The following is a 72089-nucleotide window of genomic DNA, read 5'->3' as shown; positions in this document are numbered from 1 at the left end:
TTGGTAGGAAGTTGAAAAGCAGGACCTCGAGAGTGGTAATCTCAGGATTGCTACCTGTGCTACGTGCCAGTGAGGGTAGGAATAGGATGCTCTGGAGGATGAACAAATGGTTGAGGAACTGGTGTAGGGGGCAGGGTTTCAGATTTCAGGATCATTGGGACCTCTTCTGGGGCAGGTGGGACCTATACAAGAGAGACGGGTTACACTTGAAATGCAGGGGGAACAATATTCTTTCAGGGAGGTTTGTTAGTGCTATTGGGGGGGCTTTAAACTAGATTTGCAGGGGGATGGGAACCAGAGTGCCAGAGCTGACAGTGTGGCTGGGGTGAAAATAAATGATGTTAAAAGTTCAAGCAAATCCACTAATAGAAAGGTGAGTGGTGGTAAAAATCTTCTGAGGTGTATATATTTCAATGCTAGGAGTATTGCGGGGAAGGCGGATGAGTTGAGGGCGTGGATTGACACGTGGAATTATGACGTTATAGCAATTAGTGAAACTTGGCTACAGGAGGGGCAGGACTGGCAGCTTAATATTCCAGGGTTCCGATGTTTCAGATGTGATCGAGGCAGAGGAATGAAAGGTGGGCGAGTAGCATTGCTTGTTAGGGAAAATATTACAGCAGTGTTCAGGCAGGACAGATTAGAGGACTTGTCTACTGAGTCCTTATGGGTGGAGCTGAGAAACAGGAAAGGTATGGATCATTAGTGGGATTGTATTACAGACCATCCAATAGTCAAGGAGAATTGGAAGAGCGAATCTGCAGAGAGATAACAGGCAACTGCAGGAAACATAAAGTTGTGGTGGTAGGGGATTTTAATTTTCCATATATTGATTGGGACTCCCATACTGTTAAGGGTCTAGATGGTTTAGAGTTTGTAAAATGTGTTCAGGAAAGTTTTCTAAATCAATATATAGAGGGACCAACTAGAGGGGATGCAATATTGGATCTCCTGTTAGGAAACGAGTTTGGACAAGTGACAGAAGTCTGTGTAGGGGAGCACTTTGGTTCCAGTGATCATAACACCATTAGTTTCAACTTGATCATGGACAAGGATAGACCTGGTCCTAGGGTTGAGGTTCTAAACTGGAAGAAGGCCAAATTTGAAGAAATGAGAAAGGATCTAAAAAGCGTGGATTGGGACAGGTTGTCCTCTGACAAAGATGTGATTGGTAGGTGGGAAGCCTTCAAAGGAGAAATTCTGAGAGTGCAGAATTTGTATGTTCCTGTCAGGGTTAAAGGCAAAGTGAATAGGAATAAGGAACCTTGGTTCTCAAGGGATATTGCAACTCTGATAAAGAAGAAGAGGGAGTGTATGACATGTATAGGAAGCAGGGAGTAAATAAGGTGCTTGAGGAGTATAAGAAGTGCAAGAAAATACTTAAGAAAGAAATCAGGAGGGCTAAAAGAAGACATGAGGTTACCTTGGCAGTCAAAGTGAAGGATAATCCAAAGAGCTTTTACAGGTATATTAAGAGCAAAAGGATTGTAAGGGATAAAATTGGTCCTCTTGAAGATCAGAGTGGTCGGCTGTGTGCAGAACTAAAGGAAATGGGGGAGATCTTAAATACGTTTTTTGCGTCTGTATTTACTAAGGAAACTGGCATGAAGTCTATGGAATTAAGGGAAACAAGTAGTGAGATCATGGAAACCATACAGATCGAAAAAGTGGAGGTCCTTGCTGTCTTGAGGAAAATTAAAGTGGATAAATCCCCGAGACCTGACACGGTGTTCCCTCGGACCTTGAAGGAGACTCGTGTTGAAATTGCAGGGGCCCTGGCAGAAATATTTAAAATGTCGCTGTTCACAGGTGAGGTGCCAGAGGATTGGAGAGTGGCTCATGTTGTTCCGTTGTTTAAAAAAGGATTGAAAAGTAATCCGGGAAATTATAGGCCAGTAAGTTTAACGTCGGTAGTAGGTTAGTTATTGGAGGGAGTGCTAAGGGACAGAATCTACAAACATTTGGATAGACTGGGACTTATTAGGGAGAGTCAACATGGCTTTGTGCGTGGTAGGTCATGCTTGACCAATCTATTGGAGTTTTTCGAGGAAGTTACCAGGAAAGTGGATGAAGGGAAGGCAGTGGATATTGTCTACATGGACTTCAGTAAGGCCTTTGACAAGGTCCCGCATGGGAGGTGAGTTAGGAAAATTCAGTCGCTATGTATACATGGAGAGGTGGTAAATTGCATTAGACATTGGCTCAATGAAAGAATCCAAAGAGTGGTAGTAGAGAATTGCTTCTCTGAGTGGAGGCCTGTGACTAGTGGTGTGCCACAGGGATCAGTGCTAGGTCCATTGTTATTTGTCATCTATATCAATGATCTGGATGATAATATGGTAAATTGGAACAGCAAATTTGCTGACAATACAAAGATTGGAGGTGTAGTAGACAGTGAGGAAGGTTTTCAGAGCCTGCAGAGGGACTTGGACCAGCTGGAAAAATGGGCTGAAAAATGGCAGATGGAGTTTAATACAGACAAGTGTGAGGTATTGCACGTTGGAAGGACAAACCAAGGTAGAACATACAGGGTTTATGGTAAGGCACTGAGGAGTGCAGTGGAACAGAGGGATTTGGGAATACAGATACAAAATCCCTAAAAGTGGCATCACAGGTAGATAGGGTCGTAAAGAGAGCTTTTAGTACATTGGCCTTCATTAATCAAAGTATTGAGTATAAGAGCTGGAATGTTATGATGAGGTTGTATAAGGCATTGGTGAGGCCGAATCTGGAGTATTGTGTTCAGTTTTGGTCACCAAATTACAGGAAGGATATAAATAAGGTTGAAAGAGTGCAGAGAAGGTTTACAAGGATGTTGCCGGGACTTGAGAAACTCAGTTACAGAGAAAGGTTGAATAGGTTAGGACTTTATTCCCTGGAGCGTAGAAGAATGAGGGGAGATTTGATAGAGGTATATAAAATTATGATGGGTATCGATAGAGTGAATGCAAGCAGGCTTTTTCCACTGAGGCAAGAGGAGAAAAAAAACCAGAAGACATGGGTTAAGGGTGAGAGGGGAAAAGTTTAAAGGGAACATTAGGGGGGGCTTCTTCACACAGAGAGTGGTGGGAGAATGGAATGAGCTGCCAGATGAGGTGGTAAATGCAGGTTCTTTTTTAACATTTAAGAATAAATTGGACATGGATGGGAGGTGTATGGAGGGATATGGTCCGTGTGCAGGTCAGTGGGACTAGGCAGAAAATGATTCAGCACAGCCAAGAAGGGCCAAAAGGCCTGTTCCTGTGCTGTAGTTTCTATGGTTTCTAGGAAGCAATGGCCAGGAAGGGACAGAACCAACCGCAGGGTAACGGCAAGATGGCTTGACTTACCCGGCGGAGGCAAGGGACAGGAAGGGAGCAAGGAATAGGGTGGCTCCAAGACAAGACTACAGGCGAAGGGAGGCAAGAGTTACCGGCAAGGCAAGGCTTCAGGCAATGCAAGGCGAGACAAGAACTTCAGGCGAGGCGAGAGTTACCGGCAAGACAAGGCAGGGCTTCAGGCGAGGAAACAGAAGGCAGGGGAAGGGATGAAGGGATGCAGGGACTAAGGACAAGAACAATAACAATCCAGCAGCCATGCCCTGGTCTCTGGAGGTATTTATGCAGCCAGCCCCAACAAGAATCAGCTGCCTCAATTAGTGCTCAACAGGAGCAGAAACAGGGTAGACAGGAAAACCTGGAGCAAGGGTCGATGGACCGGACTGTGAACTGGAATGTGGACTTCACGGACCGGACCATGATAGGATGTTTCTTGCTTCTGATGGGATAATACCAAAAATTGCTGTAAGCAAATTAGGTTGTAGATCCAGATCCAAGACTTTTGATAGCATTTTAAAAACATCTCTCCAAAAGTTATCTAGCTTTATACAAGACCAATACATATGAGTTAAAGTGGCCACCTCAATATTACATCTGTCACAAATAGGATTGATGTTGGAAAAAATACGCGCTAGTTTATCCTTTGACATATGGGCCGGATGCACTACCTTGAACTGTATCAAGGAACGACGGGCACAAATAGATGAGTTGTTAACCGAATGAAAAATTTTACTCCATTGATTATCTGAAAATGACTTGAAATTCCGATTCCCAAGTGCATTTAATTTTATCGTTAGATATCATTTGTAAATTCAGTAACCGTTTATAAATTATAGATATCAACCCTTTTTGAAATGGTTTAAGCTGAAAGAGAACATCTGTCATATTAGGTGGGTAAGCAGAAGGGTGATTAGGCAACAAACCACATAAAAAATTCCTAATCTGTAAATATCTAAAAAAAATGTACATTAGATAAATCATATTTATCTAGTAACTGAGAGAAAGACATTAAACAGTCCCCTAAAAACAAATCTGAAAAAGTTATTATTCCCTTAGTTTTCCAAATTAAAAAGGCCTTATCCAAAATCGATGGTTTAAAAAAAATTGAGATGGATATTACTAGAAAGAATAAAATCATTTAACTCAAAAAAAATCTATGAAATTGAAACCAGATTCTTAATGTATGTTTAATAATGGGATCAAAATCTTGCTACTAATCTTAGAAAACAAAAAGGGAAAAGGAGCTCCCAGTAAAGAGGCCAAAGAGAATTCCTTCACTGAGTTTACCTCCAAATCCAGCCATGAAGGACATTCATGTTTACCTGAATAGTGAATCCAAAAAGTAATATATCAAATATTAATTGCCCAATAGTACATTCTAAAATTTGGCACAGCCATACCACTATCCTTTTTTCCCTTTTTCAATATTTTTATTGATATTATATAAATTACATGAATACAAATACAAAATTCATAAGGATACAAGTAGATAATATGAATTACATTACATTTAAATCACTGTAACATGATCACAGTATCCCATATTCCAAATCAATCATGTATAAAAGAAGATTGAATTATGAAATGAGATAGAATAAAATAATTGCATTTTATTAAAAAAAAATCTACCCCACTACCAACGTGAGCTGGTTGGTAAAAAAAAAAGAAAAAAGAAGCATACCTTACCATATGATCTTATAATAATAATGGCTCAGATCCATGCTTTGATAACAGTTCAAAGATTGTGAAAATAATTCAGAAAGGGTCCCCATAACATTAGAAAATCATGTTTAGAATCAGAAATTGAACAACAAATCTTCCCTAGATCAAGGCACAACATAACATCAGATAACCATTGAACATGAGTGGGCGGGGCGGCCTCCTTCCACTTGAGCAAGATCGCCCTCCTGGCCATAAGAGACATAAAGGCCAATACCCACAAATTAGATGGTTTCAGTTTTGTAGCACTATCCTCAACAATACCAAACAAGGCAGTCAAAAGGATTGAGCTCAAAGCTGACATTGAAAAGAGCAAAAAAAGTTTGAAATACATCTTTCCAGAATTTCTCAAGGCTCGGACAAGTCTAAAACATATGGGGTAGTGTGGTCACTCCATTAGTACATCTATCACAGTAAGGGGAAATATCTGCATAGAAATGGGAAAGCTTGTCTTTAGAAATATGAACTCTATGTTCAGCTTTGAATTGTAATAAAGAATGACTAGCACATAATGATGAAGAAGTAATCAATTTTAAAATAATCTTCCAGCTCTCATCAGATATGAAAATCTATAAATCCTTTTCCCAATTTCCTTTAATTTTACCTAAAAAGGCTTTTTTCAGTCCCAACAGTAGACCATACATGTAAGATTGAACTATTATCAAAGGGTTTCAGATTAAAAATTGTATCTATTATATTCTTGTCTGGACTTGTAGGAAATATAAGTAATTGAGATCTTAAAAAATCTCTAATCTGTAAGTATCGAAAAAAGTGAGTGTTGGAAAGGTTAAATTTTGTTGAAAGTTACAGAAAAGAAAAGAGAATCCCTCCAACAAACAGATCCTGAGATCGTTTAATACCCAATCTATCCCATTCTTTAAAAGATAAGTTAATTGAAGATGGTTTAAAAAACAATTAGAAAATATGGGAGAGGGAGAATCTCAATAAACCAAAATGTTTTCTAAACTGTAACCAAATCCTCAATGTATGCTTAACCACCACATTGTCAATTAGTTCATTTAAAGATAAAGAAAGCGAGGATCCAAGTAAAGAAATAATGGAAAATTTTATAACAGAGTTGACTTCCAGAGAAACCCATATGGGGCAATTCTCATGGTTAATGTAATATATCCAGAACATAATACTTCATATATTAACTGCCCAATAATATAACATAAAATTGGGTAAGGCAAATCCTCCATTCCGTTTGGTTTTTTTGAAGGTGGGTTTTATTTATATGAGGTTTTTTATTCTTCCATATATAGGAAGAAAGAATTGAATCCAAAGAGTCAAAAAAAAAGATTTAGGAATGAAAACAGGCAGAGCTTGAAAAAGGTATATAAACTTAGGAAAGTTATTCATTTTAATAGAATTGATTCGGCCAATCAGTGATATAGAGAGAGACAACCAAATAGAAAGTGTTTTTTAACATAATTCAATAAACTAAAAAAAAATTCCTTAAATAAATATTTATAATTCTTAGTAATTGTTACTCCAAAATTGCTTTCTTAAAATTTTAAAAGGAAGGTTGATATCAGCTGGTATTAGATTGTATAAAGGAAACAGTTCACTCTTCTGTAAATTTAATTTATATACTGAGAACTGACTAAAATTAGTCAGTAAATGGAACACAAATGGTAAAGAGGTTGTAACATTAGATATAAAAAGCAATAAGTCATCAGCATAGAGCGAAACTTTATGAATAGTACCTCTCCTTAAAATACCAGTAATCTCCTTAAACTCTCGAAAAGCAATTGCTACGGGTTCTAATACCAAATCAAAAAGCAGAGGGCTCAAAGGGCAACCTTGTCTAGTTCCACGTTGGAGTTTAAAGGGTTTAGAATTCTCAAAATTAGTAAGAACCCGAGTGGAGGGAGATAAATAAAGTAATTTAATCCAATGAGTAAAATTAGGTAAAAATTAAGTTTTTCTAAGGGTGTAGATAGAAAGTTCCATCCAACTCTGTCAAAAGCCTTCTCCGCATCCAAAGATATCACACATTCCGATATTTCCTTAGATGGAGAGTACATAATATTTAACAAACGTTGTATGTTAAAATGGGAATATCGATTTTTAATAAATCCTGTCTGATCATCTGAAACTATAGAAGATATAATATTTTCAAGTCTGCGAGCCAACACTTTAGATAAAATTTTAGTATCAAAATTGAGTAAAGAGATAGGTCTATACAAAGAACATTCAGTAGGATTCTTATTCTTTTTGAGAATGGGCAAAATGGAAACTTTGTAAAAAGACTACGGTAGTCTTCCTACCTTAAAGGAATCTGTAAGGGTAGGACATAAGTGTGGTATAAGCAAGGAGGAAAAGTCCTTATAAAATTCTCCAGAGAATCCATCAGGGCCTTGGGATTTCCCAGAATGCAATTCTCGAATAGCCTGAGCAATTTCCTCCTGGGAAATGGGTTGATCCAATTGCCTATGATCATCTAACGAAAGATTAGGAATATATAATTGATCAAAAAATATTCATTGCAATATTATCATTAACAGAGTCAGAACTATACAATTTAGAATAAAATTCCCCTAAAAGTGTCAGTAATTTCAAGGTGGTCAGTTGTCATGTCCCCATTAATTTTAATTATTTCTTTAATTTGCCGCTTGGCTGTAAATGGCATCAATTGATTAGCCAGTAGATTACCAGTTTTATCTCTGTGAACATAAAATTGACTTCCATCTTTAAAAAGTTGGCTTTCAATTGGATACGTTAGAAGAAGATCATATTAGTTTTAGCTTCAATACCTCTCTTATATGTTTCAAGATCAGGTACCGAAGCATATTTATGGTCCAGTTGGTTTCACTGATTAGCTAGTTCACTTCTCACTTTGTTAGATTTTCAATGATGTTTGCAGTATAAGAAATAATTTGACCCCTGATGTATGCTTTAAAAGAATCCCATATAATAAGACTAGACGTCTCTTCCAATGTATTTCTTCAAAAAAAAGTAATTTGATCTTCATTGAATTTTAAAAAGTCCTCATCGGATAACAGAGTTAAAATAAATTGCCAAAATCAACTCACAGGAATAGGACCAGGAAGATTTAAAGATAGAAGTACAGGAGAGTGGTCAGAAGTAGCAATCTCTTTATTTTCGATTGGTCGAACTAATGGAATATTTGACTATCAATAAAAAATAATCAATCCTGGTATAAGAATGATGGAAGTGTAGGTATGTGATCAGTGAAGTTATTCTCAGTGTAGGTGTTTGATCAGTCATCTTATTCAGAGTGCAGGTGTATGATCAGTGATTTTATTCTCAGTGCAGGTGTTTGATCAGTGAGGTTATTCTCAGTGTAAGTGTGTGATCAGTGATGTTATTCGCAGTGTAGGTGTTTGATCAGCAATGTTATTCTGAGTGTGAGTTGTGATCACTGATGTTATTCTGAGTGTAGGTGAGTGATTAGTGATGCTATTCTCGGTGTAAGTGTGGGGTCAGTGATGTTATTCTCAGTGTAGGTGTGTGATCTGTGATGGCACTCTCAGTGAAGGTCTGTCATCAGTAATGTTATTCTCAGTGTAGTTATGTGAGCAGTGAAGTTATCCTTAGTGACGTTCTGTGAAGAATGATGTTATTCTCAGTGTAAGTGTGTGATCAGAGATGTTATTCTCAGTGCAGGTGTGTGATCAGTGAGGTTATTCTCAGTGTAAGTGTGTGATCAGTGATGTTATTCGCAGTGTAGGTGTGCGATCAGTGATGTTATACTCAGTGTAGGTCTGTGATCAGTGGTGTTCTTCTCAGTGTAGGTGTGTGATTAGTGCTGCTATTCTCAGTGTAAGTGTGTGATCAGTGATGTTATTCGCAGTGTAGGTGTTTGATCAGCAATGTTATTCTGAGTGTGAGTTGTGATCAGTGATGTTATTCTGAGTGTAGGTGAGTGATTAGTGATGCTATTCTCGGTGTAAGTGTGGGGTCAGTGATGTTATTCTCAGTGTAGGTGTGTGATAAGAGATGTTCTTCTCAGTGTAGGTGTGTGATTAGTGATGCTATTCTCAGTGTAAGTGTGTGATCAGTGATGTTATTCTCAGTGTAGGTGTGTGATCAGTAATGTTATTCTCAGTGTAGGTGTTTCATCGTTGATGTTATTCTCAGTGTAGTTCGGTGATCAGTGATGTTATTCTCAGTGTAGGTGTGTGATCAGTGATGTTATTCTCAGTGTAGGTGTGTGATCAGTAATGTTATTCTCAGTGTGGGTGTTTGATCAGTGATGTTATTCTGAGTGTATGTGTGTGATTAGTGATGTTATTCTCAGTGTTGTTGTGTAATCACTGATGTTATTCTCATTGTTGGTGTGTGATCAGTGATGTTATTTTCAATCTAAGTGTGTGATCAGAGATGTTATTCTGTGTGTAGGTGTTTGAGCAGTGATGTCATTCTGAATGTAGCTGTGTGGTCAGTGACGTTATTCTCAGTGTAGGTGTGTGATCAGTGATGGTATTCTGAGCGTAGGTGTATGATCAGTGATGTTATTCTCAGTGTAAGTGTGTGATCAGTGATGTTATTCTCAGTGAAGGTGTGTGATCAGTGATGTTATTCTCAGTGTAGGTGTGTGATCAGTGATGTTATTCTCAGTGTCGTTCGGTGATCAGTGACGTCCTTAGTGTAGGTGTGTGATCAGGGATGTTATTCTGACTGTAGGTGGTTGATCAGTGATGTTATTCTCAGTGTAGTTCTGTGACCAGTGGTGTTATTCACAGTGTAGGTGTGTGATTAGTGATGTTATTCTCAGTGTTGGTCTGTCATCAGTGATGTTATTCTCAGTGTAGCTGTGTTATCAGTGATGTTATTCTCAGTGTAGGTGTTCAATCAGTGATGTTATTCTCAGTGTAGGTGTTTGATGAGTGATGTTATTCTCAGCATAGGTGTTTGATCAGTGATGTTATTCTCAGTGTAGGTTTTTGATAAGTGATGTTATTCTGAGTGTAAGTTCTAATCAGTGATGCTATTCTCAGTGTAAATATGTGATCAGTGATATTATTCTCAGTGTAGGTGTTTGATCAGTGATGTTATTCTGAGTGTGAGTTGTGATCAGTGATGTTATTCTCAGTGTAGGTCTGTGATCAGTGGCGATCTTCTCAGTGTAGGTGTGTGATTAGTGATGCTATTCTCAGTGTAAGTGTGTGATCAGTGATGTTATTCTCAATGTAGGTGTGTGATCAGTAATGTTATTCTCAGTGTAGGTGTGTGATTAGTGATGCTATTCTCAATGTAAGTGTGTGATCAGTGATGTTATTCTCAATGTAGGTGTGTGATCAGTGATGTTATTCTCAGTGTAGGTGTGTGATCAGAGATGTTCTTCTCACTGTAGGTGTGTGATTAGTGATGCTACTCTCAGTGTAAGTGTGTGATCAGTGATGTTCTTCTCAGTGTAGGTGTGTGATTAGTGATGCTATTTTCGGTGTAAGTGTGTGATCAGTGATGTTATTCTCAATGTAGGTGTGTGATCAGTAATGTTATTCTCAGTGTCGGTGTTTGATCAGTGATGTTATTCTGAGTGTGAGTTGTGATCAGTGATGTTATTCTCAGTGTAACTGAGTGATTCATGATGCTATTCTCGGTGTAAATGTGGGATCAGTGATGTTATCCTCAGTGTAGTTCTGTGATCAGTGGCGATCTTCTCAGTGTAGGTGTGTGATTAGTGATGCTATTCTCAGTGTAAATGTGTGATCAGTGATATTATTCTCAGTGTAGGTGTTTGATCAGTGATGTTATTCTGAGTGTGAGTTGTGATCACTGATGTTATTCTCAGTGTAGCTGAGTGATTCATGATGCTATTCTCGGTCTAAGTGTGGGGTCAGTGATGTTATTCTCAGTGGAGGTCTGTGATCAGAGATGTTCTTCTCACTGTAGGCGTGTGATTAGTGATGCTACTCTCAGTGTAAGTGTGTGATCAGTGATGTTCTTCTCAGTGTAGGTGTGTGATTAGTGATGTTATTCTCAGTGTAAGTGTGTGATCAGTGATGTTATTCTCAATGTAGGTGTGTGATCAGTAATGTTATTCTCAGTGTAGGTGTGTGATTAGTGATGCTATTCTCAGTGTAAGTGTGTGATCAGTGATGTTATTCTCAATGTAGGTGTGTGATCAGTGATGTTATTCTCAGTGTAGGTGTGTGATCAGAGATGTTCTTCTCACTGTAGGTGTGTGATTAGTGATGCTACTCTCAGTGTAAGTGTGTGATCAGTGATGTTCTTCTCAGTGTAGGTGTGTGATTAGTGATGCTATTTTCAGTGTAAGTGTGTGATCAGTGATGTTATTCTCAATGTAGGTGTGTGATCAGTAATGTTATTCTCAGTGTAGGTGTGTGATTAGTGATGCTATTCTCAGTGTAAGTGTGTGATCAGTGATGTTATTCTCAATGTAGGTGTATGATCAGTGATGTTATTCTCAGTGTAGGTGTGTGATCAGTGATGTTATTCTCAGTGTAGGTGTGTGATCAGTGATGTTATTCTCAGTGTAGTTCGGTGATCAGTGACGTTATTCTCAGTGTAGCTGTGTTATCAGTGATGGTATTCTGAATGTAGGTGTGTGATCAGTGATGTTATTCTCAGTGTAGCTGTGTTATTAGTGATGTTATTCTTAGTGCCGTTCTGTGAAGAGCGATGTTATTCTCAGTGTAGGTGTGTTAGCAGTGATGATATTCTGAATGTAGGTGTGTGATCAGTGATGTTATTCACAGCGTAGGTGTTTGATCAGTGATGTTATTCTGAGTGTGAGCTGTGATTAGTGATGGTATTCTCAGTGTATGTTTGTGATCAGTGATGTTATTCTCAGTGCAGGTGTGCGATTAGTGATGTTATTCTGAGTGTAGGTGTGTGATAAGGGATCTTATTCTCAGCGTAGGTATTTGATCAGTGATGTTATTTTCAGTGTAGATGTTTTATCAGTGATGTTATTCTCAGTGTAGGTATGCAATCAGTGATGTTATTCTCAGAGTAGGTGTTTGATCAGTGATGTTATTCTCAGTGTAGATGTTTGATGAATGATGTTATTCTCAGCATAGGTGTTTGATCAGTGATGTTATTCTCAGTGTAGCTGTGCAATCAGTGATGTTATTCTCACTGTAGGTGTTTGATCAGTGATGTTATTCTCAGTGTAGCTGTGCAAACAGTGATGTTATTCTCACTGTAGGTGTTTGATCAGTGATGTTATTCTCAGTGTAGGTTTTTGTTAAGTGATATTATTCTGAGTGTAAGTTGTGATCAGTGATGTTATTCTGAGTATAAGTATGTGATCAGTGATATTATTCTCAGGGTAGGTGTTTGATCAGTGATGTTATTCTGAGTGTGAGTTCTGATCAGTGATGTTATTCTGAGTGTGAGTTGTGATCAGTGATGTTATTCTCAGTGTAGGTGTGTCATCTGTGATGGCATTCTCAGTGTAGGTCTGTCATCAGTGATGTTATTCTCAGTGTAGCTGTGTTATCAGTGATGTTATTCTCAGTGTAGGTGTTCAATCAGTGATGTTGTTCTCAGTGTAGGTGTGTGATCAGTGATGTTAGCCTCAGTGTAGATGTTTGATGAGTGATGTTATTCTCAGCATAGGTGTTTGATCAGTGATGTTATTCTCAGTGTAGCTGTGCAATCAGTGATGTTATTCTCACTGTAGGTGTTTGATCAGTGATGTTATTCTCAGTGTAGGTTTTTGATAAGTGATGTTATTCTGAGTGTAAGTTCTAATCAGTGATGCTATTCTCAGTGTAAATATGTGATCAGTGATATTATTCTCAGTGTCGGTGTTTGATCAGTGATGTTATTCTGAGTGTGAGTTGTGATCAGTGATGTTATTCTCAGTGTAACTGAGTGATTCATGATGCTATTCTCGGTGTAAATGTGGGATCAGTGATGTTATCCTCAGTGTAGTTCTGTGATCAGTGGCGATCTTCTCAGTGTAGGTGTGTGATTAGTGATGCTATTCTCAGTGTAAGTGTGTGATCAGTGATATTATTCTCAGTGTAGGTGTTTGATCAGTGATGTTATTCTGAGTGTGAGTTGTGATCACTGATGTTATTCTCAGTGTAGCTGAGTGATTCATGATGCTATTCTCGGTCTAAGTGTGGGGTCAGTGATGTTATTCTCAGTGGAGGTCTGTGATCAGAGATGTTCTTCTCACTGTAGGCGTGTGATTAGTGATGCTACTCTCAGTGTAAGTGTGTGATCAGTGATGTTCTTCTCAGTGTAGGTGTGTGATTAGTGATGTTATTCTCAGTGTAAGTGTGTGATCAGTGATGTTATTCTCAATGTAGGTGTGTGATCAGTAATGTTATTCTCAGTGTAGGTGTGTGATTAGTGATGCTATTCTCAGTGTAAGTGTGTGATCAGTGATGTTATTCTCAATGTAGGTGTGTGATCAGTGATGTTATTCTCAGTGTAGGTGTTTGATCAGTGATGTTATTCTCAGTGTAGGTGTGTGATCAGTGATGTTATTCTCAGTGTAGTTTGGTGATCAGTGACATTATTCTCAGTGTAGCTGTGTTATCAGTGATGGTATTCTGAATGTAGGTGTGTGATCAGTGATGTTATTCTCAGTGTAGCTGTGTTATTAGTGATGTTATTCTTAGTGCCGTTCTGTGAAGAGCGATGTTATTCTCAGTGTAGGTGTGTGATTAGTGACATCCTTCTCAGTGTAGGTGTGTTAGCAGTGATGATATTCTGAATGTAGGTGTGTGATCAGTGATGTTATTCACAGCGTAGGTGTTTGATCAGTGATGTTATTCTGAGTGTGAGCTGTGATTAGTGATGGTATTCTCAGTGTATGTTTGTGATCAGTGATGTTATTCTCAGTGCAGGTGTGCGATTAGTGATGTTATTCTGAGTGTAGGTGTGTGATAAGGGATCTTATTCTCAGCGTAGGTATTTGATCAGTGATGTTATTTTCAGTGTAGATGTTTTATCAGTGATGTTATTCTCAGTGTAGGTATGCAATCAGTGATGTTATTCTCAGAGTAGGTGTTTGATCAGTGATGTTATTCTCAGTGTAGATGTTTGATGAATGATGTTATTCTCAGCATAGGTGTTTGATCAGTGATGTTATTCTCAGTGTAGCTGTGCAATCAGTGATGTTATTCTCACTGTAGGTGTTTGATCAGTGATGTTATTCTCAGTGTAGCTGTGCAAACAGTGATGTTATTCTCACTGTAGGTGTTTGATCAGTGATGTTATTCTCAGTGTAGGTTTTTGTTAAGTGATATTATTCTGAGTGTAAGTTGTGATCAGTGATGTTATTCTGAGTATAAGTACGTGATCAGTGATATTATTCTCAGGGTAGGTGTTTGATCAGTGATGTTATTCTGAGTGTGAGTTCTGATCAGTGATGTTATTCTGAGTGTGAGTTGTGATCAGTGATGTTATTCTCAGTGTAGTTCTGTGACCAGTGGTGTTATTCACAGTGTTGGTGTGTGATTAGTGATGTTATTCTCAGTGTAGGTGTGTCATCTGTGATGGCATTCTCAGTGTAGGTCTGTCATCAGTGATGTTATTCTCAGTGTAGCTGTGTTATCAGTGATGTTATTCTCAGTGTAGGTGTTCAATCAGTGATGTTGTTCTCAGTGTAGGTGTGTGATCAGTGATGTTAGTCTCAGTGTAGATGTTTGATGAGTGATGTTATTCTCAGCATAGGTGTTTGATCAGTGATGTTATTCTCAGTGTAGCTGTGCAATCAGTGATGTTATTCTCACTGTAGGTGTTTGATCAGTGATGTTATTCTCAGTGTAGGTTTTTGATAAGTGATGTTATTCTGAGTGTAAGTTCTAATCAGTGATGCTATTCTCAGTGTAAATATGTGATCAGTGATATTATTCTCAGTGTCGGTGTTTGATCAGTGATGTTATTCTGAGTGTGAGTTGTGATCAGTGATGTTATTCTCAGTGTAACTGAGTGATTCATGATGCTATTCTCGGTGTAAATGTGGGATCAGTGATGTTATCCTCAGTGTAGTTCTGTGATCAGTGGCGATCTTCTCAGTGTAGGTGTGTGATTAGTGATGCTATTCTCAGTGTAAGTGTGTGATCAGTGATATTATTCTCAGTGTAGGTGTTTGATCAGTGATGTTATTCTGAGTGTGAGTTGTGATCACTGATGTTATTCTCAGTGTAGCTGAGTGATTCATGATGCTATTCTCGGTCTAAGTGTGGGGTCAGTGATGTTATTCTCAGTGGAGGTCTGTGATCAGAGATGTTCTTCTCACTGTAGGTGTGTGATTAGTGATGCTACTCTCAGTGTAAGTGTGTGATCAGTGATGTTCTTCTCAGTGTAGGTGTGTGATTAGTGATGATATTCTGAATGTAGGTGTGTGATCAGTGATGTTATTCACAGCGTAGGTGTTTGATCAGTGATGTTATTCTGAGTGTGAGCTGTGATTAGTGATGGTATTCTCAGTGTATGTTTGTGATCAGTGATGTTATTCTCAGTGCAGGTGTGCGATTAGTGATGTTATTCTGAGTGTAGGTGTGTGATAAGGGATCTTATTCTCAGCGTAGGTATTTGATCAGTGATGTTATTTTCAGTGTAGATGTTTTATCAGTGATGTTATTCTCAGTGTAGGTATGCAATCAGTGATGTTATTCTCAGAGTAGGTGTTTGATCAGTGATGTTATTCTCAGTGTAGATGTTTGATGAATGATGTTATTCTCAGCATAGGTGTTTGATCAGTGATGTTATTCTCAGTGTAGCTGTGCAATCAGTGATGTTATTCTCACTGTAGGTGTTTGATCAGTGATGTTATTCTCAGTGTAGCTGTGCAAACAGTGATGTTATTCTCACTGTAGGTGTTTGATCAGTGATGTTATTCTCAGTGTAGGTTTTTGTTAAGTGATATTATTCTGAGTGTAAGTTGTGATCAGTGATGTTATTCTGAGTATAAGTACGTGATCAGTGATATTATTCTCAGGGTAGGTGTTTGATCAGTGATGTTATTCTGAGTGTGAGTTCTGATCAGTGATGTTATTCTGAGTGTGAGTTGTGATCAGTGATGTTATTCTCAGTGTAGTTCTGTGACCAGTGGTGTTATTCACAGTGTAGGTGTGTGATTAGTGATGTTATTCTCAGTGTAGGTGTGTCATCTGTGATGGCATTCTCAGTGTAGGTCTGTCATCAGTGATGTTATTCTCAGTGTAGCTGTGTTATCAGTGATGTTATTCTCAGTGTAGGTGTTCAATCAGTGATGTTGTTCTCAGTGTAGGTGTGTGATCAGTGATGTTAGTCTCAGTGTAGATGTTTGATGAGTGATGTTATTCTCAGCATAGGTGTTTGATCAGTGATGTTATTCTCAGTGTAGCTGTGCAATCAGTGATGTTATTCTCACTGTAGGTGTTTGATCAGTGATGTTATTCTCAGTGTAGGTTTTTGATAAGTGATGTTATTCTGAGTGTAAGTTCTAATCAGTGATGCTATTCTCAGTGTAAATATGTGATCAGTGATATTATTCTCAGTGTCGGTGTTTGATCAGTGATGTTATTCTGAGTGTGAGTTGTGATCAGTGATGTTATTCTCAGTGTAACTGAGTGATTCATGATGCTATTCTCGGTGTAAATGTGGGATCAGTGATGTTATCCTCAGTGTAGTTCTGTGATCAGTGGCGATCTTCTCAGTGTAGGTGTGTGATTAGTGATGCTATTCTCAGTGTAAGTGTGTGATCAGTGATATTATTCTCAGTGTAGGTGTTTGATCAGTGATGTTATTCTGAGTGTGAGTTGTGATCACTGATGTTATTCTCAGTGTAGCTGAGTGATTCATGATGCTATTCTCGGTCTAAGTGTGGGGTCAGTGATGTTATTCTCAGTGGAGGTCTGTGATCAGAGATGTTCTTCTCACTGTAGGTGTGTGATTAGTGATGCTACTCTCAGTGTAAGTGTGTGATCAGTGATGTTCTTCTCAGTGTAGGTGTGTGATTAGTGATGTTATTCTCAGTGTAAGTGTGTGATCAGTGATGTTATTCTCAATGTAGGTGTGTGATCAGTAATGTTATTCTCAGTGCAGGTGTGTGATTAGTGATGCTATTCTCAGTGTAAGTGTGTGATCAGTGATGTTATTCTCAATGTAGGTGTGTGATCAGTGATGTTATTCTCAGTGTAGGTGTTTGATCAGTGATGTTATTCTCAGTGTAGGTGTGTGATCAGTGATGTTATTCTCAGTGTAGTTTGGTGATCAGTGACATTATTCTCAGTGTAGCTGTGTTATCAGTGATGGTATTCTGAATGTAGGTGTGTGATCAGTGATGTTATTCTCAGTGTAGCTGTGTTATTAGTGATGTTATTCTTAGTGCCGTTCTGTGAAGAGCGATGTTATTCTCAGTGTAGGTGTGTGATTAGTGACATCCTTCTCAGTGTAGGTGTGTTAGCAGTGATGATATTCTGAATGTAGGTGTGTGATCAGTGATGTTATTCACAGCGTCGGTGTTTGATCAGTGATGTTATTCTGAGCGTGAGCTGTGATTAGTGATGGTATTCTCAGTGTATGTTTGTGATCAGTGATGTTATTCTCAGTGCAGGTGTGCGATTAGTGATGTTATTCTGAGTGTAGGTGTGTGATAAGGGATCTTATTCTCAGCGTAGGTATTTGATCAGTGATGTTATTTTCAGTGTAGATGTTTTATCAGTGATGTTATTCTCAGTGTAGGTATGCAATCAGTGATGTTATTCTCAGAGTAGGTGTTTGATCAGTGATGTTATTCTCAGTGTAGCTGTGTTATTAGTGATGTTATTCTTAGTGCCGTTCTGTGAAGAGCGATGTTATTCTCAGTGTAGGTGTGTGATTAGTGACATCCTTCTCAGTGTAGGTGTGTTAGCAGTGATGATATTCTGAATGTAGGTGTGTGATCAGTGATGTTATTCACAGCGTCGGTGTTTGATCAGTGATGTTATTCTGAGCGTGAGCTGTGATTAGTGATGGTATTCTCAGTGTATGTTTGTGATCAGTGATGTTATTCTCAGTGCAGGTGTGCGATTAGTGATGTTATTCTGAGTGTAGGTGTGTGATAAGGGATCTTATTCTCAGCGTAGGTATTTGATCAGTGATGTTATTTTCAGTGTAGATGTTTTATCAGTGATGTTATTCTCAGTGTAGGTATGCAATCAGTGATGTTATTCTCAGAGTAGGTGTTTGATCAGTGATGTTATTCTCAGTGTAGATGTTTGATGAATGATGTTATTCTCAGCATAGGTGTTTGATCAGTGATGTTATTCTCAGTGTAGCTGTGCAATCAGTGATGTTATACTCACTGTAGGTGTTTGATCAGTGATGTTATTCTCAGTGTAGCTGTGCAATCAGTGATGTTATTCTCACTGTAGGTGTTTGATCAGTGATGTTATTCTCAGTGTAGGTTTTTGTTAAGTGATGTTACTCTGAGTGTAAGTTGTGATCAGTGATGTTATTCTGAGTATAAGTATGTGATCAGTGATATTATTCTCAGGGTAGGTGTTTGATCAGTGATGTTATTCTGAGTGTGAGTTCTGATCAGTGATGTTATTCTGAGTGTGAGTTGTGATCAGTGATGTTATTCTCAGTGTAGTTCTGTGACCAGTGGTGTTATTCTCAGTGTAGGTGTGTGATCTGTGATGGCACTCTCAGTGAAGGTCTGTCATCAGTAATGTTATTCTCAGTGTAGTTATGTGAGCAGTGAAGTTATCCTTAGTGACGTGCTGTGAAGAATGATGTTATTCTCAGTGTAAGTGTGTGATCAGAGATGTTATTCTCAGTGCAGGTGTGTGATCAGTGACATTTTTCTCAGTGTAGGTGTGCGATTAGTGACATTCTTCTCAGTGTAGGTGTGTGATCAGTGATGTTCTTCTCAGTGTAGGTGTGTGATCAGTGATGTTCTTCTCAGTGTAGGTGTGTGGTTAGTGATGCTATTCTCAGTGTACCTGTGTGATCAGTGATGTTATTGACAGTGTAGGTGTGTGATCAGTGATGTTATTGACAGTGTAGGTGTGTGATCAGTGATATTTTTCTCAGTGTAGGCGTGTCATAAGTGATGTTATTCTCAGCGTAGGTGTTGGTTCAGTGATGTTATTCTCAGTGTAGCTGTGCAATCAGTGATGTTATTCTCACTGTAGGTGTTTGATCAGTGATGTTATTCTCAGTGTAGGTTTTTGATAAGTGATGTTATTCTGAGTGTAAGTTGTGATCAGTGATGCTATTCTCAGTGTAAGTATGTGATCAGTGATATTATTCTCAGGGTAGGTGTTTGATCAGTGATGTTATTCTGAGTGTGAGTTGTGATCAGTGATGTTATTCTCAGTGTAGGTGAGTGATTCGTGATGCTATTCTCAGTCTAAGTGTGGGTCAGTGATGTTATTCTCAGTGTAGGTGTGTGATCAGAGATGTTCTTCTCAGTGCAGATGTGTGATTAGTGATGTTATTCTCAGTGTAAGTGCGTGATCAGTGATGTTATTCTCAGTGTAGGTGTGTGATGAGTAATGTTATTCTCAGTGTAGGTGTTTGATCCTTGATGTTATTCTCAGTGTAGTTCGGTGAGCAGTGATGTTACTCTCAGGGTAGGTGTGTGATCAGTGATGTTATTCTCAGTGTGGGTGTGTGATTAGTGATGTTATTCTCAGTGTTGTTGTGTAATCACTGATGTTATTCTCATTGTAGGTGTGTGATCAGTGATGTTATTCTCAGTGTAGTTCAGTGATCAGTGACGTTATTCTTAGTGTAGGTGTGTGATCAGGGGTGTTATTCTGACTGTAGGTGGTTGATCAGTGATGTTATTCTCAGTGTAGTTTTGTGACCAGTGGTGTTATTCACAGTGTAGGTGTGTGATCAGTGATGTTATTCTCAGTGTAGGTGTGTGATCAGTGATGTTATTCTGACTGTAGGTGGTTGATCAGTGATGTTATTCTCAGTGTAGTTCTGTGACCAGTGGTGTTATTCACAGTGTAGGTGTGTGATCAGTGATGTTATTCTCAGTGCAGGTGTGTGATCAGTGATATTTTTCACAGTTCAGGTGTGTGATTAGTGAAATTCTTCTCAGTGTAGGTGTGTGATCAGTCATGTTCTTCTCAGTGAGGTGTGTGATCTGTGATGGCATTCTCAGTGTAGGTCTGTCATCAGTGATGTTATTCTCAGTGTTATTCTCAGGTATTAGTGATGTTATCCTTAGTGATGCTCTGTGAAGAATGATGTTGTTCTCAGTGTAGGTGTGTGATCAGTGATGTTACTCTCAGTTTAGGTATATGATCAGTGATGCTATTCTCAGTGTAAGTATGTGATCAGTGATATTATTCTCAGGGTAGGTGTTTGATCAGTGATGTGATTCTGAGTGTTAGTTGTGATCAGTGATGTTACTCTCAGTGTAGGCGAGTGATTCGTGATGCGATTCTTGGTCTAAGTGTGGGGTCAGTGATGTTATTCTCAGTGTAGGTGTGTGATCACAGATGTTCTTCTCAGTGTAGGTGTGATTAGTGATGGTATTCTCAGTGTAAGTGTGTGATTAGTGATGTTATTCTCAGTGTAGATGTGTGATTAGTGATGTTATTCTCAGTGTAAGTGTGTGATCACTGATGTTATTCTCAGTGTAGGTGTGTGATCAGTGATGTTATTCTCAGTGTAGGTGTGTCATAAGTGATGTTATTCTCAGCGTAGGTGTTATCATAAGTGATGTTATCCTCAGCGTAGGTGTTGGTTCAGTGATGTTATTCTCAGTGTAGGTGTTGGTTCAGTGATGTTATTCTCAGTGTAGGTGTTGGTTCAGTGATGTTATTCTCAGTGTAGGTGTTGGTTCGGTGATGTTTTTCTCAGTGTAGGTGTGCAATCAGTGATGTTAGTCTCAGTGTAGATGTTTGATGAGTGATGTTATTCTCAGAATAGGTATTTCATTAGTGATGTTATTCTCAGTGTAGCTGTGCAATCAGTGATGTTATTCTCAGTGTAGGTGTTTGATCAGTGATGTTATTCTGAGTGTGAGCTGTGAGCAGTGATGTTCTTCTCAGTGTAGGTGAGTGATTAGTGATGCTATTCTCAGTTTAAGTGTGGGGTCAGTGATGTTATTCTCAGTGTAGGTTTGTGATCAGAGATGTTCTTCTCATTGTAGGTGTGTGATTAGAGATGCTATTATCAGTGTTGGTTTTTGATAAGTGATGTTATTCTGAGTGTAACTTGTGATCAGTGATGCTATTCTCAGTGTAAGTGTGTGATCAGTGATATTATTCTCAGTGTAGGTGAGTGATTAGTGATGCTATTCTCGGTGTAAGTGTGGGGTCAGTGATGTTATTCGCAGTGGAGATGTTTGATCGGTGATGTTATTCTGAGTGTGAGTTGTGATCAGTGATGTTATTCTCAGTATAGGTGAGTGATTAGTGATGCTATTCTCGGTCTAAGTGTGGGGTCAGTGATGTTATTCTCAGTGTAGGTGTGTGATTAGTGATGCTATTCTCAGTGTAGGTGTTTGATCCTTGATGTTATTCTCAGTGTAGTTCGGTGATCAGTGATGTTTTTCTCAGTGTGGGTGTGTGATTAGTGATGTTATTCTCAGTGTAGCTGTGTGGTCAGTGACATTATTCTCAGTGCAGGTGTGTGATCAGTGATGGTATTCTGAGTGTAGGTGTATGATCAGTGATGTTATTCTCAGTGTAGGTGTGTGATCAGTGATGTTATTCTCATTGTTGGTGTGTGATCAGTGATGTTATTTTCAATGTAAGTGTGTGGTCAGTGATGTTATTCTCAGTGTAGGTGTTTGATCAGTGATGTTATTCTCAGTGTAGGTTTTTGTTAAGTGATGTTATTCTGAGTGTAAGTTGTGATCAGTGATGTTATTCTGAGTATAAGTATGTGATCAGTGATATTATTCTCAGGGTAGGTGTTTGATCAGTGATGTTATTCTGAGTGTGAGTTCTGATCAGTGATGTTATTCTGAGTGTGAGTTGTGATCAGTGATGTTATTCTCAGTGAAGGTCTGTCATCAGTAATGTTATTCTCAGTGTAGTTATGTGAGCAGTGAAGTTATCCTTAGTGACGTGCTGTGAAGAATGATGTTATTCTCAGTGTAAGTGTGTGATCAGAGATGTTATTCTCAGTGCAGGTGTGTGATCAGTGACATTTTTCTCAGTGTAGGTGTGCGATTAGTGACATTCTTCTCAGTGTAGGTGTGTGATCAGTGATGTTCTTCTCAGTGTAGGTGTGTGATCAGTGATGTTCTTCTCAGTGTAGGTGTGTGGTTAGTGATGCTATTCTCAGTGTACCTGTGTGATCAGTGATGTTATTGACAGTGTAGGTGTGTGATCAGTGATGTTATTGACAGTGTAGGTGTGTGATCAGTGATATTTTTCTCAGTGTAGGCGTGTCATAAGTGATGTTATTCTCAGCGTAGGTGTTGGTTCAGTGATGTTATTCTCAGTGTAGCTGTGCAATCAGTGATGTTATTCTCACTGTAGGTGTTTGATCAGTGATGTTATTCTCAGTGTAGGTTTTTGATAAGTGATGTTATTCTGAGTGTAAGTTGTGATCAGTGATGCTATTCTCAGTGTAAGTATGTGATCAGTGATATTATTCTCAGGGTAGGTGTTTGATCAGTGATGTTATTCTGAGTGTGAGTTGTGATCAGTGATGTTATTCTCAGTGTAGGTGAGTGATTCGTGATGCTATTCTCAGTCTAAGTGTGGGTCAGTGATGTTATTCTCAGTGTAGGTGTGTGATCAGAGATGTTCTTCTCAGTGCAGATGTGTGATTAGTGATGTTATTCTCAGTGTAAGTGCGTGATCAGTGATGTTATTCTCAGTGTAGGTGTGTGATGAGTAATGTTATTCTCAGTGTAGGTGTTTGATCCTTGATGTTATTCTCAGTGTAGTTCGGTGAGCAGTGATGTTACTCTCAGGGTAGGTGTGTGATCAGTGATGTTATTCTCAGTGTGGGTGTGTGATTAGTGATGTTATTCTCAGTGTTGTTGTGTAATCACTGATGTTATTCTCATTGTAGGTGTGTGATCAGTGATGTTATTCTCAGTGTAGTTCAGTGATCAGTGACGTTATTCTTAGTGTAGGTGTGTGATCAGGGGTGTTATTCTGACTGTAGGTGGTTGATCAGTGATGTTATTCTCAGTGTAGTTTTGTGACCAGTGGTGTTATTCACAGTGTAGGTGTGTGATCAGTGATGTTATTCTCAGTGTAGGTGTGTGATCAGTGATGTTATTCTGACTGTAGGTGGTTGATCAGTGATGTTATTCTCAGTGTAGTTCTGTGACCAGTGGTGTTATTCACAGTGTAGGTGTGTGATCAGTGATGTTATTCTCAGTGCAGGTGTGTGATCAGTGATATTTTTCACAGTTCAGGTGTGTGATTAGTGAAATTCTTCTCAGTGTAGGTGTGTGATCAGTCATGTTCTTCTCAGTGAGGTGTGTGATCTGTGATGGCATTCTCAGTGTAGGTCTGTCATCAGTGATGTTATTCTCAGTGTTATTCTCAGGTATTAGTGATGTTATCCTTAGTGATGCTCTGTGAAGAATGATGTTGTTCTCAGTGTAGGTGTGTGATCAGTGATGTTACTCTCAGTTTAGGTATATGATCAGTGATGCTATTCTCAGTGTAAGTATGTGATCAGTGATATTATTCTCAGGGTAGGTGTTTGATCAGTGATGTGATTCTGAGTGTTAGTTGTGATCAGTGATGTTACTCTCAGTGTAGGCGAGTGATTCGTGATGCGATTCTTGGTCTAAGTGTGGGGTCAGTGATGTTATTCTCAGTGTAGGTGTGTGATCACAGATGTTCTTCTCAGTGTAGGTGTGATTAGTGATGGTATTCTCAGTGTAAGTGTGTGATTAGTGATGTTATTCTCAGTGTAGATGTGTGATTAGTGATGTTATTCTCAGTGTAAGTGTGTGATCACTGATGTTATTCTCAGTGTAGGTGTGTGATCAGTGATGTTATTCTCAGTGTAGGTGTGTCATAAGTGATGTTATTCTCAGCGTAGGTGTTATCATAAGTGATGTTATCCTCAGCGTAGGTGTTGGTTCAGTGATGTTATTCTCAGTGTAGGTGTTGGTTCAGTGATGTTATTCTCAGTGTAGGTGTTGGTTCAGTGATGTTATTCTCAGTGTAGGTGTTGGTTCGGTGATGTTTTTCTCAGTGTAGGTGTGCAATCAGTGATGTTAGTCTCAGTGTAGATGTTTGATGAGTGATGTTATTCTCAGAATAGGTATTTCATTAGTGATGTTATTCTCAGTGTAGCTGTGCAATCAGTGATGTTATTCTCAGTGTAGGTGTTTGATCAGTGATGTTATTCTGAGTGTGAGCTGTGAGCAGTGATGTTCTTCTCAGTGTAGGTGAGTGATTAGTGATGCTATTCTCAGTTTAAGTGTGGGGTCAGTGATGTTATTCTCAGTGTAGGTTTGTGATCAGAGATGTTCTTCTCATTGTAGGTGTGTGATTAGAGATGCTATTATCAGTGTTGGTTTTTGATAAGTGATGTTATTCTGAGTGTAACTTGTGATCAGTGATGCTATTCTCAGTGTAAGTGTGTGATCAGTGATATTATTCTCAGTGTAGGTGAGTGATTAGTGATGCTATTCTCGGTGTAAGTGTGGGGTCAGTGATGTTATTCGCAGTGGAGATGTTTGATCGGTGATGTTATTCTGAGTGTGAGTTGTGATCAGTGATGTTATTCTCAGTATAGGTGAGTGATTAGTGATGCTATTCTCGGTCTAAGTGTGGGGTCAGTGATGTTATTCTCAGTGTAGGTGTGTGATTAGTGATGCTATTCTCAGTGTAGGTGTTTGATCCTTGATGTTATTCTCAGTGTAGTTCGGTGATCAGTGATGTTTTTCTCAGTGTGGGTGTGTGATTAGTGATGTTATTCTCAGTGTAGCTGTGTGGTCAGTGACATTATTCTCAGTGCAGGTGTGTGATCAGTGATGGTATTCTGAGTGTAGGTGTATGATCAGTGATGTTATTCTCAGTGTAGGTGTGTGATCAGTGATGTTATTCTCATTGTTGGTGTGTGATCAGTGATGTTATTTTCAATGTAAGTGTGTGGTCAGTGATGTTATTCTCAGTGTAGGTGTTTGATCAGTGATGTTATTCTCAGTGTAGGTTTTTGTTAAGTGATGTTATTCTGAGTGTAAGTTGTGATCAGTGATGTTATTCTGAGTATAAGTATGTGATCAGTGATATTATTCTCAGGGTAGGTGTTTGATCAGTGATGTTATTCTGAGTGTGAGTTCTGATCAGTGATGTTATTCTGAGTGTGAGTTGTGATCAGTGATGTTATTCTCAGTGTAGTTCTGTGACCAGTGGTGTTATTCTCAGTGTAGGTGTGTGATCTGTGATGGCACTCTCAGTGAAGGTCTGTCATCAGTAATGTTATTCTCAGTGTAGTTATGTGAGCAGTGAAGTTATCCTTAGTGACGTGCTGTGAAGAATGATGTTATTCTCAGTGTAAGTGTGTGATCAGAGATGTTATTCTCAGTGTAGGTGTGTGATCTGTGATGGCATTCTCAGTGTAGGTCTGTCATCAGTGATCTTATTCTCAGTGTAGCTTTGTTAGCAGTGATGTTATTCTGAATGTAGGTGTGTGATCAGTGATGGTATTCCCAGTGTAGTTCTGTGATCAGTGATATTATCCTTAGTGAAGTTCTGCGAAGAATGATGTTATTCACAGTGTAGGTGTGTGATCAGTGATGTTATTCTCAGTGCAGGTGTGTGATCAGTGATGTTATTTTCAATGTAAGTGTGTGATCAGAGATGTTATTCTGTGTGTAGGTGTTTCAGCAGTGATGTCATTCTGAATATAGCTGTGTGGTCAGTGACATTATTCTCAGTGTAGGTGTGTGATCAGTGATGTTCTTCTCAGTGAGGTGTGTGATTAGTGATGCTATTCTCAGTGTAAGTGTGTGATCAGTGATGTTATTCGCAGTGTAGGTGTGTGATCAGTGATGTTATTCTCAGTGCAGGTGTGTGATCAGTGATATTTTTCTCAGTGTAAGTGTGTGATCAGTGATGTTATTCTCAGTGTAGGTGTGCAATCAGTGATGTTAGTCTCAGTGTAGATGTTTGATGAGTGATGGTATTCTCAGCATAGGTATTTGATCAGTGATGTTAATCTCAGTGTAGGTTTTTGATAAGTGATGTTATTCTGAGTGTAAGTTGTGATCAGTGATGTTCTTCTCAGTGTAGGTGTTTGATCAGTGATGTTATTGACAGTGTAGGTGTGTGATCAGTTATATTTTTCTCAGTGTAGGTGTTTAATCCTTGATGTTATTCTCAGTGTAGTTCGGTGATCAGTGATGTTATTCTGAGTGTAGGTGTGTCATAAGTGATGTTACCCTCAGCGTAGCTGTTGGTTCAGTGATGTTATTCTCAGTGTAGGTGTGCAATCAGTGATGTTAGTCTCAGTGTAGAAGTTTGATGAGTGATGTTATTCTCAGAATAGGTATTTGATTAGTGATGTTACTCTCAGTGTAGCTGTGCAATCAGTGATGTTATTCTCACTGTAGGTGTTTGATCAGTGATGATATTCTCAGTGTAGTTCAGTGATCAGTGACGTTATTCTTAGTGTAGGTGTGTGATCAGGGGTGTAATTCTCAGTGTAGTTCTGTGATCAGTGATATTTTTCTCAGTGTAGGTGTGCGATTAGTGACATTCTTCTCAGTGTAGGTGTGTGATTAGTGATGCTATTCTCAGTGTAAGTGTGGGGTCATTGATGTTATTCGCAGTGTAGGTGTGTGATCAGTGATGTTATTGACAGTGTAGGTGTGTCATCAGTGATATTTTTCTCAGTGTAGGTGTGTCATAAGTGATGTTATTCTCAGCGTAGGTGTTGGTTCAGTGATGTTATTCTCAGTGTAGGTGTGTGATTAGTGATGCTATTCTCAGTGTAAATGTATGATCAGTGATGTTATTCTCAGTGTAGGTGTGTGATCAGTAATGTTATTCTCAGTGTAGGTGTTTGATCCTTGATGTTATTCTCAGTGTAGTTCGGTGTTCAGTGATGTTATTCTCAGTGTAGGTGTGTGATCAGTGATGTTATTCTGTGTGTTGGTGTTTGATCAGTGATGTTATTCTCAGTGTAGGTGTGTGATCAGTGATGTTATTCTCAGTGCAGGTGTGTGATCAGTGATATTTTTCACACTGCAGGTGTGTGATTAGTGAAATTCTTCTCAGTGTAGGTGTGTGATCAGTCATGTTCTTCTCAGTGAGGTGTGTGATTAGTGATGCTATTCTCAGTGTAAGTGTGTGATCAGTGATGTTATTCACAGTGTAGGTGTGTGATCAGTGATGTTATTGACAGTGTAGGTGTGTGATCAGTGATATTTTTCCCAGTGTAGGTGTGTCATAAGTGATGTTACTCTCAGCGTAGCTGTTGGTTCAGTGATGTTATTCTCAGTGTAGGTGTGCAATCAGTGATGTTAGTCTCAGTGTAGATGTTTGATCAGTGATATTATTCTCAGTGTAGGTGTTTGATCAGTGATATTATTCTCAGTGTAGGTGTTTGATCAGTGATGTTATTCTCAGTGTAGGTGTTTGATCCTTGATGTTATTCTCAGTGTAGTTCGGTGATCAGTGATGTTATTCTCAGGGTAGGTGTGTGATCAGTGATGTTATTCTCAGTGTGGGTGTGTGATTAGTGATGTTATTCTCAGTGCTGTTGTGGAATCACTGATGTTATTCTCATTGTTGGTGTGTGATCAGTGATGTTAATTTCAATGTAAGTGTGTGATCAGAGATGATATTCTGTGTGTAGGTGTTTGAGCAGTGATGTCATTCTGAATGTAGCTGTGTGGTCAGTGACGTTTTTCTCAGTGTAGGTGTGTGATCAGTGATGTTATTCTCATTGTTGGTGTGTGATCAGTGATGGTATTCTGAGTGTAGGTGTATGATCAGTGATGTTATTCTCTGTGTAGTTCAGTGATCAGTGACGTTATTCTTAGTGTAGGTGTGTGATCAGGGATGTTATTCTGACTGTAGGTGGTTGATGAGTGATGTTATTCTCAGTGTAGTTCTGTGACCAGTGGTGTTATTCACAGCGTAGGTGTGTGATTTGTGATGTTATTCTCAGTGTAGGTGTGTGATCTGTGATGGCATTCTCAGTGTAGGTCTGTCATCAGTGATGTTATTCTCAGCGTAGCTGTGTTATCAGTGATGTTACTCTCAGCATGGATGTTTGATGAGTGATGTTATTCTCAGTGTAGCTGTGCAATCAGTGATGTTATTCTCACTGTAGGTGTTTGATCAGTGATGTTATTGACAGTGTAGGTGTGTGATCAGTGATGTTATTGACAGTGTAGGTGTGTGATCAGTGATATTTTTCTCAGTGTAGGTGTGTCATAAGTGATGTTACTCTCAGCGTAGCTGTTGGTTCAGTGATGTTATTCTCAGTGTAGGTGTGCAATCAGTGATGTTAGTCTCAGTGTAGATGTTTGATCAGTGATATTATTCTCAGTGTAGGTGTTTGATCAGTGATATTATTCTCAGTGTAGGTGTTTGATCAGTGATGTTATTCTCAGTGTAGGTGTGTGATCAGTGATGTTATTCTCAGTGTAGGTGTTTGATCCTTGATGTTATTCTCAGTGTAGTTCGGTGATCAGTGATGTTATACTCAGGGTAGGTGTGTGATCAGTGATGTTATTCTCAGTGTGGGTGTGTGATTAGTGATGTTATTCTCAGTGCTGTTGTGAAATCACTGATGTTATTCTCATTGTTGGTGTGTGATCACTGATGTTAATTTCAATGTAAGTGTGTGATCAGAGATGATATTCTGTGTGTGGGTGTTTGAGCAGTGATGTCATTCTGAATGTAGCTGTGTGGTCAGTGACGTTATTCTCAGTGTAGGTGTGATCAGTGATGTTATTCTCATTGTTGGTGTGTGATCAGTGATGGTATTCTGAGTGTAGGTGTGTGATGAGTGATGTTATTTTCTGTGTAGTTCAGTGATCAGTGACGTTATTCTTAGTGTAGGTGTGTGATCAGGGATGTTATTCTGACTGTAGGTGGTTGATGAGTGATGTTATTCTCAGTGTAGTTCTGTGACCAGTGGTGTTATTCACAGCGTAGGTGTGTGATTTGTGATGGCATTCTCAGTGTAGGTCTGGCATCAGTGATGTTATTCTCAGCGTAGCTGTGTTATCAGTGATGTTATTCTCAGCATGGATGTTTGATGAGTGATGTTATTCTGAGTGTAGCTGTGCAATCAGTGATGTTATTCTCATTGTAGGTTTTTGATAAGTGATGTTATTTTCAACGTAGGTGTGCGATCAAAGATGTTATTTTGTGTGTAAGTGTGTGATCAGTGATGTTATTCTCAGTGTAGGTGTGTGATCAGTAATGTTATTCTCAGTGTAGTTCGGTGATCAGTGACATTATTCTTAGTGTAGGTGTGTGATCAGTGATGTTATTCTGACTGTAGGTGGTTGATCAGTGATGTTATTCTCAGTGTAGTTATGTGACCAGTGGTGTTATTCACAGTGTAGGTGTGTGATCAGTGATGTTCTTCTCAGTGAGGTGTGTGATTAGTGATGCTATTCTCAGTGTAAGTGTGTGATCAGTGATGTTATTCGCAGTGTAAGTGTGTGATCAGTGATATTTTTCTCAGTGTAGGTGTGTCATAAGTGATGTTACTCTCAGCGTAGCTGTTGGTTCAGTGATGTTATTCTCAGTGTAGGTGTGCAATCAGTGATGTTAGTCTCAGTGTAGATGTTTGATCAGTGATATTATTCTCAGTGTAGGTGTTTGATCAGTGATATTATTCTCAGTGTAGGTGTTTGATCAGTGATGTTATTCTCAGTGTAGGTGTGTGATCAGAAATGTTATTCTCAGTGTAGGTGTTTGATCCTTGATGTTATTCTCAGTGTAGTTCGGTGATCAGTGATGTTATTCTCAGGGTAGGTGTGTGATCAGTGATGTTATTCTCAGTGTGGGTGTTTGATCCTTGATGTTATTCTCAGTGTAGTTCGGTGATCAGTGATGTTATACTCAGGGTAGGTGTGTGATCAGTGATGTTATTCTCAGTGTGGGTGTGTGATTGGTGATGTTATTCTCAGTGCTGTTGTGGAATCACTGATGTTATTCTCATTGTTGGTGTGTGATCAGTAATGCTAATTTCAATGTAAGTGTGTGATCAGAGATGATATTCTGTGTGTGGGTGTTTGAGCAGCGATGTCATTCTGAATGTAGCTGTGTGGTCAGTGACGTTATTCTCAGTGCAGGTGTGTGATCAGTGATGTTATTCTCATTGTTGGTGTGTGATCAGTGATGGTATTCTGAGTGTAGGTGTATGATCAGTGATGTTATTCTCTGTGTAGTTCAGTGATCAGTGACGTTATTCTTAGTGTAGGTGTGTGATCAGGGATGTTATTCTGATTGTAGGTGGTTGATGAGTGATGTTATTCTCAGTGTAGTTCTGTGACCAGTGGTGTTATTCACAGCGTAGGTGTGTGATTTGTGATGTTATTCTCAGTGTAGGTGTGTGATCTGTGATGGCATTCTCAGTGTAGGTCTGTCATCAGTGATGTTATTCTCAGCGTAGCTGTGTTATCAGTGATGTTACTCTCAGCATGGATGTTTGATGAGTGATGTTATTCTCAGTGTAGCTGTGCAATCAGTGATGTTATTCTCAGTGTAGGTGTGTGATCAGTGATGTTATTCTCATTGTTGGTGTTTGATCAGTGATATTATTTTCAACGTAGGTGTGTGATCAAAGATGTTATTTTGTGTGTAGGTGTTTGATCAGTGATATTATTCTCAGTGAGGTGTGTGATCAGTAATGTTATTCTCAGTGTTGTTCGGTGATCAGTGACATTATTCTTAGTGTAGGTGTGTGATCAGTGATGTTATTCTGACTGTAGGTGGTTGATCAGTTATGTTATTCTCAGTGTAGTTCTGTGACCAGTGGTGTTATTCACAGTGTAGGTGTGTGATTAGTGATGCTATTCTCAGTGTAGGTGTGTGATTAGTGATGTTATTCTCAGTGTAGGTGTGTGATCAGTGATGTTATTCGGACTGTAGGTGGTTGATCAGTTATGTTATTCTTAGTGTAGTTCTGTGACCAGTGGTGTTATTCACACTGTAGGTGTGTGATCAGTGATGTTATTCTCAGTGCAGGTGTGTGATCAGTGATATTTTTCTCAGTGCAGGTGTGTGATTAGTGACATTCTCCTCAGTGTAGGTGTGTGATCAGTGATGTTCTTCTCAGTGAGGTGTGTGATTAGTGATGATATTCTCAGTGTAAGTGTGTGATCAGTGATGTTATTCGCAGTGTTGGTGTGTGATCAGTGATGTTATTGACAGTGCAGGTGTGTGATCAGTGATATTTTTCTCAGTGCAGGTGTGTCATAGGTGATGTTATTCTCAGCGTAGGTGTTGGTTCAGTGATGTTATTCTCAGTGTAGGTGTGCAATCAGTGATGTTAGTCTCAGTGTAGATGTTTGATGAGTGATGTTATTCTCAGAATAGGTATTTGATTAGTGATGTTATTCTCAGTGTAGCTGTGCAATCAGTGATGTTATTCTCACTGTAGGTGTTTGATCAGTTATGTTATTCTCAGTGTAGGTTTTTGATAAGTGATGTTATTCTAAGTGTAAGTTGTGATCAGAGATGCTACTCTCAGTGTAAGTATGTGATCAGTGATATTATTCTCAGTGTAGGTGTTTGATCAGTGATGTTATTCTGAGTGTGAGTTATGATCCGTGATGTTCTTCTTAGTGCAGGTGAGTGTTTAGTGATGCTATTCTCAGTGTAGGTGTGTGATTAGTGATGCTATTCTCAGTGTAGGTGTGTGATCTGTGATGTCATTCGCAGTGTAGGTGTGTGATTAGTGATGGTATTCTCAGTGTAAGTGTGTGATCAGTGATGTTATTCTCAGTGTAGGTGTGTGATCAGTAATGTTATTCTCAGTGTAGGTGTTTGATCCTTGATGTTATTCTCAGTGTAGTTCGGTGATCAGTGATGTTATTCTCAGGGTAGGTGTGTGATCAGTGATGTTATTCTCAGTGTGGGTGTGTGATTAGTGATGTTATTCTCATTGTTGGTGTGTGATCAGTGATGTTATTTTCAATGTAAGTGTGTGATCAGAGATGATATTCTGTGTGTAGGTGTTTGAGCAGTGATGTCATTCTGAATGTAGGTGTGTGGTCAGTGACGTTATTCTCAGTGAAGGTGTGTGATCATTGAGTGATTCTCATTGTTGGTGTGTGATCAGTGATGGTATTCTGAGTGTAGGTGTGTGATCAGTGATGTTATTCTCAGTGTAGGTGTTTGATCAGTGATGTTATTCTCAGTGTAGATGTGTGATCAGTGATGTTATTCTCAGTGTAGTTCAGTGATCAGTGACGTTATTCTTAGTGTAGGTGTGTGATCAGGGATGTTATTCTGACTGTTGGTGGTTGATGAGTGATGTTATTCTCAGTGTAGTTCTGTGACCAGTGGTGTTATTCACAGTGTAGGTGTGTGATTTCTGATGTTATTCTCAGTGTAGGTGTGTGATCTGTGATGGCATTCTCAGTGTAGGTCTGTCATCAGTGATGTTATTCTCAGCGTAGCTGTGCTATTCGTGAAGTTATCCTTAGTGACGTTCTGTGAAGAATGATGTTATTCTCAGTGTGGGTGTGTGATCAGTGATGTTACTCTCAGTTTAGGTATATGATCAGTGATGCTATTCTCAGTGTAAGTGTGTGATCAGTGATGTTATTTGCAGTGTAGGTGTGTGATCAGTGATGTTATTGACAGTATAGGTGTGTGATCAGTGATGTTTTTCTCAGTGTAGGTGTGTCATAAGTGATGTTACTCTCAGCGTAGCTGTTGGTTCAGTGATGTTATTCTCAGTGTAGGTGTGCAATCAGTGATGTTAGTCTCAGTGTAGATGTTTGATCAGTGATATTATTCTCAGTGTAGGTGTTTGATCAGTGATATTATTCTCAGTGTAGGTGTTTGATCAGTGATGTTATTCTCAGTGTAGGATTTGATCCTTGATGTTATTCTCAGTGTAGTTCGGTGATCAGTGATGTTATTCTCAGGGTAGGTGTGTGACCAGTGGTGTTATTCACAGTGTAGGTGTGTGATTTGTGATGTTATTCTCAGTGTAGGTGTGTGATCTGTGATGGCATTCTCAGTGTAGGTCTGTCATCAGTGATGTTATTCTCAGCGTAGCTGTGTTATCAGTGATGTTATTCTCAGCATGGATGTTTGATGAGTGATGTTATTCTCAGTGTAGCTGTGCAATCAGTGATGTTATTCTCACTGTAGGTGTTGAATCAGTGATGTTATTCTCAGTGTAGGTTTTTGATTAGTGATGTTATTCTGAGTGTGAGTTGTGATCAGTGATATTATTCTCAGTGTAGGTGTTTGATCAGTGATGTTATTCTCAGTGTAGGTGTGCGATCAGTAATGTTATTCTCAGTGTAGGTGTTTGATCCTTGATGTTATTCTCAGTGTAGTTCGGTGATTAGTGATGCTATTCTCAGTGTAGGTGTGTGATCTGTGATGTCATTCGCAGTGTAGGTGTGTGGTCAGTGACGTTATTCTCAGTGAAGGTGTGTGATCATTGAGTGATTCTCATTGTTGGTGTGTGACCAGTGATGGTATTCTGAATGTAGGTGTGTGATCAGTGATGTTATTCACAGTGTAGGTGTTTGATCAGTGATGTTATTCTCAGTGTAGGTGTGTGATCAGTGATGTTATTCTCAGTGTAGTTCAGTGATCAGTGACGTTATTCTTAGTGTAGGTGTGTGATCAGGGATGTTATTCTGACTGTAGGTGGTTGATGAGTGATGTTATTCTCAGTGTAGTTCTGTGACCAGTGGTGTTATTCACAGTGCAGGTGTGTGATTAGTGATGTTATTCTCAATGTAGGTGTGTGAACTGTGATGGCATTCTCAGTGTAGGTCTGTCATCAGTGATGTTATTCTCAGTGTAGCTGTGTTGTTCGTGAAGTTACCCTTAGTGACATTCTGTGAAGAATGATGTTATTCTCAGTGTGGGTGTGTGATCAGTGATGTTATTCTCAGTGTAGATGTTTGATGAATGATGTTATTCTTAGTGTAGGTGTTTGATCAGTGATGTTATTCTCAGTGTAGCTGTGCAATCAGTGATGTTATTCTCACTGTAGGTTTTTGATCAGTGACATTATTCTCAGTGTAGGTGTTTGATCAGTGATGTTATTCTCAGTGTAGGTGTGTGATCAGTGATGTTATTCTCAGTGTAGGTGTGTGATCAGTGATGTTATTCATAGTGTAGGTGTTTGATCCTTGATGTTATTCTTAGTGTAGTTCGGTGATCAGTGATGTTATTCTCAGGGTAGGTGTGTGATCAGTGATGTTATTCTCAGTGTGGGTGTGTGATTAGTGATGTTATTCTCAGTGCTGTTGTGGAATCACTGATGTTATTCTCATTGTTGTTGTGTGATCAGTGATGTTAATTTCAATGTAAGTGTGTGATCAGAGATGATATTCTGTGTGTAGGTGTTTGAGCAGTGATGTCATTCTTAATGTAGCTGTGTGGTCAGTGACGTTTTTCTCAGTGCAGGTGTGTGATCAGTGATGTTATTCTCTGTGTAGTTCAGTGATCAGTGACGTTGTTCTTAGTGTAGGTGTGTGATCAGTGATGTTATTCTGACTGTAGGTGGTTGATCAGTGATGTTATCCTCAGTGTAGTTCTGTGACCCGTGCTGTTATTCACAGTGTAGGCGTGTGATCAGTGATGTTCTTCTCAGTGTAGGTGTGTGATTAGTGATGCTATTCTTAGTGTAAGTGTGTGATCAGTGATGTTATTCTGACTGTAGGTGGTTGATGAGTGATGTTATCTCAGTGTAGTTCTGTGACCAGTGGTGTTATTCACAGTGTAGGTGTGTGATTTGTGATGTTATTCTCAGTGTAGGTGTGTGATCTGTGATGGCATTCTCAGTGTAGGTCTGTCATCAGTGATGTTATTCTCAGCGTAGCTGTGTTATCAGTGATGTTATTCTCAGCATGGATGTTTGATGAGTGATGTTATTCTCAGTGAAGATGTGTGATCAGTGATGGTATTCTCAGTGTAGGTTTTTGATTAGTGATGTTATTCTGAGTGTGAGTTGTGATCAGCTATGTTCTTCTCAGTGTAGGTGTGTGATTAGTGATGCTATTCTCAGTGTAAGTGTGTGATCAGTGATGCTCTTCTCAGTGTAGGTGTGTGATCAGTGATGTTATTCTCAGTGTAGGTGTGCGATCAGTAATGTTATTCTCAGTGTAGGTGTGCAATCAGTGATGTTAGTCTCAGTGTAGATGTTTGATCAGTGATATTATTCTCAGTGTAGGTGTTTGATCAGTGATATTATTCTCAGTGTAGGTGTTTGATCAGTGATGTTATTCTCAGTGTAGGATTTGATCCTTGATGTTATTCTCAGTGTAGTTCGGTGATCAGTGATGTTATTCTCAGGGTAGGTGTGTGACCAGTGGTGTTATTCACAGTGTAGGTGTGTGATTTGTGATGTTATTCTCAGTGTAGGTCTGTCATCAGTGATGTTATTCTCAGCGTAGCTGTGTTATCAGTGATGTTATTCTCAGCATGGATGTTTGATGAGTGATGTTATTCTCAGTGTAGCTGTGCAATCAGTGATGTTATTCTCACTGTAGGTGTTGAATCAGTGATGTTATTCTCAGTGTAGGTTTTTGATTAGTGATGTTATTCTGAGTGTGAGTTGTGATCAGTGATATTATTCTCAGTGTAGGTGTTTGATCAGTGATGTTATTCTCAGTGTAGGTGTGCGATCAGTAATGTTATTCTCAGTATAGGTGTTTGATCCTTGATGTTATTCTCAGTGTAGTTCGGTGATTAGTGATGCTATTCTCAGTGTAGGTGTGTGATCTGTGATGTCATTCGCAGTGTAGGTGTGTGGTCAGTGACGTTATTCTCAGTGAAGGTGTGTGATCATTGAGTGATTCTCATTGCTGGTGTGTGATCAGTGATGGTATTCTGAGTGTAGGTGTGTGATCAGTGATGTTATTCTCAGTGTAGGTGTGTGATCAGTGATGTTATTCTCAGTGTAGTTCAGTGATCAGTGACGTTATTCTTAGTGTAGGTGTGTGATCAGGGATGTTATTCTGACTGTAGTTGGTTGATGAGTGATGTTATTCTCAGTGTAGTTCTGTGACCAGTGGTGTTATTCACAGTGCAGGTGTGTGATTAGTGATGTTATTCTCAATGTAGGTGTGTGAACTGTGATGGCATTCTCAGTGTCGGTCTGTCATCAGTGATGTTATTCTCAGTGTAGCTGTGTTGTTCGTGAAGTTATCCTTAGTGACATTCTGTGAAGAATGATGTTATTCTCAGTGTGGGTGTGTGATCAGTGATGTTATTCTCAGTGTAGATGTTTGATGAATGATGTTATTCTCAGTGCAGGTGTTTGATCAGTGATGTTATTCTCAGTGTAGCTGTGCAATCAGTGATGTTATTCTCACTGTAGGTTTTTGATCAGTGACATTATTCTCAGTGTAGGTGTTTGATCAGTGATGTTATTCTCAGTGTAGGTGTGTGATCAGTGATGTTATTCTCAGTGTAGGTGTGTGATCAGTGATGTTATTCTCAGTGTAGGTGTGTGATCAGTGATGTTATTCATAGTGTAGGTGTTTGATCCTTGATGTTATTCTTAGTGTAGTTCGGTGATAAGTGATGTTATTCTCAGGGTAGGTGTGTGATCAGTGATGTTATTCTCAGTGTGGGTGTGTGATTAGTGATGTTATTCTCAGTGCTGTTGTGGAATCACTGATGTTATTCTCATTGTTGTTGTGTGATCAGTGATGTTAATTTCAATTTAAGTGTGTGATCAGAGATGATATTCTGTGTGTAGGTGTTTGAGCAGTGATGTCATTCTGAATGTAGCAGTGTGGTCAGTGACGTTTTTCTCAGTGCAGGTGTGTGATCAGTGATGCTATTCTCTGTGTAGTTCAGTGATCAGTGACGTTGTTCTTAGTGTAGGTGTGTGATCAGGGATGTTATTCTGACTGTAGGTGGTTGATCAGTGATGTTATCCTCAGTGTAGTTCTGTGACCCGTGCTGTTATTCACAGTGTAGGCGTGTGATCAGTGATGTTCTTCTCAGTGTAGGTGTGTGATTAGTGATGCTATTCTTAGTGTAAGTGTGTGATCAGTGATGTTATTCTGACTGTAGGTGGTTGATGAGTGATGTTATTCTCAGTGTAGTTCTGTGACCAGTGGTGTTATTCACAGTGTAGGTGTGTGATTTGTGATGTTATTCTCAGTGTAGGTGTGTGATCTGTGATGGCATTCTCAGTGTAGGTCTGTCATCAGTGATGTTATTCTCAGCGTAGCTGTGTTATCAGTGATGTTATTCTCAGCATGGATGTTTGATGAGTGATGTTATTCTCAGTGAAGATGTGTGATCAGTGATGTTATTCTCAGTGTAGGTTTTTGATTAGTGATGTTATTCTGAGTGTGAGTTGTGATCAGCTATGTTCTTCTCAGTGTAGGTGTGTGATTAGTGATGCTATTCTCAGTGTAAGTGTGTGATCAGTGATGCTCTTCTCAGTGTAGGTGTGTGATCAGTGATGTTATTCTCAGTGTAGGTGTGCGATCAGTAATGTTATTCTCAGTGTAGGTGTTTGATCCTTGATGTTATTCTCAGTGTCGTTCGGTGATCAGTGATGTTATTCTCAGTGTAGGTGTTTTATCAGTGATGTTATTCTCAGTGTAGGTGTGTCATAAGTGATGTTATTCTCAGTGTAGGTGTTGGTTCAGTGATGTTATTCTCAGTGTAGGTGTGCAATCAGTGATGTTAGTCTCAGTGTAGATGTTTAACGAGTGATGTTATTCTCAGAATAGGTATTTGATTAGTGATATTCTTCTCAGTGTAGCTGTGCAATCAGTGATGTTATTCTCACTGTAGGTTTTTGATCAGTGAAGTTATTCTCAGTGTAGCTGTGCAATCAGTGATGTTATTCTCACTGTAGGTGTTTGATCAGTGATGTTATTCTCAGTGTAGGTTTTTGATAATTGATGTTATTCTGAGTGTAAGTTGTGATCAGTGATATTATTCTTACTGTAGATGTTTGATCAATGATGTTATTCACAGTGTAGGTGTGTGATTAGTGATGTTATTCTCAGTGTAGGTGTGTGATCAGTGATATTTTTCTCAGTGCAGGTATGTGATTAGTGTCATTCTTCTCAGTATAGGTCTGTGATCAGTGGTGTTCCTCTCAGTGTAGGTGTGTGATTAGTGCTGCTTTTCTCAGTGTAAGTGTGTGATCAGTGATGTTATTCGCAGTGTAGGTGTGTGATCAGCGATGTTCTTCTCAGTGTAGGTGTGTGATTAGTGATGTTATTCTCAGTGCTGTTGTGCAATCACTGATGTTATTCTCATTGTTGGAGTGTGATCAGTGATGTTATTTTCAATGTAAGTGTGTGATCAGAGATGTTATTCTGTGTGTAGGTGTTTCAGCAGTGATGTCATTCTGAATGCAGCTTTGTGATCAGTGACGTTATTCTCAGTGTAAGTGTGTGATCAGTGATGTGTTTCTCAGTGTAGGTGTGCAATCAGTGATGTTAGTCTCAGTGTAGATGTTTGATGAGTGATGTTATTCTCAGTGTAAGTATGTGATCAGTGATATTATTCTCACTGTAGATGTTTGATCAGTAATGTTATTCTGAGTGTGAGATGTGAGCAGTGATGTTCTTGTCAGTGTAGGTGAGTGATTAGTGATGCTATTCTCAGTGTAAGTGTGGGGTCAGTGATGTTCTTCTCAGTGTAGGTGTGTGATCAGAGATGTTCTTCTCATTGTAGGTGTGTGATTAGTGATGCTATTCTCAGTGTAAGTGTGTGATCAGTGATGTTCTTCTCAGTGTTGGTGTGTGATCAGTGATGTTAATTTCAATGTAAGTGTGTGATCAGAGATGATATTCTGTGTGTAGGTGTTTGAGCAGTGATGTCATTCTGAATGTAGCTGTGTGGTCAGTGACGTTTTTCTCAGTGCAGGTGTGTGATCAGTGATGTTATTCTCATTGTTGGTGTGTGATCAGTGATGGTATTCTGAGTGTAGGTGTATGATCAGTGATGTTATTCTCTGTGTAGTTCAGTGATCAGTGACGTTATTCTTAGTGTAGGTGTGTGATCAGGGATGTTATTCTGACTGTAGGTGGTTGATGAGTGATGTTATTCTCAGTGTAGGTGTCTGATCTGTGATGGCATTCTCAGTGTAGGTCTGTCATCAGTGATGTTATTCTCAGCGTAGCTGTGTTATCAGTGATGTTATTCTCAGCATGGATGTTTGATGAGTGATGTTATTCTCAGTGTAGCTGTGCAATCAGTGATGTTATTCTCAGTGTAGGTTTTTGATTAGTGATGTTATTCTGAGTGTGAGTTGTGATCAGAGATGTTCTTCTCAGTGTAGGTGTGTGATTAGTGATGCTATTCTCAGTGTAAGTGTGTGATCAGTGATGCTCTTCTCAGTGTAGGTGTGTGATCAGTGATGTTATTCTCAGTGTAGGTGTGCGATCAGTAATGTTATTCTCAGTGTAGGTGTTTGATCCTTGATGTTATTCTGAGTGTAGTTCGGTGATCAGTGAAGTTATTCTCAGTGTAGGTGTTTTATCAGTGATGTTATTCTCAGTGTGGGTGTTTGATCTGTGATGTTATTCTGAGTGTATGTGTGTGATTAGTGATGTTATTCTCAGTGTTGTTGTGTAATCACTGATGTTATTCTCATTGTTGGTGTTTGATCAGTGATATTATTTTCAACGTAGGTGTGTGATCAAAGATGTTATTTTGTGTATAGGTGTTTGATCAGTGATATTATTCTCAGTGAGGTGCGTGATCAGTAATGTTATTCTCAGTGTAGTTCGGTGATCAGTGACATTATTCTTAGTGTAGGTGTGTGATCAGTGATGTTATTCTGACTGTAGGTGGTTGATCAGTTATGTTATTCTCAGTGTAGTTCTGTTACCAGTGGTGTTATTCACACTGTAGGTGTGTGATCAGTGATGTTATTCTCAGTGCAGGTGTGTGATCAGTGATATTTTTCTCAGTGCAGGTGTGTGATTAGTGACATTCTTCTCAGTGTAGGTGTGTGATCAGTGATGTTCTTCTCAGTGAGGTGTGTGATTAGTGATGCTATTCGCAGTGTAGGTGTGTGATCAGTGATGTTATTGACAGTGTAGGTGTGTGATCAGTGATATTTTTCTCAGTGCAGGTGTGTCATAGGTGATGTTATTCTCAGCGTAGGTGTTGGTTCAGTGATGTTATTCTCAGTGCAGGTGTGCAATCAGTGATGTTAGTCTCAGTGTAGATGTTTGATGAGTGATGTTATTCTCAGAATAGGTATTTGATTAGTGATGTTATTCTCAGTGTAGCTGTGCAATCAGTGATGTTATTCTCACTGTAGGTGTTTGATCAGTTATGTTATTCTCAGTGCCGGTTTTTGATAAGTGATGTTATTCTGAGTGTAAATTGTGATCAGAGATGCTATTCTCAGTGTAAGTATGTGATCAGTGATATTATTCTCAGTGTAGGTGTTTGATCAGTAATGTTATTCTGAGTGTGAGTTGTGATCCGTGATGTTCTTCTCAGTGCAGGTGAGTGATTAGTGAGCTAATCTCGGGGTAGGTGTGGGGTCAGTGATGTTATTCTCAGTGAAGGTCTGTGATCAGTGGTGTTCTTCTCAGTGTAGGTGTGTGATTAGTGATGCTATTCTCAGGGTAGGTGTGTGATCTGTGATGTCATTCGCAGTGTAGGTGTGTGATTAGTGATGGTATTCTCAGTGTAAGTGTGTGATCAGTGATGTTATTCTCAGTGTAGGTGTGTTATCAGTGATGTTATTCTGAATGTAGGTGTGTGATCAGTGATGGTATTCTCAGTGTAGTTCTGTGAGCAGTGATATTATTCTTAGTGACGTTCTGTGAAGAATGATGTTATTTTCAGTGTAGGTGTGTGATCAGTGACATTACTCTCAGTTTAGGTATATGATCAGTGATGCTATTCTCAGTGTAAGTGTGTGATCAGTGATGTTATTCACAGTGTAGGTGTGTGATCAGTGATGTTATTCACAGTGTAGGTGTGTGATCAGTGATGGTATTCTCAGTGCAGGTGTGTGATGAGTGATATTTTTCTCAGTGTAGGTGTGTCATAAGTGATGTTATTCTCAGTGTAGGTGTGCAATCAGTGATGTTAGTCTCAGTGTAGATGTTTAACGAGTGATGTTATTCTCAGAATAGGTATTTGATTAGTGATATTCTTCTCAGTGTAGCTGTGCAATCAGTGATGTTATTCTCAGTGTAGGTTTTTGATAATTGATGTTATTCTGAGTGTAAGTTGTGATCAGTGATATTATTCTTACTGTAGATGTTTGATCAGTGATGTTATTCTCAGTGTAGGTTTTTGATAATTGATGTTATTCTGAGTGTAAGTTGTGATCAGTGATATTATTCTTACTGTAGATGTTTGATCAGTGATGTTATTCACAGTGTAGGTGTGTGATTAGTGATGTTATTCTCAGTGTAGGTGTGTGATCAGTGATATTTTTCTCAGTGCAGGTATGTGATTAGTGACATTCTTCTCAGTATAGGTCTGTGATCAGTGGTGTTCCTCTCAGTGTAGTTGTGTGATTAGTGCTGCTTTTCTCAGTGTAAGTGTGTGATCAGTGATGTTATTCGCAGTGTAGGTGTGTGATCAGCGATGTTCTTCTCAGTGTAGGTGTGTGATTAGTGATGTTATTCTCAGTGCTGTTGTGCAATCACTGATGTTATTCTCATTGTTGGAGTGTGATCAGTGATATTATTTTCAATGTAAGTGTGTGATCAGAGATGTTATTCTGTGTGTAGGTGTTTCAGCAGTGATGTCATTCTGAATGCAGCTGTGTGATCAGTGACGTTATTCTCAGTGTAAGTGTGTGATCAGTGATGTGTTTCTCAGTGTAGGTGTGTGATCAGTGATGTTATTCTGAGTGTAGGTGTATGATCAGTGATGTTATTCTCAGTGTAGTTCAGTGATCAGTGACGTTATTCTTAGTGTAAGTGTCTGATCAGTGATGTTATTCTCAGTGTAGGTGGTTGATCAGTGATGTTATTCTCAGTGTAGTTCTGTGACCAGTGGTGTTATTCACAGTGTAGGTGTGTGATTAGTGATGTTATTCTCAGTGTAGGTGTGTGATCTGTGATGGCATTCTCAGTGTAGGTCTGTCATCAGTGGTGTTATTCTCAGTGTAGCTGTGTTATTAGTGATGTTATCCTTAGTGCCATTCTGTGAATAATGATGTTATTCTCAGTGTAGGTGTGTGATTAGTGACATTCTTCTCAGTGTAGGTGTGTTATCAGTGATGTTCTTCTCAGTGTAGGTGTGTGATTAGTGATGCTATTCTCAGTGGAACTGTGTGATCAGTGATGTTATTCGCAGTGTAGGTGTGTGATCAGTGATGTTATTGACAGTGTAGGTGTGTGATCAGTGATATTTTTCTCAGTGTAGTTGTGTCATAAGTGATGATATTCTCAGCGTAGGTGTTGGTTCAGTGATGTTATTCTCAGTGTAGATGTGCAATCAGTGATGTTAGTCTCAGTGTAGATGTTTGATGAGTGATGTTATTCTCAGTGTAAGTATGTGATCAGTGATGTTATTCTGAGTGTGGGTGTTTGATCAGTGATTTAATTCTGAGTGTATGTGTGTGATTAGTGATGTTATTCTCAGTATTGTTGTGTAATCACTGGTGTTATTCTCAGTGAGGTGTGTGATCAGTGATGTTATTCTCAGTGTAGTTCGGTGATCAGTGACATTATTCTTGGTGTTGGTGTGTGATCAGTGATGTTATTCACATTGTAGGTGTGTGATCAGTGATGTTATTCTCAGTGCAGGTGTGTGATCAGTGATATTTTTCTCAGTGCAGGTGTGTGATTAGTGACATTCTTCTCAGTGTAGGTGTTTGATTAGAGATGTTCTTCTCAGTGTAGGTGTGCAATCAGTGATGTTAGTCTCAGTGTAGATGTTTGATCAGTGATATTATTCTCAGTGTAGGTGTTTGATCAGTGATATTATTCTCAGTGTAGGTGTTTGATCAGTGATGTTATTCTCAGTGTAGGTGTGTGATCAGAAATGTTATTCTCAGTGTAGGTGTTTGATCCTTGATGTTATTCTCAGTGTAGTTCGGTGATCAGTGATGTTATTCTCAGGGTAGGTGTGTGATCAGTGATGTTATTCTCAGTGTGGGTGTTTGATCCTTGATGTTATTCTCAGTGTAGTTCGGTGATCAGTGATGTTATACTCAGGGTAGGTGTGTGATCAGTGATGTTATTCTCAGTGTGGGTGTGTGATTAGTGATGTTATTCTCAGTGCTGTTGTGGAATCACTGATGTTATTCTCATTGTTGGTGTGTGATCAGTAATGCTAATTTCAATGTAAGTGTGTGATCAGAGATGATATTCTGTGTGTGGGTGTTTGAGCAGCGATGTCATTCTGAATGTAGCTGTGTGGTCAGTGACGTTATTCTCAGTGCAGGTGTGTGATCAGTGATGTTATTCTCATTGTTGGTGTGTGATCAGTGATGGTATTCTGAGTGTAGGTGTATGATCAGTGATGTTATTCTCTGTGTAGTTCAGTGATCAGTGACGTTATTCTTAGTGTAGGTGTGTGATCAGGGATGTTATTCTGATTGTAGGTGGTTGATGAGTGATGTTATTCTCAGTGTAGTTCTGTGACCAGTGGTGTTATTCACAGCGTAGGTGTGTGATTTGTGATGTTATTCTCAGTGTAGGTGTGTGATCTGTGATGGCATTCTCAGTGTAGGTCTGTCATCAGTGATGTTATTCTCAGCGTAGCTGTGTTATCAGTGATGTTACTCTCAGCATGGATGTTTGATGAGTGATGTTATTCTCAGTGTAGCTGTGCAATCAGTGATGTTATTCTCAGTGTAGGTGTGTGATCAGTGATGTTATTCTCATTGTTGGTGTTTGATCAGTGATATTATTTTCAACGTAGGTGTGTGATCAAAGATGTTATTTTGTGTGTAGGTGTTTGATCAGTGATATTATTCTCAGTGAGGTGTGTGATCAGTAATGTTATTCTCAGTGTTGTTCGGTGATCAGTGACATTATTCTTAGTGTAGGTGTGTGATCAGTGATGTTATTCTGACTGTAGGTGGTTGATCAGTTATGTTATTCTCAGTGTAGTTCTGTGACCAGTGGTGTTATTCACAGTGTAGGTGTGTGATTAGTGATGCTATTCTCAGTGTAGGTGTGTGATTAGTGATGTTATTCTCAGTGTAGGTGTGTGATCAGTGATGTTATTCGGACTGTAGGTGGTTGATCAGTTATGTTATTCTTAGTGTAGTTCTGTGACCAGTGGTGTTATTCACACTGTAGGTGTGTGATCAGTGATGTTATTCTCAGTGCAGGTGTGTGATCAGTGATATTTTTCTCAGTGCAGGTGTGTGATTAGTGACATTCTCCTCAGTGTAGGTGTGTGATCAGTGATGTTCTTCTCAGTGAGGTGTGTGATTAGTGATGATATTCTCAGTGTAAGTGTGTGATCAGTGATGTTATTCGCAGTGTTGGTGTGTGATCAGTGATGTTATTGACAGTGCAGGTGTGTGATCAGTGATATTTTTCTCAGTGCAGGTGTGTCATAGGTGATGTTATTCTCAGCGTAGGTGTTGGTTCAGTGATGTTATTCTCAGTGTAGGTGTGCAATCAGTGATGTTAGTCTCAGTGTAGATGTTTGATGAGTGATGTTATTCTCAGAATAGGTATTTGATTAGTGATGTTATTCTCAGTGTAGCTGTGCAATCAGTGATGTTATTCTCACTGTAGGTGTTTGATCAGTTATGTTATTCTCAGTGTAGGTTTTTGATAAGTGATGTTATTCTAAGTGTAAGTTGTGATCAGAGATGCTACTCTCAGTGTAAGTATGTGATCAGTGATATTATTCTCAGTGTAGGTGTTTGATCAGTGATGTTATTCTGAGTGTGAGTTATGATCCGTGATGTTCTTCTTAGTGCAGGTGAGTGTTTAGTGATGCTATTCTCAGTGTAGGTGTGTGATTAGTGATGCTATTCTCAGTGTAGGTGTGTGATCTGTGATGTCATTCGCAGTGTAGGTGTGTGATTAGTGATGGTATTCTCAGTGTAAGTGTGTGATCAGTGATGTTATTCTCAGTGTAGGTGTGTGATCAGTAATGTTATTCTCAGTGTAGGTGTTTGATCCTTGATGTTATTTTCAGTGTAGTTCGGTGATCAGTGATGTTATTCTCAGGGTAGGTGTGTGATCAGTGATGTTATTCTCAGTGTGGGTGTGTGATTAGTGATGTTATTCTCATTGTTGGTGTGTGATCAGTGATGTTATTTTCAATGTAAGTGTGTGATCAGAGATGATATTCTGTGTGTAGGTGTTTGAGCAGTGATGTCATTCTGAATGTAGGTGTGTGGTCAGTGACGTTATTCTCAGTGAAGGTGTGTGATCATTGAGTGATTCTCATTGTTGGTGTGTGATCAGTGATGGTATTCTGAGTGTAGGTGTGTGATCAGTGATGTTATTCTCAGTGTAGGTGTTTGATCAGTGATGTTATTCTCAGTGTAGATGTGTGATCAGTGATGTTATTCTCAGTGTAGTTCAGTGATCAGTGACGTTATTCTTAGTGTAGGTGTGTGATCAGGGATGTTATTCTGACTGTTGGTGGTTGATGAGTGATGTTATTCTCAGTGTAGTTCTGTGACCAGTGGTGTTATTCACAGTGTAGGTGTGTGATTTCTGATGTTATTCTCAGTGTAGGTGTGTGATCTGTGATGGCATTCTCAGTGTAGGTCTGTCATCAGTGATGTTATTCTCAGCGTAGCTGTGCTATTCGTGAAGTTATCCTTAGTGACGTTCTGTGAAGAATGATGTTATTCTCAGTGTGGGTGTGTGATCAGTGATGTTACTCTCAGTTTAGGTATATGATCAGTGATGCTATTCTCAGTGTAAGTGTGTGATCAGTGATGTTATTTGCAGTGTAGGTGTGTGATCAGTGATGTTATTGACAGTATAGGTGTGTGATCAGTGATGTTTTTCTCAGTGTAGGTGTGTCATAAGTGATGTTACTCTCAGCGTAGCTGTTGGTTCAGTGATGTTATTCTCAGTGTAGGTGTGCAATCAGTGATGTTAGTCTCAGTGTAGATGTTTGATCAGTGATATTATTCTCAGTGTAGGTGTTTGATCAGTGATATTATTCTCAGTGTAGGTGTTTGATCAGTGATGTTATTCTCAGTGTAGGATTTGATCCTTGATGTTATTCTCAGTGTAGTTCGGTGATCAGTGATGTTATTCTCAGGGTAGGTGTGTGACCAGTGGTGTTATTCACAGTGTAGGTGTGTGATTTGTGATGTTATTCTCAGTGTAGGTGTGTGATCTGTGATGGCATTCTCAGTGTAGGTCTGTCATCAGTGATGTTATTCTCAGCGTAGCTGTGTTATCAGTGATGTTATTCTCAGCATGGATGTTTGATGAGTGATGTTATTCTCAGTGTAGCTGTGCAATCAGTGATGTTATTCTCACTGTAGGTGTTGAATCAGTGATGTTATTCTCAGTGTAGGTTTTTGATTAGTGATGTTATTCTGAGTGTGAGTTGTGATCAGTGATATTATTCTCAGTGTAGGTGTTTGATCAGTGATGTTATTCTCAGTGTAGGTGTGCGATCAGTAATGTTATTCTCAGTGTAGGTGTTTGATCCTTGATGTTATTCTCAGTGTAGTTCGGTGATTAGTGATGCTATTCTCAGTGTAGGTGTGTGATCTGTGATGTCATTCGCAGTGTAGGTGTGTGGTCAGTGACGTTATTCTCAGTGAAGGTGTGTGATCATTGAGTGATTCTCATTGTTGGTGTGTGATCAGTGATGGTATTCTGAATGTAGGTGTGTGATCAGTGATGTTATTCACAGTGTAGGTGTTTGATCAGTGATGTTATTCTCAGTGTAGGTGTGTGATCAGTGATGTTATTCTCAGTGTAGTTCAGTGATCAGTGACGTTATTCTTAGTGTAGGTGTGTGATCAGGGATGTTATTCTGACTGTAGGTGGTTGATGAGTGATGTTATTCTCAGTGTAGTTCTGTGACCAGTGGTGTTATTCACAGTGCAGGTGTGTGATTAGTGATGTTATTCTCAATGTAGGTGTGTGAACTGTGATGGCATTCTCAGTGTAGGTCTGTCATCAGTGATGTTATTCTCAGTGTAGCTGTGTTGTTCGTGAAGTTACCCTTAGTGACATTCTGTGAAGAATGATGTTATTCTCAGTGTGGGTGTGTGATCAGTGATGTTATTCTCAGTGTAGATGTTTGATGAATGATGTTATTCTTAGTGTAGGTGTTTGATCAGTGATGTTATTCTCAGTGTAGCTGTGCAATCAGTGATGTTATTCTCACTGTAGGTTTTTGATCAGTGACATTATTCTCAGTGTAGGTGTTTGATCAGTGATGTTATTCTCAGTGTAGGTGTGTGATCAGTGATGTTATTCTCAGTGTAGGTGTGTGATCAGTGATGTTATTCTCAGTGTAGGTGTGTGATCAGTGATGTTATTCATAGTGTAGGTGTTTGATCCTTGATGTTATTCTTAGTGTAGTTCGGTGATCAGTGATGTTATTCTCAGGGTAGGTGTGTGATCAGTGATGTTATTCTCAGTGTGGGTGTGTGATTAGTGATGTTATTCTCAGTGCTGTTGTGGAATCACTGATGTTATTCTCATTGTTGTTGTGTGATCAGTGATGTTAATTTCAATGTAAGTGTGTGATCAGAGATGATATTCTGTGTGTAGGTGTTTGAGCAGTGATGTCATTCTTAATGTAGCTGTGTGGTCAGTGACGTTTTTCTCAGTGCAGGTGTGTGATCAGTGATGTTATTCTGACTGTAGGTGGTTGATCAGTGATGTTATCCTCAGTGTAGTTCTGTGACCCGTGCTGTTATTCACAGTGTAGGCGTGTGATCAGTGATGTTCTTCTCAGTGTAGGTGTGTGATTAGTGATGCTATTCTTAGTGTAAGTGTGTGATCAGTGATGTTATTCTGACTGTAGGTGGTTGATGAGTGATGTTATTCTCAGTGTAGTTCTGTGACCAGTGGTGTTATTCACAGTGTAGGTGTGTGATTTGTGATGTTATTCTCAGTGTAGGTGTGTGATCTGTGATGGCATTCTCAGTGTAGGTCTGTCATCAGTGATGTTATTCTCAGCGTAGCTGTGTTATCAGTGATGTTATTCTCAGCATGGATGTTTGATGAGTGATGTTATTCTCAGTAAAGATGTGTGATCAGTGATGTTATTCTCAGTGTAGGTTTTTGATTAGTGATGTTATTCTGAGTGTGAGTTGTGATCAGCTATGTTCTTCTCAGTGTAGGTGTGTGATTAGTGATGCTATTCTCAGTGTAAGTGTGTGATCAGTGATGCTCTTCTCAGTGTAGGTGTGTGATCAGTGATGTTATTCTCAGTGTAGGTGTGCGATCAGTAATGTTATTCTCAGTGTAGGTGTGCAATCAGTGATGTTAGTCTCAGTGTAGATGTTTGATCAGTGATATTATTCTCAGTGTAGGTGTTTGATCAGTGATATTATTCTCAGTGTAGGTGTTTGATCAGTGATGTTATTCTCAGTGTAGGATTTGATCCTTGATGTTATTCTCAGTGTAGTTCGGTGATCAGTGATGTTATTCTCAGGGTAGGTGTGTGACCAGTGGTGTTATTCACAGTGTAGGTGTGTGATTTGTGATGTTATTCTCAGTGTAGGTCTGTCATCAGTGATGTTATTCTCAGCGTAGCTGTGTTATCAGTGATGTTATTCTCAGCATGGATGTTTGATGAGTGATGTTATTCTCAGTGTAGCTGTGCAATCAGTGATGTTATTCTCACTGTAGGTGTTGAATCAGTGATGTTATTCTCAGTGTAGGTTTTTGATTAGTGATGTTATTCTGAGTGTGAGTTGTGATCAGTGATATTATTCTCAGTGTAGGTGTTTGATCAGTGATGTTATTCTCAGTGTAGGTGTGCGATCAGTAATGTTATTCTCAGTATAGGTGTTTGATCCTTGATGTTATTCTCAGTGTAGTTCGGTGATTAGTGATGCTATTCTCAGTGTAGGTGTGTGATCTGTGATGTCATTCGCAGTGTAGGTGTGTGGTCAGTGACGTTATTCTCAGTGAAGGTGTGTGATCATTGAGTGATTCTCATTGCTGGTGTGTGATCAGTGATGGTATTCTGAGTGTAGGTGTGTGATCAGTGATGTTATTCTCAGTGTAGGTGTGTGATCAGTGATGTTATTCTCAGTGTAGTTCAGTGATCAGTGACGTTATTCTTAGTGTAGGTGTGTGATCAGGGATGTTATTCTGACTGTAGTTGGTTGATGAGTGATGTTATTCTCAGTGTAGTTCTGTGACCAGTGGTGTTATTCACAGTGCAGGTGTGTGATTAGTGATGTTATTCTCAATGTAGGTGTGTGAACTGTGATGGCATTCTCAGTGTCGGTCTGTCATCAGTGATGTTATTCTCAGTGTAGCTGTGTTGTTCGTGAAGTTATCCTTAGTGACATTCTGTGAATAATGATGTTATTCTCAGTGTGGGTGTGTGATCAGTGATGTTATTCTCAGTGTAGATGTTTGATGAATGATGTTATTCTCAGTGCAGGTGTTTGATCAGTGATGTTATTCTCAGTGTAGCTGTGCAATCAGTGATGTTATTCTCACTGTAGGTTTTTGATCAGTGACATTATTCTCAGTGTAGGTGTTTGATCAGTGATGTTATTCTCAGTGTAGGTGTGTGATCAGTGATGTTATTCTCAGTGTAGGTGTGTGATCAGTGATGTTATTCTCAGTGTAGGTGTGTGATCAGTGATGTTATTCATAGTGTAGGTGTTTGATCCTTGATGTTATTCTTAGTGTAGTTCGGTGATAAGTGATGTTATTCTCAGGGTAGGTGTGTGATCAGTGATGTTATTCTCAGTGTGGGTGTGTGATTAGTGATGTTATTCTCAGGGTAGGTGTGTGACCAGTGGTGTTATTCACAGTGTAGGTGTGTGATTTGTGATGTTATTCTCAGTGTAGGTGTGTGATCTGTGATGGCATTCTCAGTGTAGGTCTGTCATCAGTGATGTTATTCTCAGCGTAGCTGTGTTATCAGTGATGTTATTCTCAGCATGGATGTTTGATGAGTGATGTTATTCTCAGTGTAGCTGTGCAATCAGTGATGTTATTCTCACTGTAGGTGTTGAATCAGTGATGTTATTCTCAGTGTAGGTTTTTGATTAGTGATGTTATTCTGAGTGTGAGTTGTGATCAGTGATATTATTCTCAGTGTAGGTGTTTGATCAGTGATGTTATTCTCAGTGTAGGTGTGCGATCAGTAATGTTATTCTCAGTGTAGGTGTTTGATCCTTGATGTTATTCTCAGTGTAGTTCGGTGATTAGTGATGCTATTCTCAGTGTAGGTGTGTGATCTGTGATGTCATTCGCAGTGTAGGTGTGTGGTCAGTGACGTTATTCTCAGTGAAGGTGTGTGATCATTGAGTGATTCTCATTGTTGGTGTGTGATCAGTGATGGTATTCTGAATGTAGGTGTGTGATCAGTGATGTTATTCACAGTGTAGGTGTTTGATCAGTGATGTTATTCTCAGTGTAGGTGTGTGATCAGTGATGTTATTCTCAGTGTAGTTCAGTGATCAGTGACGTTATTCTTAGTGTAGGTGTGTGATCAGGGATGTTATTCTGACTGTAGGTGGTTGATGAGTGATGTTATTCTCAGTGTAGTTCTGTGACCAGTGGTGTTATTCACAGTGCAGGTGTGTGATTAGTGATGTTATTCTCAATGTAGGTGTGTGAACTGTGATGGCATTCTCAGTGTAGGTCTGTCATCAGTGATGTTATTCTCAGTGTAGCTGTGTTGTTCGTGAAGTTACCCTTAGTGACATTCTGTGAAGAATGATGTTATTCTCAGTGTGGGTGTGTGATCAGTGATGTTATTCTCAGTGTAGATGTTTGATGAATGATGTTATTCTTAGTGTAGGTGTTTGATCAGTGATGTTATTCTCAGTGTAGCTGTGCAATCAGTGATGTTATTCTCACTGTAGGTTTTTGATCAGTGACATTATTCTCAGTGTAGGTGTTTGATCAGTGATGTTATTCTCAGTGTAGGTGTGTGATCAGTGATGTTATTCTCAGTGTAGGTGTGTGATCAGTGATGTTATTCTCAGTGTAGGTGTGTGATCAGTGATGTTATTCATAGTGTAGGTGTTTGATCCTTGATGTTATTCTTAGTGTAGTTCGGTGATCAGTGATGTTATTCTCAGGGTAGGTGTGTGATCAGTGATGTTATTCTCAGTGTGGGTGTGTGATTAGTGATGTTATTCTCAGTGCTGTTGTGGAATCACTGATGTTATTCTCATTGTTGTTGTGTGATCAGTGATGTTAATTTCAATGTAAGTGTGTGATCAGAGATGATATTCTGTGTGTAGGTGTTTGAGCAGTGATGTCATTCTTAATGTAGCTGTGTGGTCAGTGACGTTTTTCTCAGTGCAGGTGTGTGATCAGTGATGTTATTCTGACTGTAGGTGGTTGATCAGTGATGTTATCCTCAGTGTAGTTCTGTGACCCGTGCTGTTATTCACAGTGTAGGCGTGTGATCAGTGATGTTCTTCTCAGTGTAGGTGTGTGATTAGTGATGCTATTCTTAGTGTAAGTGTGTGATCAGTGATGTTATTCTGACTGTAGGTGGTTGATGAGTGATGTTATTCTCAGTGTAGTTCTGTGACCAGTGGTGTTATTCACAGTGTAGGTGTGTGATTTGTGATGTTATTCTCAGTGTAGGTGTGTGATCTGTGATGGCATTCTCAGTGTAGGTCTGTCATCAGTGATGTTATTCTCAGCGTAGCTGTGTTATCAGTGATGTTATTCTCAGCATGGATGTTTGATGAGTGATGTTATTCTCAGTAAAGATGTGTGATCAGTGATGTTATTCTCAGTGTAGGTTTTTGATTAGTGATGTTATTCTGAGTGTGAGTTGTGATCAGCTATGTTCTTCTCAGTGTAGGTGTGTGATTAGTGATGCTATTCTCAGTGTAAGTGTGTGATCAGTGATGCTCTTCTCAGTGTAGGTGTGTGATCAGTGATGTTATTCTCAGTGTAGGTGTGCGATCAGTAATGTTATTCTCAGTGTAGGTGTGCAATCAGTGATGTTAGTCTCAGTGTAGATGTTTGATCAGTGATATTATTCTCAGTGTAGGTGTTTGATCAGTGATATTATTCTCAGTGTAGGTGTTTGATCAGTGATGTTATTCTCAGTGTAGGATTTGATCCTTGATGTTATTCTCAGTGTAGTTCGGTGATCAGTGATGTTATTCTCAGGGTAGGTGTGTGACCAGTGGTGTTATTCACAGTGTAGGTGTGTGATTTGTGATGTTATTCTCAGTGTAGGTCTGTCATCAGTGATGTTATTCTCAGCGTAGCTGTGTTATCAGTGATGTTATTCTCAGCATGGATGTTTGATGAGTGATGTTATTCTCAGTGTAGCTGTGCAATCAGTGATGTTATTCTCACTGTAGGTGTTGAATCAGTGATGTTATTCTCAGTGTAGGTTTTTGATTAGTGATGTTATTCTGAGTGTGAGTTGTGATCAGTGATATTATTCTCAGTGTAGGTGTTTGATCAGTGATGTTATTCTCAGTGTAGGTGTGCGATCAGTAATGTTATTCTCAGTATAGGTGTTTGATCCTTGATGTTATTCTCAGTGTAGTTCGGTGATTAGTGATGCTATTCTCAGTGTAGGTGTGTGATCTGTGATGTCATTCGCAGTGTAGGTGTGTGGTCAGTGACGTTATTCTCAGTGAAGGTGTGTGATCATTGAGTGATTCTCATTGCTGGTGTGTGATCAGTGATGGTATTCTGAGTGTAGGTGTGTGATCAGTGATGTTATTCTCAGTGTAGGTGTGTGATCAGTGATGTTATTCTCAGTGTAGTTCAGTGATCAGTGACGTTATTCTTAGTGTAGGTGTGTGATCAGGGATGTTATTCTGACTGTAGTTGGTTGATGAGTGATGTTATTCTCAGTGTAGTTCTGTGACCAGTGGTGTTATTCACAGTGCAGGTGTGTGATTAGTGATGTTATTCTCAATGTAGGTGTGTGAACTGTGATGGCATTCTCAGTGTCGGTCTGTCATCAGTGATGTTATTCTCAGTGTAGCTGTGTTGTTCGTGAAGTTATCCTTAGTGACATTCTGTGAATAATGATGTTATTCTCAGTGTGGGTGTGTGATCAGTGATGTTATTCTCAGTGTAGATGTTTGATGAATGATGTTATTCTCAGTGCAGGTGTTTGATCAGTGATGTTATTCTCAGTGTAGCTGTGCAATCAGTGATGTTATTCTCACTGTAGGTTTTTGATCAGTGACATTATTCTCAGTGTAGGTGTTTGATCAGTGATGTTATTCTCAGTGTAGGTGTGTGATCAGTGATGTTATTCTCAGTGTAGGTGTGTGATCAGTGATGTTATTCTCAGTGTAGGTGTGTGATCAGTGATGTTATTCATAGTGTAGGTGTTTGATCCTTGATGTTATTCTTAGTGTAGTTCGGTGATAAGTGATGTTATTCTCAGGGTAGGTGTGTGATCAGTGATGTTATTCTCAGTGTGGGTGTGTGATTAGTGATGTTATTCTCAGGGTAGGTGTGTGACCAGTGGTGTTATTCACAGTGTAGGTGTGTGATTTGTGATGTTATTCTCAGTGTAGGTGTGTGATCTGTGATGGCATTCTCAGTGTAGGTCTGTCATCAGTGATGTTATTCTCAGCGTAGCTGTGTTATCAGTGATGTTATTCTCAGCATGGATGTTTGATGAGTGATGTTATTCTCAGTGTAGCTGTGCAATCAGTGATGTTATTCTCACTGTAGGTGTTGAATCAGTGATGTTATTCTCAGTGTAGGTTTTTGATTAGTGATGTTATTCTGAGTGTGAGTTGTGATCAGTGATATTATTCTCAGTGTAGGTGTTTGATCAGTGATGTTATTCTCAGTGTAGGTGTGCGATCAGTAATGTTATTCTCAGTGTAGGTGTTTGATCCTTGATGTTATTCTCAGTGTAGTTCGGTGATTAGTGATGCTATTCTCAGTGTAGGTGTGTGATCTGTGATGTCATTCGCAGTGTAGGTGTGTGGTCAGTGACGTTATTCTCAGTGAAGGTGTGTGATCATTGAGTGATTCTCATTGTTGGTGTGTGATCAGTGATGGTATTCTGAATGTAGGTGTGTGATCAGTGATGTTATTCACAGTGTAGGTGTTTGATCAGTGATGTTATTCTCAGTGTAGGTGTGTGATCAGTGATGTTATTCTCAGTGTAGTTCAGTGATCAGTGACGTTATTCTTAGTGTAGGTGTGTGATCAGGGATGTTATTCTGACTGTAGGTGGTTGATGAGTGATGTTATTCTCAGTGTAGTTCTGTGACCAGTGGTGTTATTCACAGTGCAGGTGTGTGATTAGTGATGTTATTCTCAATGTAGGTGTGTGAACTGTGATGGCATTCTCAGTGTAGGTCTGTCATCAGTGATGTTATTCTCAGTGTAGCTGTGTTGTTCGTGAAGTTACCCTTAGTGACATTCTGTGAAGAATGATGTTATTCTCAGTGTGGGTGTGTGATCAGTGATGTTATTCTCAGTGTAGATGTTTGATGAATGATGTTATTCTTAGTGTAGGTGTTTGATCAGTGATGTTATTCTCAGTGTAGCTGTGCAATCAGTGATGTTATTCTCACTGTAGGTTTTTGATCAGTGACATTATTCTCAGTGTAGGTGTTTGATCAGTGATGTTATTCTCAGTGTAGGTGTGTGATCAGTGATGTTATTCTCAGTGTAGGTGTGTGATCAGTGATGTTATTCTCAGTGTAGGTGTGTGATCAGTGATGTTATTCATAGTGTAGGTGTTTGATCCTTGATGTTATTCTTAGTGTAGTTCGGTGATCAGTGATGTTATTCTCAGGGTAGGTGTGTGATCAGTGATGTTATTCTCAGTGTGGGTGTGTGATTAGTGATGTTATTCTCAGTGCTGTTGTGGAATCACTGATGTTATTCTCATTGTTGTTGTGTGATCAGTGATGTTAATTTCAATGTAAGTGTGTGATCAGAGATGATATTCTGTGTGTAGGTGTTTGAGCAGTGATGTCATTCTTAATGTAGCTGTGTGGTCAGTGACGTTTTTCTCAGTGCAGGTGTGTGATCAGTGATGTTATTCTGACTGTAGGTGGTTGATCAGTGATGTTATCCTCAGTGTAGTTCTGTGACCCGTGCTGTTATTCACAGTGTAGGCGTGTGATCAGTGATGTTCTTCTCAGTGTAGGTGTGTGATTAGTGATGCTATTCTTAGTGTAAGTGTGTGATCAGTGATGTTATTCTGACTGTAGGTGGTTGATGAGTGATGTTATTCTCAGTGTAGTTCTGTGACCAGTGGTGTTATTCACAGTGTAGGTGTGTGATTTGTGATGTTATTCTCAGTGTAGGTGTGTGATCTGTGATGGCATTCTCAGTGTAGGTCTGTCATCAGTGATGTTATTCTCAGCGTAGCTGTGTTATCAGTGATGTTATTCTCAGCATGGATGTTTGATGAGTGATGTTATTCTCAGTAAAGATGTGTGATCAGTGATGTTATTCTCAGTGTAGGTTTTTGATTAGTGATGTTATTCTGAGTGTGAGTTGTGATCAGCTATGTTCTTCTCAGTGTAGGTGTGTGATTAGTGATGCTATTCTCAGTGTAAGTGTGTGATCAGTGATGCTCTTCTCAGTGTAGGTGTGTGATCAGTGATGTTATTCTCAGTGTAGGTGTGCGATCAGTAATGTTATTCTCAGTGTAGGTGTGCAATCAGTGATGTTAGTCTCAGTGTAGATGTTTGATCAGTGATATTATTCTCAGTGTAGGTGTTTGATCAGTGATATTATTCTCAGTGTAGGTGTTTGATCAGTGATGTTATTCTCAGTGTAGGATTTGATCCTTGATGTTATTCTCAGTGTAGTTCGGTGATCAGTGATGTTATTCTCAGGGTAGGTGTGTGACCAGTGGTGTTATTCACAGTGTAGGTGTGTGATTTGTGATGTTATTCTCAGTGTAGGTCTGTCATCAGTGATGTTATTCTCAGCGTAGCTGTGTTATCAGTGATGTTATTCTCAGCATGGATGTTTGATGAGTGATGTTATTCTCAGTGTAGCTGTGCAATCAGTGATGTTATTCTCACTGTAGGTGTTGAATCAGTGATGTTATTCTCAGTGTAGGTTTTTGATTAGTGATGTTATTCTGAGTGTGAGTTGTGATCAGTGATATTATTCTCAGTGTAGGTGTTTGATCAGTGATGTTATTCTCAGTGTAGGTGTGCGATCAGTAATGTTATTCTCAGTATAGGTGTTTGATCCTTGATGTTATTCTCAGTGTAGTTCGGTGATCAGTGATGGTATTCTGAGTGTAGGTGTGTGATCAGTGATGTTATTCTCAGTGTAGGTGTGTGATCAGTGATGTTATTCTCAGTGTAGTTCAGTGATCAGTGACGTTATTCTTAGTGTAGGTGTGTGATCAGGGATGTTATTCTGACTGTAGTTGGTTGATGAGTGATGTTATTCTCAGTGTAGTTCTGTGACCAGTGGTGTTATTCACAGTGCAGGTGTGTGATTAGTGATGTTATTCTCAATGTAGGTGTGTGAACTGTGATGGCATTCTCAGTGTCGGTCTGTCATCAGTGATGTTATTCTCAGTGTAGCTGTGTTGTTCGTGAAGTTATCCTTAGTGACATTCTGTGAAGAATGATGTTATTCTCAGTGTGGGTGTGTGATCAGTGATGTTATTCTCAGTGTAGATGTTTGATGAATGATGTTATTCTCAGTGCAGGTGTTTGATCAGTGATGTTATTCTCAGTGTAGCTGTGCAATCAGTGATGTTATTCTCACTGTAGGTTTTTGATCAGTGACATTATTCTCAGTGTAGGTGTTTGATCAGTGATGTTATTCTCAGTGTAGGTGTGTGATCAGTGATGTTATTCTCAGTGTAGGTGTGTGATCAGTGATGTTATTCTCAGTGTAGGTGTGTGATCAGTGATGTTATTCATAGTGTAGGTGTTTGATCCTTGATGTTATTCTTAGTGTAGTTCGGTGATAAGTGATGTTATTCTCAGGGTAGGTGTGTGATCAGTGATGTTATTCTCAGTGTGGGTGTGTGATTAGTGATGTTATTCTCAGTGCTGTTGTGGAATCACTGATGTTATTCTCATTGTTGTTGTGTGATCAGTGATGTTAATTTCAATTTAAGTGTGTGATCAGAGATGATATTCTGTGTGTAGGTGTTTGAGCAGTGATGTCATTCTGAATGTAGCAGTGTGGTCAGTGACGTTTTTCTCAGTGCAGGTGTGTGATCAGTGATGCTATTCTCTGTGTAGTTCAGTGATCAGTGACGTTGTTCTTAGTGTAGGTGTGTGATCAGGGATGTTATTCTGACTGTAGGTGGTTGATCAGTGATGTTATCCTCAGTGTAGTTCTGTGACCCGTGCTGTTATTCACAGTGTAGGCGTGTGATCAGTGATGTTCTTCTCAGTGTAGGTGTGTGATTAGTGATGCTATTCTTAGTGTAAGTGTGTGATCAGTGATGTTATTCTGACTGTAGGTGGTTGATGAGTGATGTTATTCTCAGTGTAGTTCTGTGACCAGTGGTGTTATTCACAGTGTAGGTGTGTGATTTGTGATGTTATTCTCAGTGTAGGTGTGTGATCTGTGATGGCATTCTCAGTGTAGGTCTGTCATCAGTGATGTTATTCTCAGCGTAGCTGTGTTATCAGTGATGTTATTCTCAGCATGGATGTTTGATGAGTGATGTTATTCTCAGTGAAGATGTGTGATCAGTGATGTTATTCTCAGTGTAGGTTTTTGATTAGTGATGTTATTCTGAGTGTGAGTTGTGATCAGCTATGTTCTTCTCAGTGTAGGTGTGTGATTAGTGATGCTATTCTCAGTGTAAGTGTGTGATCAGTGATGCTCTTCTCAGTGTAGGTGTGTGATCAGTGATGTTATTCTCAGTGTAGGTGTGCGATCAGTAATGTTATTCTCAGTGTAGGTGTTTGATCCTTGATGTTATTCTCAGTGTCGTTCGGTGATCAGTGATGTTATTCTCAGTGTAGGTGTTTTGTCAGTGATGTTATTCTCAGTGTAGGTGTGTCATAAGTGATGTTATTCTCAGTGTAGGTGTTGGTTCAGTGATGTTATTCTCAGTGTAGGTGTGCAATCAGTGATGTTAGTCTCAGTGTAGATGTTTAACGAGTGATGTTATTCTCAGAATAGGTATTTGATTAGTGATATTCTTCTCAGTGTAGCTGTGCAATCAGTGATGTTATTCTCACTGTAGGTTTTTGATCAGTGAAGTTATTCTCAGTGTAGCTGTGCAATCAGTGATGTTATTCTCACTGTAGGTGTTTGATCAGTGATGTTATTCTCAGTGTAGGTTTTTGATAATTGATGTTATTCTGAGTGTAAGTTGTGATCAGTGATATTATTCTTACTGTAGATGTTTGATCAATGATGTTATTCTCAGTGTAGCTGTGCAATCAGTGATGTTATTCTCACTGTAGGTGTTTGATCAGTGATGTTATTCTCAGTGTAGGTTTTTGATAATTGATGTTATTCTGAGTGTAAGTTGTGATCAGTGATATTATTCTTACTGTAGATGTTTGATCAATGATGTTATTCACAGTGTAGGTGTGTGATTAGTGATGTTATTCTCAGTGTAGGTGTGTGATCAGTGATATTTTTCTCAGTGCAGGTATGTGATTAGTGTCATTCTTCTCAGTATAGGTCTGTGATCAGTGGTGTTCCTCTCAGTGTAGGTGTGTGATTAGTGCTGCTTTTCTCAGTGTAAGTGTGTGATCAGTGATGTTATTCGCAGTGTAGGTGTGTGATCAGCGATGTTCTTCTCAGTGTAGGTGTGTGATTAGTGATGTTATTCTCAGTGCTGTTGTGCAATCACTGATGTTATTCTCATTGTTGGAGTGTGATCAGTGATGTTATTTTCAATGTAAGTGTGTGATCAGAGATGTTATTCTGTGTGTAGGTGTTTCAGCAGTGATGTCATTCTGAATGCAGCTTTGTGATCAGTGACGTTATTCTCAGTGTAAGTGTGTGATCAGTGATGTGTTTCTCAGTGTAGGTGTGCAATCAGTGATGTTAGTCTCAGTGTAGATGTTTGATGAGTGATGTTATTCTCAGTGTAAGTATGTGATCAGTGATATTATTCTCACTGTAGATGTTTGATCAGTAATGTTATTCTGAGTGTGAGATGTGAGCAGTGATGTTCTTGTCAGTGTAGGTGAGTGATTAGTGATGCTATTCTCAGTGTAAGTGTGGGGTCAGTGATGTTCTTCTCAGTGTAGGTGTGTGATCAGAGATGTTCTTCTCATTGTAGGTGTGTGATTAGTGATGCTATTCTCAGTGTAAGTGTGTGATCAGTGATGTTCTTCTCAGTGTTGGTGTGTGATCAGTGATGTTAATTTCAATGTAAGTGTGTGATCAGAGATGATATTCTGTGTGTAGGTGTTTGAGCAGTGATGTCATTCTGAATGTAGCTGTGTGGTCAGTGACGTTTTTCTCAGTGCAGGTGTGTGATCAGTGATGTTATTCTCATTGTTGGTGTGTGATCAGTGATGGTATTCTGAGTGTAGGTGTATGATCAGTGATGTTATTCTCTGTGTAGTTCAGTGATCAGTGACGTTATTCTTAGTGTAGGTGTGTGATCAGGGATGTTATTCTGACTGTAGGTGGTTGATGAGTGATGTTATTCTCAGTGTAGGTGTCTGATCTGTGATGGCATTCTCAGTGTAGGTCTGTCATCAGTGATGTTATTCTCAGCGTAGCTGTGTTATCAGTGATGTTATTCTCAGCATGGATGTTTGATGAGTGATGTTATTCTCAGTGTAGCTGTGCAATCAGTGATGTTATTCTCAGTGTAGGTTTTTGATTAGTGATGTTATTCTGAGTGTGAGTTGTGATCAGAGATGTTCTTCTCAGTGTAGGTGTGTGATTAGTGATGCTATTCTCAGTGTAAGTGTGTGATCAGTGATGCTCTTCTCAGTGTAGGTGTGTGATCAGTGATGTTATTCTCAGTGTAGGTGTGCGATCAGTAATGTTATTCTCAGTGTAGGTGTTTGATCCTTGATGTTATTCTGAGTGTAGTTCGGTGATCAGTGAAGTTATTCTCAGTGTAGGTGTTTTATCAGTGATGTTATTCTCAGTGTGGGTGTTTGATCTGTGATGTTATTCTGAGTGTATGTGTGTGATTAGTGATGTTATTCTCAGTGTTGTTGTGTAATCACTGATGTTATTCTCATTGTTGGTGTTTGATCAGTGATATTATTTTCAACGTAGGTGTGTGATCAAAGATGTTATTTTGTGTATAGGTGTTTGATCAGTGATATTATTCTCAGTGAGGTGCGTGATCAGTAATGTTATTCTCAGTGTAGTTCGGTGATCAGTGACATTATTCTTAGTGTAGGTGTGTGATCAGTGATGTTATTCTGACTGTAGGTGGTTGATCAGTTATGTTATTCTCAGTGTAGTTCTGTTACCAGTGGTGTTATTCACACTGTAGGTGTGTGATCAGTGATGTTATTCTCAGTGCAGGTGTGTGATCAGTGATATTTTTCTCAGTGCAGGTGTGTGATTAGTGACATTCTTCTCAGTGTAGGTGTGTGATCAGTGATGTTCTTCTCAGTGAGGTGTGTGATTAGTGATGCTATTCGCAGTGTAGGTGTGTGATCAGTGATGTTATTGACAGTGTAGGTGTGTGATCAGTGATATTTTTCTCAGTGCAGGTGTGTCATAGGTGATGTTATTCTCAGCGTAGGTGTTGGTTCAGTGATGTTATTCTCAGTGCAGGTGTGCAATCAGTGATGTTAGTCTCAGTGTAGATGTTTGATGAGTGATGTTATTCTCAGAATAGGTATTTGATTAGTGATGTTATTCTCAGTGTAGCTGTGCAATCAGTGATGTTATTCTCACTGTAGGTGTTTGATCAGTTATGTTATTCTCAGTGCCGGTTTTTGATAAGTGATGTTATTCTGAGTGTAAATTGTGATCAGAGATGCTATTCTCAGTGTAAGTATGTGATCAGTGATATTATTCTCAGTGTAGGTGTTTGATCAGTAATGTTATTCTGAGTGTGAGTTGTGATCCGTGATGTTCTTCTCAGTGCAGGTGAGTGATTAGTGAGCTAATCTCGGGGTAGGTGTGGGGTCAGTGATGTTATTCTCAGTGAAGGTCTGTGATCCGTGATGTTCTTCTCAGTGCAGGTGAGTGATTAGTGATGCTATTCTCAGGGTAGGTGTGTGATCTGTGATGTCATTCGCAGTGTAGGTGTGTGATTAGTGATGGTATTCTCAGTGTAAGTGTGTGATCAGTGATGTTATTCTCAGTGTAGGTGTGTTATCAGTGATGTTATTCTGAATGTAGGTGTGTGATCAGTGATGGTATTCTCAGTGTAGTTCTGTGAGCAGTGATATTATTCTTAGTGACGTTCTGTGAAGAATGATGTTATTTTCAGTGTAGGTGTGTGATCAGTGACATTACTCTCAGTTTAGGTATATGATCAGTGATGCTATTCTCAGTGTAAGTGTGTGATCAGTGATGTTATTCACAGTGTAGGTGTGTGATCAGTGATGTTATTCACAGTGTAGGTGTGTGATCAGTGATGGTATTCTCAGTGCAGGTGTGTGATGAGTGATATTTTTCTCAGTGTAGGTGTGTCATAAGTGATGTTATTCTCAGTGTAGGTGTGCAATCAGTGATGTTAGTCTCAGTGTAGATGTTTAACGAGTGATGTTATTCTCAGAATAGGTATTTGATTAGTGATATTCTTCTCAGTGTAGCTGTGCAATCAGTGATGTTATTCTCAGTGTAGGTTTTTGATAATTGATGTTATTCTGAGTGTAAGTTGTGATCAGTGATATTATTCTTACTGTAGATGTTTGATCAGTGATGTTATTCTCAGTGTAGGTTTTTGATAATTGATGTTATTCTGAGTGTAAGTTGTGATCAGTGATATTATTCTTACTGTAGATGTTTGATCAGTGATGTTATTCACAGTGTAGGTGTGTGATTAGTGATGTTATTCTCAGTGTAGGTGTGTGATCAGTGATATTTTTCTCAGTGCAGGTATGTGATTAGTGACATTCTTCTCAGTATAGGTCTGTGATCAGTGGTGTTCCTCTCAGTGTAGTTGTGTGATTAGTGCTGCTTTTCTCAGTGTAAGTGTGTGATCAGTGATGTTATTCGCAGTGTAGGTGTGTGATCAGCGATGTTCTTCTCAGTGTAGGTGTGTGATTAGTGATGTTATTCTCAGTGCTGTTGTGCAATCACTGATGTTATTCTCATTGTTGGAGTGTGATCAGTGATATTATTTTCAATGTAAGTGTGTGATCAGAGATGTTATTCTGTGTGTAGGTGTTTCAGCAGTGATGTCATTCTGAATGCAGCTGTGTGATCAGTGACGTTATTCTCAGTGTAAGTGTGTGATCAGTGATGTGTTTCTCAGTGTAGGTGTGTGATCAGTGATGTTATTCTGAGTGTAGGTGTATGATCAGTGATGTTATTCTCAGTGTAGTTCAGTGATCAGTGACGTTATTCTTAGTGTAAGTGTCTGATCAGTGATGTTATTCTCAGTGTAGGTGGTTGATCAGTGATGTTATTCTCAGTGTAGTTCTGTGACCAGTGGTGTTATTCACAGTGTAGGTGTGTGATTAGTGATGTTATTCTCAGTGTAGGTGTGTGATCTGTGATGGCATTCTCAGTGTAGGTCTGTCATCAGTGGTGTTATTCTCAGTGTAGCTGTGTTATTAGTGATGTTATCCTTAGTGCCATTCTGTGAATAATGATGTTATTCTCAGTGTAGGTGTGTGATTAGTGACATTCTTCTCAGTGTAGGTGTGTTATCAGTGATGTTCTTCTCAGTGTAGGTGTGTGATTAGTGATGCTATTCTCAGTGGAACTGTGTGATCAGTGATGTTATTCGCAGTGTAGGTGTGTGATCAGTGATGTTATTGACAGTGTAGGTGTGTGATCAGTGATATTTTTCTCAGTGTAGTTGTGTCATAAGTGATGATATTCTCAGCGTAGGTGTTGGTTCAGTGATGTTATTCTCAGTGTAGATGTGCAATCAGTGATGTTAGTCTCAGTGTAGATGTTTGATGAGTGATGTTATTCTCAGTGTAAGTATGTGATCAGTGATGTTATTCTGAGTGTGGGTGTTTGATCAGTGATTTAATTCTGAGTGTATGTGTGTGATTAGTGATGTTATTCTCAGTATTGTTGTGTAATCACTGGTGTTATTCTCAGTGAGGTGTGTGATCAGTGATGTTATTCTCAGTGTAGTTCGGTGATCAGTGACATTATTCTTGGTGTTGGTGTGTGATCAGTGATGTTATTCACATTGTAGGTGTGTGATCAGTGATGTTATTCTCAGTGCAGGTGTGTGATCAGTGATATTTTTCTCAGTGCAGGTGTGTGATTAGTGACATTCTTCTCAGTGTAGGTGTTTGATTAGAGATGTTCTTCTCAGTGAGGTGTGCGATTAGTGATGCTATTCTCAGTTTAAGAGTGTGATCATTGATGTTATTCGCAGTGTAAGTGTGTGATCAGTGATGTTATTCGCAGTGTAGGTGTGTGATCAGTGATGTTATTGACAGTGTAGGTGTGTGATCAGTGATATTTTTCTCAGTGTAGTTGTGTCATAAGTGATGTTATTCTCAGCGTAGGTGTTGGTTCAGTGATGTTATTCTCAGTGTAGGTGTGTAATCAGTGATGTTATTCTCAGTGTAGATGTTTGATGAGTGATGTTATTCTCAGCATAGGTGTTTGATCAGTGATGTTTTTCTCAGTGTAGCTGTGCAATCAGTGATGTTATTCTCACTGTAGGTGTTTGATCAGTTATGTTATTCTCAGTGCCGGTCTTTGATAAGTGATGTTATTCTGAGTGTAATTTGTGATCAGAGATGCTATTCTCAGTGTAAGTATGTGATCAGTGATATTATTCTCAGTGTAGGTGTTTGATCAGTGATGTTATTCTGAGTGTGAGATGTGATCAGTGATGTTATTCTCAGTGCAGGTGAGTGATTAGTGATGCTATTCTCGGGGTAAGTGTGGGGTCATTGATGTTATTCTCAGTGTAGGTCTGTGATCAGTGGCGTTCATCTCAGTGTAGGTGTGTGATTAGTGATGTTATTCTCAGTGTAGGTGTGTGATCTGTGATGTCATTCGCAGTGCAGGTGTGTGATTAGTGATGGTATTCTCAGTGTAAGTGTGTGATGAGTGATGTTATTCTCAGTGTAGTTCGGTGATCAGTGACGTTATTCTCAGTGCAGCTGTGTTATCAGTGATGTTATTCTGAATGTAGGTGTGTGATCAGTGATATTTTTCTCAGTGCAGGTGTGTGATTAGTGACATTCTTCTCAGTGTAGGTGTTTGATTAGTGATGTTCTTCTCAGTGAGGTGTGCGATTAGTGATGCTATTCTCAGTTTAAGTGTGTGATCATTGATGTTATTCGCAGTGTAAGTGTGTGATCAGTGATGTTATTCGCAGTGTAGGTGTGTGATTAGTGATGGTATTCTCAGTGTAAGTGTGTGATCAGTGATGTTATTCTCAGTGTAGTTCGGCGATCAGTGACGTTATTCTCAGTGTAGCTGTGTTATCAGTGATGTTATTCTGAATGTAGGTGTGTGATCAGTGATATTTTTCTCAGTGCAGGTGTGTGATTAGTGACATTCTTCTCAGTGTAGGTGTTTGATTACTGATGTTCTTCTCAGTGAGGTGTGCGATTAGTGATGCTATTCTCAGTTTAAGTGTGTGATCATTGATGTTATTCGCAGTGTAAGTGTGTGATCAGTGATGTTATTCGCAGTGTAGGTGTGTGATCAGTGATGTTATTGACAGTGTAGGTGTGTGATCAGTGATATTTTTCTCAGTGTAGTTGTGTCATAAGTGATCTTATTCTCAGCGTAGGTGTTGGTTCAGTGATGTTATTCTCAGTGTAGGTGTGCAATCAGTGATGTTATTCTCAGTGTAGATGTTTGATGAGTGATGTTATTCTCAGCATAGCTGTTTGATCAGTGATGTTTTTCTCAGTGTAGCTGTGCAATCAGTGATGTTATTCTCACTGTAGGTGTTTGATCAGTTATGTTATTCTCAGTGCCGGTCTTTGATAAGTGATGTTATTCTGAGTGTAAGTTGTGATCAGAGATGCTATTCTCAGTGTAAGTATGTGATCAGTGATATTATTCTCAGTGTAGGTGTTTGATCAGTGATGTTATTCTGAGTGTGAGATGTGATCAGTGATGTTATTCTCAGTGCAGGTGAGTGATTAGTGATGCTATTCTCGGGGTAAGTGTGGGGTCATTGATGTTATTCTCAGTGTAGGTCTGTGATCAGTGGCGTTCATCTCAGTGTAGGTGTGTGATTACTGATGTTATTCTCAGTGTAGGTGTGTGATCTGTGATGTCATTCGCAGTGCAGGTGTGTGATTAGTGATGGTATTCTCAGTGTAAGTGTGTGATGAGTGATGTTATTCTCAGTGTAGTTCGGTGATCAGTGACGTTATTCTCAGTGTAGCTGTGTTATCAGTGATGTTATTCTGAATGTAGGTGTGTGATCAGTGATATTTTTCTCAGTGCAGGTGTGTGATTAGTGACATTCTTCTCAGTGTAGGTGTTTGATTAGTGATGTTCTTCTCAGTGAGGTGTGCGATTAGTGATGCTATTCTCAGTTTAAGTGTGTGATCATTGATGTTATTCGCAGTGTAAGTGTGTGATCAGTGATGTTATTCGCAGTGTAGGTGTGTGATTAGTGATGGTATTCTCAGTGTAAGTGTGTGATCAGTGATGTTATTCTCAGTGTAGTTCGGTGATCAGTGACGTTATTCTCAGTGTAGCTGTGTTATCAGTGATGTTATTCTGAATGCAGGTGTGTGATCAGTGATATTTTTCTCAGTGCAGGTGTGTGATTAGTGACATTCTTCTCAGTGTAGGTGTTTGATTAGTGATGTTCTTCTCAGTGAGGTGTGCGATTAGTGATGCTATTCTCAGTTTAAGTGTGTGATCATTGATGTTATTCGCAGTGTAAGTGTTTGATCAGTGATGTTATTCTCAGTGTAGGTTTTTGATAAGTGATGTTATTCTGAGTGTAAGTTGTGATCAGTGATATTATTCTCACTGTAGATGTTTGATCAGTGATGTTATTCTGAGTGTGAGTTGTGAGCAGTGATGCCCTTCTCAGTGTAGGTGAGTGATTAGTGATGCTATTCTCGGTGTAAGTGTGGGGTCAGTGATGTTATTCTCAGTGTAGTTCAGTGATCAGTGACGTTATTCTTAGTGTAGGTGTGTGATCAGTGATGTTATTTTGAGTGTGAGATGTGATCAGTGATGTTATTCTCAGTGTAGTTCTGTGACCAGTGGTGTTATTCACAGTGTAGGTGTGTGATCAGCGACATTATTCTCAGGGTAAGTGTGTGATCAGTGATGTTATTCTCAGTGTAGGTGTGTGATCAGTGATGTTATTCTGAGAGTAGGTGGTTGATCACTGATGTTACTCTCAGTGTAGTTCTGTGACCAGTGGTTTTATTCACAGTGTAGGTGTGTGATTAGTGATGTTATTCTCATTGTAGGTGTGTGATTAGTGATGCTAATCTCAGTGTAGGTGTTTGATCCCTGATGTTATTCTCAGTGTAATTCAGTGATCAGTGATGTTATTCTCAGTGTAGGTGTGTTATCAGTGATGTTATTCTCAGTGTGGGTGTTTGATCAGTGATTTTATTCTCAGTGTATGTGTGTGATTAGTGATGTTATTCTCAGTGTTGTTGTGTAATCACTGATGTTATTCTCATTGTTGGTGTGTGATCAGTGATGTTATTTTCAATGCAGGTGTGCGATCAGAGATGTTATTCTGTGTGTAGGTGTTTGATCAGTGATGTTATTCTCAGTGTAGGTGTGTGATCAGTGATGTTATTCTGACTGTAGGTGGTTGATCAGTGATGTTATTCTCAGTGTAGTTCTGTGACCAGTGGTGTTATTCACAGTGTAGGTGTATGATCAGTGATGTTATTCTCAGTGCAGGTGTGTGATCAGTGATATTTTTCACAGTGCAGGTGTGTGATTAGTGACATTCTTCTCAGTGTAGGTGTGTGATCAGTCATGTTATTCTCAGAGTAGTTCTGTGACCGGTGGTGTTATTCACAGTGTAGGTGTGTGATCAGTGACATTATTCTGAGTGTAAGTGTATGTTCAGTGATGTTTTCTCAGTGTAGGTGTGTGATCAGTGATGTTATTCTGAGTGTACGTGTATGATCAGTGATGTTATTCTCAGTGTAGTTCGGTGATCAGTGACGTTATTCTTAGTGTAGGTGTGTGATCAGTGATGTTATTCTGACTGTAGGTGGTTGATCAGTGATGTTATCCTCAGTGTAGTTCTGTGACCCGTGCTGTTATTCACAGTGTAGGTGTGTGATCAGTGATGCTATTCTCAGTGTAGGTGTGTGATTAGTGATGCTATTCTAAGTGAAAGTGTGCGATCAGTGATGTTATTCTGAGTGTGAGTTGTGAGCAGTGATGTTCTTCTCAGTGTAGGTGAGTGATTAGTGATGCTATTCTCGGTGTAAGTGTTGGGTCATTAATGTTCTTCTCAGTGTAGGTGTGTGATTAGTGATGCTATTCTGAGTGTAAGTGTGTGATTAGAGATGTTATTCTGTGTGTAGGTGTTTGAGCAGTGATGTCATTCTGAATGTAGCTGTGTGATCAGTGACGTTATTCTCAGTGTAAGTGTGTGATCAGTGATGTTATTCTCAGTGTTGGTGTGTCATCAGTGATGTTATTCTGAGTGTAGGTATATGATCAGTGATGTTATTGTCAGTGTAGTTCAGTGATCAGAGACGCTATTCTTAGTGTAGGTGTGTGATCAGTGATGTTATTCTGACAGTAGGTGGTTGATCAGTGATGTTATTCACAGTGTAGTTCTGTGACCAGTGGTGTTATTCACAGTGTAGGTGTGTGATTAGTGATGTTCTTCTCAGTGTAGGTGTGTGATCTGTGATGGCATTCTCAGTGTAGGTCTGTCATCAGTGATGTTATTCTCAGTGTAGCTGTGTTATTAGTGATGTTATCCTTAGTGCCGTTCTGTGAAGAGCGATGTTATTCTCAGTGCAGGTGTGTGATTAGTGACATTCTTCTCAGTGTAGGTGTGTGATGAGTGATATTTTTCTCAGTGAGGTGTGTGATTAGTGATGCTATCCTCAGTGTAAGTGTGTGATCAGTGATGTTATTCGCAGTGTAGGTGTGTGATCAGTGATATTTTTCTCAGTGTATTTGTGTCATAAGTGATGTTATTCTCAGCGTAGTTGTTGGTTCAGTGATGTTATTCTCAGTGTAGGTTTTTGATAATTGATGTTATTCTGAGTGTAAGTTGTTATCAGAGATATTATTCTCACTGTAGCTGTTTGATCAGTGATGTTATTCTGAGTGTGAGTTGTGAGCTGTGATGTTCTTCTCAGTGTAGGTGAGTGATTAGTGATGCTATTCTCAGTGTAAGTGTGGGGTCAGTGATGTTATTCTCATTGTAGGTGTGTGATTAGTGATGCTAATCTCAGTGTAGGTGTTTGATCCTTGATGTGATTCTCAGTGTAATTCAGTGATCAGTGATGTTATTCTCAGTGTAGGTGTGTTGTCAGTGATGTTATTCTCTGTGTGGGTGTTTGATCAGTGATTTTATTCTGAGTGTATGTGTGTGATTAGTGATGTTATTCTCAGTGTTGTTGTGTAATCACTGATGTTATTCTCATTGTTGGTGTGTGATCAGTGATGTTATTTTCAATGTAGGTGTGTCATCAGAAATGTTATTCTGTGTGTAGGTGTTTGATCAGTGATGTCCTTCTCAGTGTAGGTGTGTGATTAGTGATGCTATTCTTAGTGTAAGTGTGTGATCAGTGATGTTATTCTCAGTGTAGGTGTTTGATCAGTGATGTTATTCTCAGTGTAGCTGTGTGATCAGTGATGTTATTCTGACTGTAGGTGGTTGATCAGTGATGTTATTCTTAGTGTAGTTCTGTGACCAGTGGTGTTATTCACAGTGTAGGTGTGTGATCAGTGATGTTATTCTCAGTGCAGGTGTGTGATCAGTGATATTTTTCACAGTGCAGGTGTGTGATTAGTGACATTCTTCTCAGTGTAGGTGTGCGATCAGTCATGTTCTTCTCAGTGAGGTGTGTGATTAGTGATGCTATTCTCAGTGTAAGTGTGTGATCAGTGATGTTACTCGCAGTGTAGGTGTGTGATCAGTGATGTTATTGACAGTGTAGGTGTGTGATCAGTGATATTTTTCTCAGTGTTGGTGTGTCATAAGTGATGTTATTCTCAGCGTAGGTGTTGGTTCAGTGATGTTATTCTCAGTGTAGGTGTGCAATCAGTGATGTTAGTCTCAGTGTAGATGTTTGATGAGTGATGGTATTCTCAGAATAGGTGTTTGATTAGTGATGTTATTCTCAGTGTAGCTGTGCAATCAGTGATGTTATTCTCACTGTAGGTGTTTGATCAGTGATGTTATTCTCAGTGTAGGTTTTTGATAAGTGATGTTATTCTGAGTGTAAGTTGTGATCAGTGATGTTATTCTCACTGTAGATGTTTGATCAGTGATGTTATTCTGAGTGTGAGTTGTGAGCAGTGATGTTCTTCTCAGTGTAGGTGAGTGATTAGTGATGCTATTCTCGGTGTAAGTGTGGGGTCAGTGATGTTATTCTCTGTGTAGGTCTGTGACCAGTGGTGTTATTCACAGTGTAGGTGTGTGATCAGCGACATTATTCTCAGTTTAAGTGTGTGATCAGTGATGTTATTCTCAGTGTAGGTGTGTGATCAGTGATGTTATTCTGACAGTAGGTGGTTGATCAGTGATGTTACTCTCAGTGTAGTTCTGTGACCAGTGGTTTTATTCACAGTGTAGGTGTGTGATTAGTGATGTTATTCTCAGTGTAGGTGTGTGATCTGTGATGGCATTCTCAGTGTAGGTCTGTCATCAGTGATGTTATTCTCAGTGTAGCTGTGTTATTAGTGATGTTATCCTTAGTGCCGTTCCGTGAAGAGCGATGTTATTCTCAGTGTTGGTGTGTGATTAGTGACATTCTTCTCAGTGTAGGTGTGTGATCAGTGATATTTTTCTCAGTGAGGTGTGTGATTAGTGATGCTATTCTCAGTGTAAGTGTGTGATCAGTGATGTTATTCTCAGTGTAGGTTTTTGATAAGTGATGTTATTCTGAGTGTAAGTTGTGATCAGTGATGTTATTCTCACTGTAGATGTTTGATCAGTGATGTTACTCTGAGTGTGAGTTGTGAGCAGTGATGTTCTTCTCAGTGTAGGTGAGTGATTAGTGATGCTATTCTCGGTGTAAGTGTGGGGTCAGTGATGTTATTCTCAGTGTGGGTCTGTGATGAGTGGTGTTCTTCTCAGTGAAGGTGTGTGATCAGTGATGTTATTCGCAGTGTAGGTGTTTGATCAGTGATGTTATTCTGAGTGTGAGAGGTGATCAGTGATGTTATTCTCAGTGTAGTTCTGTGACCAGTGGTGTTATTCACAGTGTAGGTGTGTGATCAGTGATGTTATTCTCAGTGCAGGTGTGTGATCAGTGATATTTTTCTCAGTGAGGTGTGTGATTAGTGATGCTATTCTCAGTGTAAGTGTGTGATCAGTGATGTTATTTTCAATGTAGGTGTGTGATCAGAAATGTTATTCTATGTGTAGGTGTTTGATCAGTGATGTTATTCTCAGTGTAGGTGTGTGATCAGTGATGTTATTCTGACTGTAGGTGGTTGATCAGTGATGTTATTCTCAGTGTCGTTCTGTGACCAGTGGTGTTATTCACAGTGTAGGTGTGTGATCAGTGATGTTATTCTCAGTGCAGGTGTGTGATCAGTGATATTTTTTACAGTGCAGGTGTGTGATTTGTGACATTCTTCTCAGTGTAGGTGTGTCATAAGTGATGTTATTCTCAGCATAGGTGTTGGTTCAGTGATGTTATTCTCAGTGTAGGTGTGCAATCAGTGATGTTAGTCTCAGTGTAGATGTTTGATGAGTGATGTTATTCTCAGTGTAGCTGTGCAATCAGTGATGTTATTCTCACTGTAGGTGTTTGATCAGTGAGGTTATTCTCAGTGTAGGTTTTTGATAAGTGATGTTATTCTGAGTGTAAGTTGTGATCAGTGATATTATTCTCACTGTAGATGTTTGATCAGTGATGTTATTCTGAGTGTGAGTTGTGAGCAGTGATGCCTTTCTCAGTGTAGGTGAGTGATTAGTGATGCTATTCTCGGTGTAAGTGTGGGGTCAGTGATGTTATTCTCTGTGTAGGTCTGTGATGAGTGGTGTTCTTCTCAGTGAAGGTGTGTGATCAGTGATGTTATTCGCAGTGTAGGTGTTTGATCAGTGATGTTATTCTGAGTGTGAGATGTGATCAGCGATGTTATTCTCAGCGTAGTTCTGTGACCAGTGGTGTTATTCACAGTGTAGGTGTGTGATCAGTGACATTATTCTCAGTGTAAGTGTGTGATCAGTGATGTTATTCTCAGTGTAGGTGTGTGATAAGTGATGTTATTCTGAGTGTAGGTGTATGATCACTGATGTTATTCTCAGTGTAGTTCGGTGATCAGTGACGTTATTCTTAGTGTAGGTGTGTGATCAGTGATGTTATTCTGACTGTAGGTGGTTGATCAGTGATGTTACTCTCAGTGTAGTTCTGTGACCAGTGGTGTTATTCACAGTGTAGGTGTGTGATTAGTGATGTTAGTCTCAGTGTAGGTGTGTGATCTGTGATGGCATTCTCAGTGTAGGTCTGTCATCAGTGATGTTATTCTCAGTGTAGCTGTGTTATTAGTGATGTTATTCTTAGTGCCGTTCTGTGAAGAGCGATGTTATTCTCAGTGTAGGTGTGTGATTAGTGACATTCTTCTCAGTGTGGGTGTGTGATCAGTGATATTTTTCTCAGAGGTGTGTGATTAGTGATGCTATTCTCAGTGTAAGTGTGTGATCAGTGATGTTATTCGCAGTGTAAGTGTGTGATCAGTGATGTTACTCTGAGTGTGAGTTGTGAGCAGTGATGTTCTTCTCAGTGTAGGTGAGTGATTAGTGATGCTAT

This window comes from Mobula birostris, chromosome 7, assembly GCF_030028105.1.
Source record: "Mobula birostris isolate sMobBir1 chromosome 7, sMobBir1.hap1, whole genome shotgun sequence".
Lineage (NCBI taxonomy): Eukaryota > Metazoa > Chordata > Chondrichthyes > Myliobatiformes > Myliobatidae > Mobula > Mobula birostris.
The sequence above is the reverse complement of the archived record's forward strand: the minus strand, read 5'-3'. Positions refer to the sequence as shown.